At 34.7% G+C, this 72,089-nt stretch overlaps 2 protein-coding genes across 12 annotated transcripts; one reads left to right on the top strand and one right to left on the bottom strand.

Moving 5' to 3' along the window:
- The first annotated feature begins 5,577 nt into the window (after nt 1-5,577).
- Nucleotides 5,578-56,507, top strand: LOC136798321 (calmodulin-like). Of its 11 annotated transcripts, XM_067054954.1 has the most exons (7): nt 5,578-6,240; nt 9,082-9,257; nt 54,005-54,035; nt 54,359-54,502; nt 54,704-54,814; nt 55,368-55,493; nt 55,808-56,507. In XM_067054954.1, exons 1-7 carry the CDS (start codon nt 5,592-5,594, stop codon nt 55,837-55,839), a joined length of 1,269 nt encoding a protein of 422 aa, XP_066911055.1. In that variant the 5' UTR covers nt 5,578-5,591; the 3' UTR covers nt 55,840-56,507. The 11 variants fall into 11 exon arrangements, with proteins under 11 accessions (XP_066911055.1, XP_066911666.1, XP_066911401.1 ...); XM_067055565.1 differs by lacking the exons at nt 5,578-6,240; nt 9,082-9,257 and adding an exon at nt 12,926-13,139; XM_067055300.1 differs by lacking the exons at nt 5,578-6,240; nt 9,082-9,257 and adding an exon at nt 18,546-18,686.
- Nucleotides 56,508-58,485: 1,978 nt separating this feature from the next.
- Nucleotides 58,486-64,491, bottom strand: LOC136799026 (uncharacterized). The gene is made up of 5 exons (XM_067055735.1): nt 64,015-64,491; nt 63,492-63,618; nt 62,740-62,769; nt 61,429-61,554; nt 58,486-59,496 (listed from the first exon to the last, which is right to left on the bottom strand). Exons 1-5 carry the CDS (start codon nt 64,393-64,395, stop codon nt 58,991-58,993), a joined length of 1,170 nt encoding a protein of 389 aa, XP_066911836.1. The 5' UTR covers nt 64,396-64,491; the 3' UTR covers nt 58,486-58,990.
- Between the last annotated feature and the right edge of the window lie 7,598 nt (nt 64,492-72,089).

A 72,089-nucleotide genomic window follows, 5' to 3' on the forward strand; every position in this document is an offset into this window, starting at 1 on the left:
AACGAATCCCACCTCATGAAGTGTTCTCTTTCCGTCAATTGTGCAAAAATCGTGATCGACGTTATCATCGGACCATTGCCCGAACTTGCCGACTAGATTCGCGAAGCTTTTTTAATCCCTGACCTTCAAAGAGCAAAGTTCACAAACTTAAACATTGAGAAATCTCATGAAATCTTAAAGCATAATTTAACAATATCTTACATTTCTCAATTTCCCGATTATATGAGCCCGTTTTTCCCCGAAAACCTATTTCATAACTTTTTAACGTTACTTTACTTAACAGAAGTTCAAAATTTGTTACCATTTTATACCTAACACTTTCTGAAATACTTTTGTGAAATTCTAAAAGAGAAGTTAAGTTTTGTAACATTTTCCCGATTTTCCGATTTAAAAAATCCGATTTTTCAGAAGAATTAGATCCTTACCATTATTTTGGCTTTCAGAAGTTTAGAATTAGATTTGTCAACCTGTCATGTTATTAATAAGCGTTAGTTTGTCATATTTATTCAATATTTATTGAGGTTTTCTAAGCAGTTTTCCCCGATTTTCCGATTTTTATGGCCTGTTTTTCTCGAAAAACCCGATTTTTAATATTATTAGGAAGTCCTTATTTCAATGTAATTCATAAATTCTAATTAAGATTTAATCAAAGCAGTTTTTTAGGTCTTAAAAGTTCATGACGTATAGGTGAACTTTGTTACGAAAATTCGAATTCTGGACATTTGGGGCAAAAAAGTACCCCCCAGGTTTGTTTTCATAAAATTTTTTGCCCAAGGGCCTCATCGTGAGGCTCTGAGTATGTTAATCTACATAAAATTGCGCTTCTAACGGTACCAAGAAACCTAGTGCGGAGATTTTTTCAAGGTCAAATCCTATTTCAGCCAGACTAATAATTAGGCCTCTGAAAACGGATTTGAGTAAATTTGGGCGAAAATGTACCCTTATTATGCATTTTCTTGAGCACTTTTTACCATCCTAAAGCAACAAATGTACAGATTTTCCTAATTTTGCACCCTAAGAGTTCACTTTTTTCATCTTTGCTCTCTTCAACCCTTACAGTTTACTGAAGTTTGGAAAGGAACTCTTAAGGTCATTTTGATCTCCCCCTCCCAGAAATAGGCTTAACGGATGCGCCAGAACAGAGCTATAACTTTACAGCGTAATCCAAGGCGGTTCTGGAGGCATAAAACCGGTTTTCTGAAAAAATTACAGATTTCGGCCGGCTCTAATCTCTCTACAATCAGTGACAAAATACTTGGTACAAAAGGGAAATTCACCGGGGTGTTTTGAAACCACAATCGATTTGTAAGTGCTCTAAAGTAGGTTGGAAGGGTAGAGTTTTAACTCTGAGTTTTAACGCTAGACTTAAGACTACATTAAGATCTGAGGATCCAAAATTTCAAAAATGGTCCAGTAGGGCTTGAAATATAGCCTAGAAACCAATAAATCCCTCCCAGATCGAAATAATCGATGAAATCAAGTTGAAGGCCTAAAAGTTGACATTCTCGCTCGAACTTCAATTTTCGAAAAATGGTAAATTAGCGAAAAGGGCCAATATTATGGCACTGATTGTAGATCGTTTCCGCCACACTAATAACGAAAAAGAGTAGCAAAGCTTTTCACAGACCCACTGGGACCCCTTGCAACTGAAAAAGTTGGCCAAAATATCGTTCCTGGAAAACTATTACCCCCGCTTATTAATTTTTCGAAAATTTTTATAACCCCCTGGACCTTTTTAGGACCCCCCTACATTTATTAATCTTTAAGAATATTTTCAGTTGGAAAAAAGAAGTCCCCTTATTTTGCTCCATAATCCTGGTTTTAGCCTTTATTTACCTTATTTTTGGGTTTTCAAAAGTACAATTTCCAATTCCCCCAGCAATTAGGAGAGGGGACCTGTTGATCAAAATTTCGAAAATTTTACCGTAACCGTAAAAATGTTTTTGACTTTTTGAGTTTTAATTTGGCTTTTTGAAATGGGGTTCAAATGAATTTCAGGATTTTTAGGCCCCGTTGCCATAAGGGGCATATTGTTCTTCCGTTTAATTAGTTCCTTGATTGTTCTCTGAACTGAAAACCGGTCAAAAGAGCAACCAAATATTTTCGTAAAAGACCCTCACCAAAATAAAAAATCTGTGAAAAAGTAACCCTTTAGCAATGTTTTTCTAAATTCCATCGCTAAAGAGACTTTTTTCACTTTTCTAAATTTTCGTACTCTTAACCCTTTGCCATGGTCATTTTTTAAAGAAAATCGCTAGTTCAAACTTAGAGTCTCCTCTTTCTTTTAGGCACCTTCGGCACTGCCAGGACCTCGTCTGAAAGATAGAAAGATACACAATGGTAAAAATAAATTAATTCGCTGGAGGACAGAATCAAGTAAAGCAGGGCCAAATTTGGAGGTTCTTGGATCACTCGTTGACTAAAAATTGTCAAAAAACGGTCAAAATCTTATAAATGTGGATTTTTGTCAAATTTTTGCATTTTTGGCTTAAAATCTTGCTGGAAAGAGTCACTTTTGATTTTTTTTTTTGCTTTGCTTGACCATGAAGCCCATTCCAATTCCTACGAGTTAGACCAAAAATGACGATTTCTAACTCAAACTGGAAATTACAAGAGGGCTTCGCCCTCCTACATATCCCATGTCTGATACCTTATCGGCCAAAACTTAGTCGGCCTTAATTTTAGTCACCTTGTCAAATTTAGTCACTAAGGACCGACTAATAATTAATACCTACTAAAAATTTGTGCCATTTCTAAATTTAGAAGCAGATGGAAAATAAGGAAAGCTTCATTAACTTTTAATTTGGCCTAAATTTTTAGTCGGCCCTAATTTTAGTCACCAAGCCAAAATTTAGTCACTTAGCGCCGACTAAGTTTTGGCCGATAAGGTATATACGACATTGACACTTAAAGGGTTAAAGAGTACCTTAAGAGAAGGTAACAAAACCCGACGTTTTAAAGGCCTGTCCATACCAAGCATACCTACTTTTCCCTTAGTAACCCACCTCCCCAGATATCTTTATCTCGACCTGTTAAATGTGAAAGAAAAGCTTCGAAAGTATTTTCATATATAAGCCGATTTTCGTTTAGTATATGTCTGAAACCCTGATTAAAACACGTTGACGTGTATGAGAAAATATCTTCAAAGGAACTCTCCTAAATTTGACGTTGATAAATGACTATGAAAATAAATTGAGATTCAGGTTTTGAAATTATTAAAATTAGTTCTAAATATTTTCTATTGAGGTTATTTTTGTTGGACGCTCCTGTTGAAGTCGTTTTATTTGAGCATTAATTGGACTTACTGAATTAGAATATTGTATCTAAAAAATTGCATCTTTTGAAGGTAAGGGCTCAATTTTGACTGGACAGGACGGTAATTAAGTGACACACCCTTCTCACAGACGCGATATGATTTTTCCAGCCAGTGGGGATAAAAGAAACTGACTGAAACTCGATAGGGATTGATATTCTCATATGGGTGGATATTTTGATTCTCATGTTTTCAAGTCAGAAGGTTCATTGTAGAAGGCGGCTCAATAGCATGATATTTTACAGTGAGGATTGGTATATTTGATTATTTTCAGTGGCGGGAGCAATTGGAGAATAATTGCCCGCTGAGGACGATATTTTGACCAGTTTTTCCAGTAGGAAGGGGTCCCAGTGGGTCTATGAGGAGGCAGTTTAGAGCGGTGCAATGAGACAATGAGTTCGGGATATTTTAGAATATATTTTTACTGAACCACCCCCAGTGGTTTGCTTGATCCCAGCTGGCACACAACGTTGTTTCAACGTTTTTCTAACATTCACAACGTCCATATAGCGTTAGATTTTTCCTCGTTTGCTGACGTGATTCCATATTTTGTTTGGCGTGATCGAGGGCGTGATGGTGTGATTAATATTTTAGCGTGATGCAAGATAGGGTAAATATTTGGCGATTTTTGTGTCCGTGATGAGGGTCTTTGCTGGTTAGGATATAAAAACACTGTACATGACTTCACATAGTCAAGGGACATTCATCCTTCTCTAATTCGATTTTTAAGGGGTCAATACATTTTGAAAAAGACTTGGATTGATTTGTTTCGGAGATCCATATTATCCTAACTAAAACTTACTCTACCCAAACAGATATAGAAGTATTGTATACATAAAGATTAAGAAACGTTGTATTTCTTTTCAATACTTAAAGTTTCTTGCTTTCGCATTCATCAGTTGATTAGAAATAACTATCAAAACAAAATTCCACGTTTATTTAAAAAATTCAATACAGCGTCTTCATATAAAAATTGACGTCAATCTTTAGAATCGAAGTTTTCAAGTAGGTGTTTGTTTATGTGCCGGCATTTTGAGATAAGTTCAGATCTAGAGTTCAGTAAATTGTCTTTACGCAAAGATATTTCAAATTTTTCATTCAAACAAAGGTCACATTTCAGGCTGCTTCTGTTGAACGGTTTGCACTTTCTTACAATTCGCCATGTAACTTTAGGGTTGGTCTGGTTACGAGAATGCCGCCAAAATTCGTTCGAGAGCTCGGTTTCATTTTCGTATTTGGCGTGGTTGAACGATTTCTTGTGGTTCGCATATCGCTTTTTGAAGGTTGTTTCTGCGAGACCGATGTAAATTTTTGGTGGTAAATTCTCGTCGTCCGTTGTCAGTGTGGCTTCGTAAACAGTGTTTTTAGCTAAGCAGTTACCGTTCATGGGGCATTGATTTTTGACGATACAGTTGCATGTTTTGGTTGGTTGTACGATGTTTTGGTTTTTAAGTACTGCTTTGTTATGCCCATCGATGATGGCTTTCATGTTGGTCGTGCAGCTATAGCTAACTTTGACTGTATTTCGATTGAACAGCTTGTGGTATTTATGATGACGAGGAAAGTGTTTGTCGATCAACTTCAAGAACTTTTGTGCGATATTTGTTTCGACCGATTTGCTGAAGGGAGGGTTAAACCAAATGACGTTGCGTTTTCTTTGGCGTGTCTGTGGTCTGTTCACTGTTGGTGTGTAGATTAAGTTGGTTTCATAGCCGGCGTCTTTCAAAGCCTTTTCGTAAATGGGTTTTGCTTCATTGAAGATTTGTTCATTGGACGAATGCTCCGATAAGCGTTTTTCAATCCCTTCGGAGAAGAAGTATTGTATATATATGACCCAGTTTGATTTTCTTTACATTACGTGCCAAAAAGCCGTTGATAAGGTAGTAAATCAGATTTGCATATTTCCAATTCATGATATTCATGACGTAACCTTTTATGCGGAAACATACAAAAAAATACCAAGCTTTTGCCGCCAGTGTTAAAGTTTGAATAATAGAAAGACTCGCAAAACAGAGGTTCGTGTTAGAGAGGACCAACTTTGAAGGAAAATTTGCAAAACTTTAACCCAGAGGTATGGTCTCTTTTCTCGAGAGAAGTAGAAGTGAAATTTTAGTGTGGGAATTTGAATCTTATGCCAGGTAAATGATGACGGTTATTGTTCACATTTTAATTGATAATGATAATTAGATATAATGATCATCTGAGTTCATGGTGTTTCATTTTCAGTTCATTGTTTCTTCTAAAAGTTTTTTGTCTTTAGAGTATAATCTGTTATAAGATGGAGCAGTATCACAACCAACTTCCATCGTCGACATCCTTGTTTGTTGGCCAATCTGTGAATGTCAAGAACAATTCTACTGCTTCTAGTTCTCAAAAGAAGTTTTCCCCTGAAGAGAATATTTGGTTACAAAATCGAATCAATGGAAAAGCTGTTAACGCTAAACCTCGAGTAAAGTCAATTCAAAACGTTCAGCTTCAAATAAAGAATAGCGTTGACAACGTACGTCAAATTTCTATGACAAAGATTCCTTCACCAAAGAATACTACTGCAACCACCTTAAAAACTCAAAGAAGCCTTGATGTACCATCGAAACAATCACTTAAAAACATTCACAAACATCAATCCAATCTCAGTCAAGACCAATGTTTATTCGAGAAATACAAAGCTATTGCAACCGGCAAATACAATGCAAACAATAAAATACATCTGGATTCACCAGAGAAGCTTAATCATCAAAGTTTCCAGTACATGCATCAATACCAGTCAAAATCGACAAACAACCTCCACCTAATGCCCACGATGTCATCAACGAATTTGAATCGAGGTTCTGCTTGGAATCTTTATTCTTCTAGATACAATGTCTATTTGGATGATAGTTTCCAGTCATTGGAGCAATATCGATCAACTTCCAGTTTTCAGTCTAAAGGTATTATTTCACTTTTGGAAATTTTCCACTATACTCTCCCAGGACTCCCTTTCTTGAGGGCAATATTTCTAACTTTGAACGTTATTCAACGTGTAATGGGGGTATCAGTTTGTTGGTGTGTCAGTATTGATCTTTTTTTGCGTCGGTATTTCGGTGATCAACAAAACTTGTGTCGGTATTTTCAGCTTGAAACATCGGAAAAGCGGTGCTAAACCAAAGGCTATTTCTCAAAATTTCCTCTTATCCTCTTATTGGTCCAGCACGCAGCAGAATGGACCTTTAAAAAGCAACTGATCGAAAAAATTTTGTCTTTGTCGGGGCCTGTACGCGCAATAAATTAACAAGTCCAGGCTAAACCAACCACCGATCTAGAATTTTTGCCCGCCTACCTGCGCGATGTTTGACCTATGTTTTGGATTGAATTGGTAGTAGAGTCAAATTTCCCGGTTAGATTAAAGGGTTGTTTCAGGTAGGGTCAGGTAGGGTTAGGGCTAGGGTTTGGGATGGGAGTTAACCCCTGGTTAGGGTTTTAGCCCCCGGGTAGAGTTTGGAGTAAATACCATGTTTATAAGCAACTTTGAACTCCTTAACCCTATTCGAACTAGGGGGGGGGGCTCTTTCTGTTCGGTGGTCAAACTATTGGTAATAGCTCCTGAAATAATAGAGCTATTGCCTTGAAATTTTTCTGTAAATTCCTAACTTTTATTCAGCTTCAAGATAAAAAAAAATCTGACACCTAAAAATTTTCACACCTTGAGTATGATGACATTTCTGACAGTAAGGTGTCACAAAAATTGACACTTTTCCAATACAAATTTATTTTTAATGTCAAATATATTGTTTAAACCGTAATTTATTGAATATTTAGGATAAAATAAGCATTTTGATCTCAGTCAACTTTTTTCTAAAGCTTTTGTTAGAATACAATAGCTATTTATAAGAACAAAGGAAAATTTCGGTTTTTGCTCACTTTGGGCATGATGAGTGACGTCATCTAAAATTTCTTTTGTCAAAAGTTACCTTACGTGACAAAGATCTTGTGTGCCAAATTTCATCCAAAAAGACCCACTAGATCAAAAGTTAAGGGGTGGTACAGGAAAAGCCCCCCCCCCTAGTTCTGAACCGCCCCTAAAATCCTAGGTTGAATAGGGTTAATGCAGTTGTGACTCGATGGCCGAGTGGTTAAGGCGCTGGCGTTCTAGTCATAGGTGCTTTGTATATTGTGGGTTCGAATACCATCAGCGGTAAAAGTTTCGAAATTTCGGGAAATGCATCAAAAACTTTCAAAACTTAGCAATAAAAAGAAATTGTCAAAGAATAGAAGCTCAGAGTGGAGGATGGGAAGGAAATTTTTTTGCGTCACTTAAGGAACCCGGTACGAACGACATTCGGTTATTGCCACGTCAGCTGGACCTTCACGCCGCTCCGGCTTCTTGTCTCATATTAGAATTTTGTCCCCGACTTTGAATGCTATGCACAGTTTCTTTTGACGGGCTGTTTTTCTTTATTTACGTTTTTCATGAAATATACTTTGTGCTTTGTTCAGTCATGGTCAATAGTTTTTCTCCCCAGGCTCTCATATAACAATTCGTTCTCAGCACCTTCAGTTGCAACATACCATAAGCTCATGATGACGTTGATGGGTTCCAAATAAACGGCCCGCCCGCTTGTTCATTTTTCGAAAATTTTCCACCCCCCTTCTCCGGACCTTATTAGGACCCCCTCGTTTATTGATTTTTAAGAACATTTTCAGCGGTTAAAGAGAAGGCCCCTTATTTTGCTCTAAATAGCCTGATTTTAGGCTATATAGTTACCTTATTTTTGGGTGTTCAGAAGTACAATTTCCAATCCCCCCCGGAAATTAGGTCCCCCTGTTTACCGTTTATTTGGAACCTAAGAGTACCCAGTTAGCACACAACGTTGTTTAGACGTTCATCTAACGTTATATGGACGTTGCGAACGTTAGATAAGCGTCGAAAAAACGTTGTGTGCTAACTGGGTACTCTTAGGTTCCAAATAAACGGTAAACAGGGGGACCTAATTTCCGGGGGGGCTTTTTTTTCGTGATAGTGTGTGTGATTTATGATTTCAAAAAGCGTGATGTGTAATTGAAAGGAGACTTTTTTGATGTGGTGGCGTGACGAGAGAACATTTTCAGGGTTGTTGTATCATCAAAAGTTTTTTGGTCTGATGGTCTGATCAGGGACTTTGCTGGGGGAGAGGGCCCAGTTAATACACTGAAGACAAAAGGTATAAAAAGATTAAATGAATTCCACTCGTTTAAGCAAACGGGAGAAACTTTTGCTTTGGAATTCTTGCACCCTGAAATGAAAACGAGTTCTGATTATCTTACACCCTTTGTTTCTCCCGTGAGTATCACAGCGTATTAATATTAGACATCCCGATTTTATTCAAAATCGCAATGCGAACTTAGAGAGAACAAAAAAAAAGTTTAAATTAAAGAAACTTGTTAACTAATTGTTAACTTACAAGAAAGCCTAATAGTGGGGGGACATTTGTTCGTTTTTTTGAGGTCGCTTGATTATTTTGGTCAAAGCACTTGTGCTCTCCATCTTCAATGCATATCAATGTTATTGAGACTTGCGCGATTGAATTCTTACAGTCCGTTTCCACAGCTTAAGTTTCAAAAAAAGCTAAGCTTTGGAGCTCACGCTACCCTGTTTCGGTAACATTCTTAAGCTAGAATAATGATACTTTGCAGTTCAGTTAACCAGAAACAGACTTTGTTTTGAAGTTCAGATGTCTACAACGACTATTCAACATCTACTAATTTTCCTGAGGCATTATAATTGATACAATTTTTTTTTGCTAATAACGAAGATACCTTGAACGGCATTCATCAGAGCTACCAAGTAACGTCCGGAGAATCATTTCGACCCCACCGCACCAGCAGAAAGGACTCGGTGACGAAAAGAATTACAAAATTCTTGACAAAGGGATTGGGGAGGCATTATACATACCATAAATGGCGATTTCTATCACTCAAAGAAAGTCAGGTTTGTTAACCTAAATATTGATCATATTTCTACTTCAAAGTAACCATGATATCAATTCATTCCTTACAAACTTGTATCACAGACCCGCTGGGAACCTCGTCTACTAGGAGATTTTGTCAAAATTTTGTCCCCGGTGTGAAGAATACCCTACGATTTAAACCTCACTGGGATAATTGATTTTGATTTCATTCCCATTCGAAATCCAATGTAAAACAATGAACTCTAAAACCACCCCGACTGTATATTTTAAGCTTGAAACAATAGAATTTCTATCTCTATTGGGATTTCAAAAGAAATTTTTACTCCCGCTGTGGCAAAATGTTCCACCGGGGCTGCGATACAGGGTGTTTTCTCTGACTTTTCAAAAACTTTTAGTGAGATTTGCACTTTTTTTCAAAGGTCAACTTTATAGCACGTTTCTATATTGTAATCTCGGTATCTCAAGATAGACCAAATCAAGATACCGAGATTACAATATAGAAACGTGCTATAAAGTTTACCTTTGAAAAAAAGTGCAAAGCTCACTATTTTCTCGTACGATGTATTCAGTAGCCCCTACGCAAGAATCTTTTGGCGCCAGTCATATCAATTACAAAGCTTTTTCAATACCTAAAATTAGAATTTATTATCGAATTTACATATTTATGTAATCATCTGATCTCTGAGGAAGATAAAGATTTCTTTATGAGCTATCTAACATTTCCCAATAACCAATTGCAAGTCCTCGTTTTACCACACGTGACCACTACTCTAAGGTTCCAAATGGTAGGAGGGCAGGGTCCGAATTATTTTCAAATCTAATAAATGGGGGGGACCTAATTGCCACCGCAGGAAGCCTAAAGCTTCCGAGGATGGCATTCATAGCTTCACGCATAAGGAAGTTGGGCAAACATCTTATAATTTTGCGCGCGTTTTTCAGTATTTTAGTTCCGGTTAAATGGTGTATACCGGTAACATTCTTAGCTTGACTGTTTTTCTATTGTTTTATCATCATTAAAAACACTTTTCCGGATTTTTTTGATCTGATTACCCATTTTCAAAGCTCTATATGTCTTTTTTTATTACCTCAGTGAGTCGAATTAAGGGAAATTCCTTTTTTGGTTGGGGAACTCCATATTTAAACTACAAGTAGTTATTAACTGCTCTGAGCAACGCAAATTAGAAATTTTATCCTTTCAAAGGTCGTGTTCAGACCAAGGTTTAAAGCAATTAGGTCTACATGTTTCTTTTATATTCCTTTTGTATCTAACGGCACGCTCCTCATTAGTTAAACCAAAGTTTAAAAAGGAATCAATCTCTAGTTTAAAAAAAAAGTTTTTACGATTTCGTTACAGTTTTCTGAATAGACGAAATCAGAATTTGCAAGTGAAAAGCATGCTCCTTTTGTAAATGAAGAAAAAAGAACGTGAAATTTATGACTTAGAGACGCTCGGAGCATCTCTAGCAGTAATGGCTTCAACGACCACGAATTAGTGTTTTGCAGAGGGATTCCCTGAAATCTTTTTTGTTTCAAAGTATCTCAAGAGAGAAGATGACATGATTTCAAGTTAGGAAAGGAGATTCCTCGAGATCGCCAATCGATGATGACAAAAGAAAAGTGATTATAATTAAATTCCCATATCAACAAAGTACTACTTGAATCTTAAACTTAAACTTTCAGGTCTGAACACGACCAAAAACTTGTCGTTTGACTATTACAGTAAAATGGCAGTTTAGTACAGTAGCGTTTAGTATGCTATAAACAAACCATAATATACCATTATTTTGGTAATAAAAGAGATGACAAAAAAAAAACAGATAAATAACTTTACCCAACGATGTAAAAGTAATAGATAACCAACTTGCCTTGATTCTCAAAAAACATCCGTGTTACGGTTGTAAAGATATTAAGTACATTTTGCATCGTAAAAAGTGCAATTAAATAAAAACTTGCTTCATTTGCAACCTTCTATTGGACAGAATCGATCACGTGATGTATATTTTTCCAAAATTTGGGTTAGAAAAAGTGTATTTTCCTATAGGCAGCCTCATAGAAGGAATTTTTTAATCAGATATTATTGTTCTATAAACATTCATCTGTTTATTTTGTATCAGGCAACCTTCATGCACTTTTCATTCGTGAGATATCGCACTTCAAATCACACATATATTTTTCAGATAACATCATTTTATGAGCGTTTATTTATCCAGATGAAGATTAAGTGGTATCAGGCCGATCCGTAGTCAATTTGTCTAAAGATTGGTACCTTTATCTTTTGAAAAAAATTCCAAAATTTGCAGTAAATAACAATTCAAATTTTCTATCAATTCAGTGGATGTCAAAAAGTGTGTCAAAATCTAGCTAAAAGCATAACACGCACTACACACAGAGCTCTTTAAAGGAGTGCTCATTTCAATAGGAAAACAATGGTTGTTCTCTTGGGAGAAGTGCCTTCTAGAGGTAGTTGGTTATCTATTATTTTTACATCGTTGCTTTACCTTATCTCTTTAAGAAGATATCTATGAGATAGACACAAATTGCAAATATTTGTAGACTAATTTTTGCTTCAGATGAGATGCCATCCTAACAGAAGTAACGGCTATAAGTAACATTTCTTTCCAAATTCAACAATTTATTTGATCGTTTTTCTGCGGTGGCACGAAAATTATGGCTAGTTAGCAAAATAAATGAGGTAATTATATACTTAGACCAGGATAATTACAAACCAGGCTGATTAGAACCAGGTTATTAAGAGCTATTTAGCTTTTGATAGCTGAAAATATTTCGAAATTAATAACTGGGTGGGGATATTTATTCGGGACCTTAGAGAACTTTCTTTACTATCAGAACTTTAGAAAATTCATGGGGATTAAAATATAACTATAAAATTAATTAAGAAAAAAAGGCTCTTGTGGTATCAAATAGATTAGATTAAAGCTGCCTCTAAAGTAAGAAAGCACACTCATTTGGTAGCTGTCGGTGGTGCCGGGGGTGAGGGAGTTTACTTCCTTTTTACTTTAGACCTAGAATATCGAATGCTGGTATGAAATGAATATCAAATGGTGATATGAAGCGTCACAACTACTCTTAGCTCCCAATTTAACGCATAGCTACATTTTTGACATCCATCAAGCCTCAATAAAAAAATGACCATGGCTTTTTTAAGAAGGCAATTCAATAATTGAAAAAAGTTGGGTATCATGCCTAATCTTTGATGATAAGCTGACGTCGGTGTAACAAATCTAAGGTATAAAGGAGATAATAGATGATAAAATCAGGAACCATTGTAAAACAAACAAAAGTAGCTTTTAAGCTTAAAAATGGGGAACCCCCTGGATCTTCTGGTTGAAAGGCTGAATTGTTGGTTCTATACTTATTGGTGATTTCAATCAACTTCAACTTTAATGACAAATCGATTGAGCTTGTAATATTGACTTTAAAAGTGAGTTAGGGAAAATTTACAAAGATATTAAAAATCAATTTTTGAAATTTTATTCAAGCCTTCAAGAGGTGCAAACATTGCTTTTAAGACACTTGAACGAAGACGAGAGCTTGACTTCGGATCATTTGTATTCGATTCAGGGGGTTATATACAACTTTTATTTTATGATATGTTGCTGTGATAAAAGTTAGTATATAAAGTATCAATTTCAATGAAAACTTTTAAAATCTTTTAAAAACTCAAAAGCGCAACATAAAAACAGGATTGCGAAAAAAGATAAATTAAAATTGATTGAGACTTGAGCAGAAGATAATCTAGAGTTTGAAAAGTGTTATTATCAATATTTTGGCTGGATTTTGTTTTCTTGGAAAATTGACAATTTCGAAGGCGATTTCACCACGAGGAAAACATGGGAAAGAATGATTATGATATGTTTTCAAGTGTAGTCGGGAAGCAATCGGTAAGGACTTAAATCACTTAATTACAAACATTAATAGACTGCTATACCTTATCGGCCAAAACTTAGTGGGCCCTAAGTGACTAAATTTTGGCTTTGTGACTAAATGTAGGGCCGACTAAAAATTTGGGACAAATTAAAAGTTTATAATTAAGCTTTCCTTAACCCACTTTTCATATCGGTATTACTTTAACAAAGAATGTAATGTAAATTTTTAGTCGGTCTTAATTATTAGTCGGCCCTTAGTGACTAAATCTTGGCTTAGTGACTAAAATTAGGGCCGACTAATAGTTAAGTCCGACTAAAACTAAGGCCGGCTAAGTTTTGGCCGATAAGGTACATCTGAAATAACTAAATAGTAAAATTTAAGAACATATATTAGTGTCGTATGAAGCATTTTGATATTGGGAGCTGAAGCTAAGTGACACCACTTGAACCAACCATGATGGTTTGGCCCGAGGGGTGATTTGAAAAATTAGGCCTCTACATTGCTGGAAAATACAGCAAAAATCAATAATTTTAAGCAAAAAATGTCATCAATATTGGGGAGGAGGAAAGCCCATCCCTGCCCGGCAGGTCGCAAAACCAAAGCCTACTGGACATACAGTGTATTCTCAAAAGACTCAACAGAAAACAAATAACAAAAACACCAGATCACAATTTAGCAGAGAGCAAGTATATAAAAAGCAAAAAGATAAAAGAAATATGAACTTCGTCAAACTGAAGACCGAATCTGATAACAAGTTTGGCCAAGAATTAGCATTCCGTGCTACTCGAGCCCAGGGTGAGGGAACTGAAGGTAATGGAGCTACTGTTGTTGCGGCCCTTAAGGGTCCTTTTTCCAAGCTTCCAAAGTGAATTGCAATCTGGTCGAAATGAGCAAAGATTTTTTTGCAATGGACAAATGGTAAAAAATGTTCAAGAAAATACATCGTAAGGATCGATTTTTCACCAAAATTTATTCAAATTTGGCTAAATTTTCTCTGCACTGTAAGGATCTGATTTCAAAGACCTCATTCATACGGTCGTTATTAAATCCCCCGGGTATTCGAGTCATCCATCATCCATGTAGTGTAATAAAATGATGTTCAGACGCCTTGAGCTTATCGACAATTTACAAGAAGCATAATAAAGGGTTGTTTTAGGCTGTATTCCTCATCTACTGTATGACAAAATTTGAAATGCTTTTCTATAGCCTTACCCAACCGGGTCATTATAAAGTTTAACCGCCTGATCGCGCAGCTAATATGGTAGTAAACAAGGAAACCCTCCCGCGAAAAATATAAATCCTCCTCGAAAGAAAATTTCCGTTATGGAATAAAATGCAAAGAATTTTTCCAGATTGCTTGACCTGTGTGACATGTAATTTTTCCTAATAAGTCTTCGTAACGTGTTCTACCAGCTGATAAAAAATTTCCGTTGAACTCTATTCTTTCAACAACTCTTTTTTAAAACTGAACTTTTCTGGTGGATATCCTGGCAACGGAGAAAATTTACATTTTTTTGATGGAAAGTTCTACTCTTTATCATCTAGAAAAATATCTCAACCTTTTTAGGATCATACATGGTTATATGTTGCAAATTAAAGTGACAAATATGGTAAAATTAGTTTTAAGGCGTATTATGCACGTTAAGAGGATCACGCGATGCAGTCAATAAGGAATATTACCTTTAAATATAAAGAATTCCTCTTTTGAAGATATAGTCTCAAGCCTTTAAAATTTCAATAAATTAGGAGGATCATTATTTTCATCAATACCATCAATCGCTTGCTTTCCTGTGAGATATCAAACTGCAAGTTTTATAATTTGCGAAATCATTTCTTAGATGTTCATCTTTGGAGCCCCGTTCAGCTATTAAATTCCCACACCAGTGCCGTAGCAACTGGGGGGGGGGCAAGGGGGGCTATGCCACCCCAATAGTTTTTTCAAAAATGGTTATTTTGCAAAATGTATAGTTTTTCTTGTTTTTTCTTGAAAGCATTTTGTTTTGAGTGCATTTTCAAGCTCTAGAGCTTAAATTTTCAAAATCCCCCCCCTCGGGCCAAACCATGATTGGCCCTCGCGGTGTCACTAAACTTCAGCCCCCCCAATAAGAAAATGCTTCCTACGGCACTGCACACAGAGTTGAATTTGCATTGGTATTTTTCTGTTAGCAGGGATGGACCTTGAAATTTAAATCAGGAAAATTTACAGTATAACAGCCAACCTCGTTCCCTGCTTATTATCAGCTTTTTGATGCTTACTGATAGCGCTAGATAATACCCTTGCATTGTCTGTTTTTCGAACGCGTAAGATTACGTAATTCAAAAACAAAACTTTAGATTTCATATTTGTTCCTGGATTTGAAACTATTACATTGGCGGTGTAACTTTGTAATGTCAGATTTTTTATGACGTATTGTTTTGAGAACTCGCATCAGCCAACCCCGGGGTATTTTCTGTTGTCCATAAGTAACGTAGATAGACCTGGGATAAATGGGGGGGGACGAGGTTTTATAACAACTATTCTGATATTCATGAGATGCAAACTGGAGAGTCTTCCAATGATTTTCAAAAGGTTCAACCCAATACGTCATATTTTCTATTGTTTATTGGGTTGAACTTTTTGAAAAATCTCAGAAAACTTTCCAGTGTTGCATATCATGAATATCAGATAACTGTTGAAGCCTTAAAGTGGTAACTTCCCTTTAACAGAGGTTTAACAAGAAAATCTCCAACCGTCTAGACGTTAAAACTTATAAGAGCAACGACGTAGGAGTGTAGATGACGCTATCTTTCCAGGCTAATATGGAATTAACTGGAGCTCCATCACGAAATCTCTTGAATGATAGGTTTGACAGGGCTTTAGAATTAATTCGCAATAATTTTACCGTATCGTATCTAACGTCTTCCCATAACTTTAAAAACTTCGAAGACGTTTAATTTGGAGTTTCTAGATCATAAATCAATATCGGAACAAGGAGAAGACATGTCACATGTATTTAGAATTTCTTGGTTAATTTTTGGAACACAGTTATCATATTATAAGAGGATTTCATATCAATAAATAACATGTGGGGGATTTATGCCAATATAATTTGGAAAACTTTGGAAATTTACTGGAGAAAAATACAGTTTTTTGAGAATTTCTTTCTTTTTTTTTCTATTTCCAATGTTTTCAAATTTGTTACGTGTTTGTTTAGGCAAAATCTAAGCAATCGCGTTTAGCACAAAAACATTCGCAATGGGAAATTTATCAAAATTTATATATTAAAAGGATATTTTACTGCAAAGTATGTCTCTAAATTGCTCGCTAAAATGACCAGCCGTTCCTTTTTTTACCTTTGTTTTAATTAAGGTAAATTTCCCTATAGTGATGTTGCCGCAAAATACAATCGAGCTCGAGATTAAGAACCAATGAACTCGCACCAAAGTTTGACATGATTTTATGGATAATTTATAAAATGGATCATCGCTATACGGAAAGAAAATCCCGCATACGGTGGTCTTACAAAAGAATTGCAGGAGTTGAGCTTTTTGTTTACTTTTTAAAAATTGGAAAAGATTATTACAATGCAATGGGAGTTTGCGAATTAGTAAATCGAAATTTAATAGAGATTCTTGTTTTTGGAGTTGCTTTCCTTGGTTACAATTTGCTTGTATTTTGTTGTATGGTCATCTTACTAGTGTAATTTTCGAAGCTCTTTGGTTTTATTGCAACACCGGATTTTTTTACTTTACATACAACATGTTCTTTTAGTGCGCCTAGCTTTTTCACACGTGTGACTGATTACCAAAGTCTGCTGATCAAAGCTTTCACCCAGCGCCTTTCGTCTGCTAAAAATAACACTGTATTCTGACAACTGAAATCGCTTTTTTGTTGCTCTAACCAACTTATGGTCGTATGGTAGGATACAATAGATAAGCCACAATTCACATTTTGTTCGTGACATAGTCCGCACTTCAAACGAGTAGGTAGTGTTATGCCAATTATGTAACCTTTTATGATTAGATTAATATTAGTTTAATTAAATTTGATGGGTAAACAAGCCAGTTTCTCCAATTTGTAAATTTTGGTGAAATCCGGAAGAGGAAAATCCTTTTTATTGGGAATGCTGTGGTCTGTGGTGAAGCTCCCTCACAGTTACGTGCTGCCTAGGTCATTTCACCCAACCTAAGCTACTCGTTTGATGAGTTGACAGGAACTGGGGTTGGAACTTTCAAAAACCCGAGGATCCAAAGATGAACAACTGTCCAACAACTGTGCTACCCAGTCACATATAATAGCTCGTTCGTGATCATGACATTTGTTTGCAGGTAAAAACAAGTGAGACACAGATACCTCAATCACAGAAAAAATCCGCTAAAAAACGCTAGACGCCTTCTTCAAACAGGGCTCTTGAAAGGTATTATATTCAAATATGTTGTATGTGTAGAAAAACTTTCGAAGAGTAACAAGGCCTTCATAAACTTTCTTTTTTCTGCTTGGTAATATAGCCTAATATGGCTTGATGTGGCCAGCATGGCCAAAGATATATGCCTCAAAACTAAAAGTCAGGAAATACTTTGCTACAATGTTTTTACAATTTTACAAAAGGGGAGGGAAATACTTAAACGGCTTAAAACACGCCTCCATTTCCTTCTAATTCATTAATCGCGTTTGTAGCAAATTTCAAACAAAGAAAAAACCGCATATTGAAATGTATTTAAAATCAAAAGTTATTATAACATGCTTGACAGGGAATCTACATCAAAATTACACAACACAACTTTTTAAATGTGAAAGATATATTGACTATGTTTCTCGCCCCGGATATACCCCTGCTATCTGACCAAGCCCTCTCTGGTGTTTCAGAGCTTTTAGCGTAAACTAGAAAGTAAAAATTGACTCTCTCAACAAATAATTTTATATCACACGCCCATTTTGCCTGTAGTTTACTTCTTTGAAAAATATGTTTCCTCAAGTAAGCGCGTTGACGCTCCTCAAATTTCCAAAATTTTGCGTGCGGCGGCGCTATTTGAAGAGCTTACCGCTAAGCTCTAATTTGAACCTCTATTATTCGATCTTTCTATAATTCGAAATAAAACGTTGGTCCCCTCAGTTGGAAAGTCTTATAAAGAACTTCCCGTAATCCAAATTTTACTTTAATCCGAAGAAAACTTTTGGTACGTTGAAGATCGAATTATGTGAAAAATCAACTGTATTTCAAGCTTACGCCCGTTACCCCATTTTGACGCGCTCGAAAAGTATGATTACAAAGCAGATAACGAATCAAAAAACTGCATCACTAAGGGATTCATATCGATAAAATGAAGGCAGGAAGTCTTGTCAGTTATATTTTCTAAACATAATAACTTTGATGTCGAGAAACCGATATTACTTAAAATGCAAGTATATTCTTGCCGAAAAAGAAATTATTCTATAACTTAAACCATATATGAAAATGGCTACGGGAAAGACTTCAATACAAAAATCAAAGCTTGGAATTATACTTGAAGATTTTGAAAGAATGGCACCCAATTTAAAGTTTATTCAGCAGTTCTGGGCAAGCTTGGCAAAAGCACATCCGGTAAGAAACCTAGAATCGAGACACGTGATTTTGAAAACGTCATGATACATCCAATACAAAAAGTCACGAATAAAACGTCGAGTAAAGCTCTGATTGACTGAGACATGCAAAGAACACCTCATACTCTGGACATTTTGACATTATGTGTGCAAGTATCAGCCAATTGGAACTTTATTCGACGTTTTTTCGTGACTTTTTTACATGAATCTTCTCATGTATTCTGCAAAGAAAAAAAAAACGGCCTTCAAATAGATTGATGTGCTCAACTCTTCTTTTGATTAATCTACTTTTTGCCATAGTAACGCTTCTCGTCAATGAGTATATTTTGTGTGCATTGTCTTACTTCATTGTTCTTACTTCCCAGGAAAAAGTCTTATTAAAATATCGTAGACCCGGTGGGCTGCCAGCCCCACTGGAAAAATTTGCCAAAAAAAATATCTTAAAATTTCATAAAATTTAAACGCCACTGGGAAATTGCCTTATGATTTTATCCCCATCTAAAATTGAATGGTAAAAAATTATACATAACTCAAACTATACCCCCAAGCCATCCAAACTGGTTTTTGAACAATTAATTTCGGATTTCGCTAGAAATTTCATCTCCACTGAGAGAAAAAGTACAACTAAAGTTGTGAGACAGGGGTGTCATAATAGTTACACGAGATTGCATAAAACAAACCAAACCAAAACAATTAGGTGATATAATTGAATCTTTCTTTGCAACACTGAGCTTTGAAATTTCTGCCAATATTCAGCCCGGTGTTCACTTGACGCTTTTTGATTAATGGATTACACGATTAAGTGGGTCAGTTTGAACTTTTGCTGGATGGGATATTGCAAGCTTGCTTTACATTATGTTGGTTTCTCAGTTTCATAATTTTTGTCAACTCCCAGTAACCTTTTTGTCCTTTAGATTTTAGTGTTTTTCTTAAAAAATGGTGACTTTGCCAAATGCTTCTCGTCTACTTCATTAGACTCAGCGTCATCAAAAATGATCAAAAGATAAAGTTTTTATTTTATTTTTTTTCATCATTAATTTCTTGATCTCCAAAAGTATATTGGTTCTTCTTACAAGAAGTTGAAATATTTTTTTGTATATGTAATGTATATAAATTTATTCAAAATTCTACGATTCAAACTGATACGAAGTGGACAGCTAAGGCAGTAATGGAAGCTTAGTGGGTTGGTCGCCTACATAGTATTGAAATAGTAAATCAATGGGCAACCTAATATAGAAGACTCTGAAAGACAGGTTCGTCAGATAAGATGATATAGATAAAAAATCACATAGCTCGAATTGGTTAGGTTGTCAAAGTCCTAGTTATGCAATGAAATAGTAAATATTAAATATTAGGGAGAAAAACTACTAATATAATAGTATTTTAATATATTCATAGGAGATCAAACTGAGAAGAAAATTCGAATGTAGAATAGACTAGACGTAATAGCGCAACATCGAATAAACATCAAAACTAAAATCATTCGGTTAAATTTGTAGATATTGTGATGGCAAAATTGTGGAATAGCTGTGGTAAAATAGAATATAGGTTCGGTCTAATTTAGGAATATAAAATGCTAGAACAATGCTTTAGATAAAATAAAATAAATCTTAACATAAATTAAATACGTCAAAAGGGGAACGCTGGAATCGCTGGTGGGCTAGAAAACACAGGAAGAGTGAGTCCAAATATATAGCAAGTGATTGAAAATAAATGACATTAGAAAATAGACTAGGCTGCAAATGCTAAAGACTACACGTAAGTATCAGATATTAGATCGACTGTGTTGATTAAGTTTGTGACTCAAGGTAGTCTACACAATAGACAGATTCAGGCTTTTAGGCCTTACTCTTGGTCTATAGGCACTGCTATAGGCGGCCACTAGTGACCCCCACCGGGAATTGCTTATTAATAGGTTTAAACATAATAGACAACATTCACAAAAGATGTTTATCAATAGAGATTTTAAATAAAAGAATGTTTAAAACACAGCTGATTGGCTTAGGTTTCGAAACTCTCTATTGTTTCATTAAAACCTCAGTGCGCATGCGATTTATCTGGAGAATTTCAATATTCAAAACAAGAGCAGTGCTCATAGCCCGAAGAGTAGGAGTTTTACGCTCGAAACGAAGGAAGATATGACGTAGCCTAGACTCAAGGTTGAATTGAATTAGCTTAGAGATTTGGCTAACGCCCTATCAAAATAAAAATTCCAGCATTTATCAGCAAAGCTTTCCTTCTTGTTAATTCGTTTGATATCAACAGGCAAGTTGTTGAAGCATTTTGCGGCCTCATGTGCAAAGGTGCCAATTAGACGAGATGTGTCCTCAAGTCTAGCCAATATCTGACTGGGTATGTCTGATTACTTCATACTTGATGGTGTTACGGTACACGTTTTTTTTTATATATATATAAGAACAAACTATATAAGAACATAAGGCTTCGAGGCCCAAAAATTTAAGAACATTCTAAGAACATTCTAAGGTTTTGGAGACTTAAAAACATGCATTTTCTTAAGAAATTACATCAAAATACTCAAAAAATGCTGAAAATAAGAACATTTTATAAACATTTTTAGGCTTAAAATCTAAAACACTAAGAACATCCGAAGGCTTCGAAAACTTTTGACGTTCTTATAAAAAAAAAGTGTAGTCTTTCTCCGCTTTCTAAACCCAGTTGTAACGTACCGGAAGGATTTCACTAACGGTTATCATCCTGTTTTTTAACACTAGACAAACTAATTTGAAAGTTAAAAATTTACGAACTATTTTCACGCTAGATAACGGAAACAACCTGATGTAGTTGATTTCAAAAACGGAAATATTTTGAAATCGTGCTGCGTTCTGCCAGGGGTGCTACACGCTTTGTGGCTTGTGAAGCTTATTTCCGCATAACAAACATAACTAATTTCGTGATCGAGCGATCTACGGTGGAGATACAAATACAACGTTATAATGCTACTAGCGGGTATACAATGCACTCCTTCAAAGTGATTAGAATGACATTTGAATCCGGTATCATGTTTTAAGTAGATTAAAGTCATACCAATGGAGAATTAACCCATCGCTACAGTCTTTTAAAAGAAAATAATTAATCTGCTTGGGAGATCGTTGTTAGACGCGATAGGGTAATAGGAAATGAGTTTTTGTTCAATGTAATGTTTTATTTCAAAAAGACTTTTTTGAAATTTTTAGGGATACATTTTCACTTTGATTTTTTGAATGTACACCTGCTTTTGAAAATCGAGGCGACTGAATTTAATGTGAAAGCATTTAAGAGAATCGAAATAAATTTGAAAAGATTTCGATACATTGTTTTTTGATAAAATCAAACAGTATCAATATGGCATCATCAAGAAGGGGTTCGCTATTTTCTTCTTTGAAAAAGAAACCCAAAAAGGATAGTTTGGCAACACTTATGTCTGATAAGAAAGTAGCTGCTCTTGTGGAAAGTCATCGGAAATTTTTACAACATTTATGCACAATGATCGCAAGAATGCCAGACCCTTTTGAAGAGGTAGGATTAATTGTTTTTGTTGTTTTGATTTTGTTTATGTTCTGAAAGTTTGGAATTCAATGGAGTCTACATGAATCGAACATTTGCAACTCGAATGTCTCCTTAATTTGAGCGAATTCGTTGACATCGTGAAAATTTCCTAATTAATCATTATATATGAAAATTTCTAGGACTCGAACTGCCGTAACTCCAGTTTGTCTGGCCCCTTAAAAAAATATTTGGCAAATAGGCATTTTTATAAACTATTTTGAGTGTAACAAATGCCTCGTTTTGAAACCATTTTCAATGTTATTAAATCCCTTGAATAGAGTAAACTCTTTATGAACTCCTCTGGGAATTACTTACCAGAGCAATATTTTGAAAACGAGGTAAGCGTTGCTTTTTCCCTGTAATGTGATTTCTCATTAATTGAAACGATGAAATTCGAATATAAGAAAAACATGCAACCATTAGCAACCTGATTCTATGATCCATCATTACAGCGAGTTTGTTAAGGCCCTCCAATGAAAGCTGTGAAGTGTATATGTTTGTAACAGTGTTACATTGCATCACTTGCTTATCACATTTCATGCACCCACTTCCCGCTGGGTATTTTACTGGATGATTACCTAACCACGATTCAAGTAATTACTATTACTTGATACTATGCTATTAAATCATGCTATTATTGAAATGCAGATATGCTATTATTGATATGCAGCTATGCTATTATTGAAATGCAGATATGCTATTATTGAAATGCAGATATGCTATTATTGATATGCAGTCTGAAATCTAATTTGCGTCTTAAAGCGCTTCATTGAATTAAAGTGCTGCGAGATCAAGGGTTTTGAAGACTTTAATTCAGTGAATGATCCTATAATTTTTCGTCTAATGATGACTCATTACACTTTCTTCTTTTATAAGAACAATTTTAAGGCTCAAAAATGCCAAAAAAAGGAACAATTTAAGCACAATGATCAGCCTGGAAAAGCTGAATATTTAGGAGATTAAGGGCTTAACTCTGAAATTAGGAATAAAAGTTAAAAAACCCTAAAATTTGCCTCGAATTAAGAAAGGAATAAGAACAATGCGAGGCTTAGAGTGCTAAAAAAATAGGAACAGCCAAGTCTCAATAAAAGTTTCCCGTATCTCACAAAAAGAAGAGTGTATCAAAATAGATTTTCCGCTTCAGGACTCAACTATTACCCTGATTATCAGAAGTTGAGCTTTCAAAGAATATATTAACCTCTGAAGACCAATAATAGAAATTTTATCACGCATGTGTCAATCTAATCACTGCAGAAAGAATCAAAGATAAAGAACAAATATTACCATATTAATGTCTAGCAGACTGTATCAGTATGCAGTTTTCTATTTACTAATTCCCCAGAAACCTCCAAGTGTAATTGAAATGAGTTTCTTTCAAAAGAAATCTTTTACATGATCCCCAAATGTATAACAGTAATTACTAAACTTTTAATTATGGAAATGTCATTTTAATTGAATCGAAATAATAGGCAAACTTTATTTTATGATTCTCTATCACTGACTCGTTTTAAAAAGCATTAATGACATTTTTTAGTTGTGTTTTCAAAGACGGGAAAAAGTATCAACTTTGTACCTCATACAAGATCTTGGATGGTCGTTATGGTTACTTTTCTCTGCGTTGATTGTGCGCTGAATAGAATCTTGATTGGTCGGCACCCGGGGGGGGGGGGGGGGGGGGGGTACTAGGGTTGGCGAATGAGGGGTATGTACAGACAGGACCTCCGAAAACCAACCCTTAGAAAGACTGATTTTTGCTGAAAAGGTGGCCCTTAGAGAGACTTTATTACAATTTTCTCTCAGAAAATCAAAAAATTTCCTAAAAATCCTGAATTTTCCGATACTTAGAGAGACTAATTTAAAACTTTCTGATTTTTCCGACCCTTAGAGGGACTTTGAAAGGTGAAAGAACCGCGACCCTTACCGTCCGCACATACCCATCATCCATTTTTGCCTAAGTACCCCCCGCCCCGGGGTCGGCACAGGTCAATATATGATATTGGCCTGTGCTTTTCACGGTACTCAACTATATCAAACTTTTCTGCATGGTTTAATTTGGAGACCCCAAATAATTAAAGAAAAAGAAAAATTTACCGAAATGAATTTTGCGCACACTTTTTTAAGTATTTCGAGCTTGATTCAAGTGTACAAAAATAATTTCTTGATGAGCGATCGCAGAACTATTATATCGTACACAATTTACGCACATTACCAACTATTTTGGCTCCTAGTTACATATCAAAATTTACTTAAAGCTGTGTACACAAGAAAGTGCGTTCCCGTTCCGTGCGTCTTACTCTATTTGATTAAATTTATTTATTTTAACTGCGAAAAAAATCTAAACATCTCAACTTTGATTTTGTAAGAAACTGTGTACGACGAAACAAACAGTTTTCTACCCTGATTCATAAAACTGGTCTCGACAACATAAATAATAGGCTTTTTGATATATTGCCTTTGAGAAATAAATATTTTTTGAGCTCAATAGTCTCTGTGATTCGGATTTCTTTTGCTTTTAAAGCACGTTATCTATCGTGATGAGGATGATATGGTACGTTGTGCTCAAATGCAAAAGATTTTCTTAGATTTAGCAATGACGGGTATGGCCGATACAGTAACCAAAAAGTTTTGGAAGATTTCCCCTCAAAATATGGTCAAAATAATCTGAAAATCCATTAAGGGATAAAATGGAGGGTAAAGATTTTTTCTAAGGTATCCGAGTGCTTTCACCAAAGTAAAATCGCTATCTGTAAAAACGCTTTAAAACGTATAACAGGCTGAGTCTCTTAGCCTAAACCATAGATTTATAAAGCCCGAAGGGCTAGATGTCGTGCTTTAAGCCATGACAGGCAAAAACAAGTGAATATCGCAAGAAATATATTTGCTATTGACTTAGTTAGGTGGGATTTCCTACCTAACCATTGCACACTTCTCAGCCAAAGCACGACATCTAGCCCTTCGGGCTTTATAAATCCTATAGCCTAAACACGTGCTTTAGAATGGGCAAATCACCTGATTACACCATAAACCATTCAAAGTCACGTTTTCTAGAAGATCGAGTTCTTATAAGAAAATTAATCATTTAGAGACATCATTTTATTTAAAAACACACATGTTTGATCCGATATTGCCATAAACAAATAAACACACAAAATGTTGTAAAATATGCCACATTTACATACAATAACTTGCTGAAGGAGCAAAACCATCAATGCAATAGTGAGATTTTTGTTTTATTCTACTTGTCTGGTATATAATGACAGGATCGAGGTTTAACAATATAGGTTTACAATGGGATGATCCTTACTGGGTAGGTTTATACATTTTAATGCCACTATACAGTCTTCTTCCTTTTCTTCCTCTTCTGGCAAAGTTAGGTACGTGCCGCTGATCAGGGTCCCTTTTCTAGGCTCTATTGATATCTGACAGGGTCCCAAATTAACTAATTTTATTAAGTCGATTTTTGGTCATTTTGGACAATTTTCAGTTACCAGTGGATACCCCTTAAAACCACATACCCCTTAAAACCCACAATGTTGCATTTTTGGCTTTCATAACTACCAGATTTAATTTTATGTGGTATGTTTCACTTTTTTACAACCTCTTATAAATGTTCTTTTATAAAATACCAAATTTTAAGGATTTTAAAGATGCTAAAGTATCTTAAAATTCGAAGTTATTCAAAATTTTATCAAAAATCCCTTCAAAAAATCAGGTTTTTTGGACCTAGAAATTACACAATTGAATTTAAGGTCATAAAACCTATACTTTTTAGATACCTATACTTATGGTAGGTATGAAAAAATCATTTTCATCTTCGTGAATAGACCCCAACGAAAATGACAGGCCCTTAAAATTCTACTTTAAAGCACTTTTATGCTGATGATCAATAAAATCTGAAAATCGACTTTCTCAAAACCTGGTCATGTTGCATACCAAAATGTCACAAATTTGATGGAGATTTAGAAAAACATTAGAACCAAAGGTCAAAAATGAAGCGAATGAAGGTTTTGGCCTTTCGTAGCCGTTTTTGATGAAAAAACCACACACAATTGCATTATGGGCATGAAATCCTGAAAAATGAAAATATTGTTGTGGAAATGAATTTCTAGCAAGTCTTTGAACCATTGAATCACGAAGCAACACCAAATTTGTATCCATCAGCTTGAGTATCCCGTTAGCAAGGGTCGGACTTTGTGGTTTTTAGCCTTATTTTTGTAGGTTTTAAGGGGTATTTTGATTTTAACACATATTTTTGAGATCATTTAGGTACTAGTGGTATATTCATAACATTAGTAACTTTACAGTGAATCACTGTTCAAAATTTGAGGTCAAAAGAACTTTTTTGTAAAAAGTTATTCGAGAAAAACCATTTTGTAGGTTTTAAGGGGTAAATAGCTAAAACTGCACTTTTTCACTTCCTCGTGAAAAACTGAAAACTGTTTTCTACAAAACATCACTGCTAGGGAAGACAATCATAGACAACGTACTTTCAACACAAAAAGTTTCAGCCTTACACTCCAACTAAACAATGAGATAGAGGGTACCACTTTTTATTGTGGGTTTTAAGGGGTATCCACTGGTATTAGAAAGTGTTTGAATTTTTTGTCTACTTTTAATCATTTTGGCACTTTTCAGGGTTAAAATGAGAAAAATTTGCGATTTGTCGTTCTGAAAGGGTCCCATATTTACCAAACATTCATATCTAACAGGGTCCACTTTAAGTGGCATGTCCCTCCCCCGGCGAATCTGTCTTAATCAAGACGGTTCACCTAAGTTGAGCGACCAAATTGAATAATTTACGGTATGCTACAAACATGAAAATACAGCCCTATTGAAAAATTGTAAAACCTGAATAATAAATCTTTCTCATGTAGCTCAAAACGTTGCTTCCAAGTTCATTTAACGTGATATTGTTGTTGGTAGAATAACTCTGTTTTGACGAGTTTCTTGACGTTTTGTAGGGTCAGCCACACCCCTGTGTCACAGACCCGGTGGGACCCCCTACCCACTGGAAAATATGACTAAAACTTTGTCCACAATGGATAAAAATACCTTACAATTTCAACCCAACTGGGAAATGGCTAAATCTCTATTTTAAATTCAATGGAAAACATGTATCCTAAAACCCACCATCTGGAACAGTAGGTATCCCCATTAACATTTCAATAGAAATTTTCATCTTCACTGTGGAAAAGAGTTCAACCAGGGTTGTGAGACAGGGGTGTTCAAAATGTTGCTTGTTCAAGTTCATTATATCGACGTTATATTGTTGTTATGGAGGCATGGAGGGTAGAATAAGTCTGTTTTTGACGAGTTTCTTGACATTTTGCAGTATCGACCTTGATACATCCGTGGTAAAATTTCTGTATAGTTCACTTCCAGTGAAAGAAAAACTGTGATGCTCAATACGATAAATTGTACTGATGCTCTCAGGTTCGATTTTTAAGTGGAGTTTGATTTCTATCGAAGGATTTCTATAAGGGAGCAAGCCTATTGAATATTAGATTGTCGTTTATAAGAGTTTCTTTTTGATAGTGACTTTTAATGTTATCGAATAATAATGGAACATATTAAATAGTAGAATGTTGAATTAGAGAGCGTGGGTCAACTGAATTTATCAAAATTACTTACATTGTCAAAATTGTCTTTTAACATGACCAGGACTCTACATTAGGCAGGACTTGAACCAACAACCAGTAAGGACGACATCTATTTCTCCGTCGTATAGACAGGAGACCCGTCCTATTTTTATATAATCTGATATATAAAGGACGGGTCGAGCTTAGCTCGGGGTTTACTGAAAGCTTTTTTATAGATTGGATGGCGCGATAAAGTGGCCAGATATTATATGCTTTTGCTTAGGCCCATTTCCTAAAGATAGATTTTAGGTTTAGTTTAGATTTTAGAATGAAGCAATGTTTTTACTTGAAAATAAGGGATTTCAAATCTTTTATTCGTGTTTGTTTCACATTCTTTATCATATTGTTCAACTTTTTTTGTTATTTGGAATTTTAACATTTTCTTTTAAAATTGCGACCTCCTCAAATGCTTCTAGTCTACTTCACTGCGGTCAGTGCCATCAAAATCATCAAAAAGCAAAGTTCAGCCAGAAATAGACTTTAGTCTAATTAAAGCTGTTGGGCAGATTTCTGCCTCAGAGATTTACAGTGGCAAGTTCGAATTTAACACTATCCTCACTTAAAAAAGTGTGACCAGAAAGAAGGAACAACAAGATTTGATTAGTTGTGTTTTCAACTGTCATGGGGAATAGCATAGATCTCCAGGCTACCTTCGTGTAGACTCGGGTAACCAAATTGTAAATTATCCACTATCAGTCAATTAATCTTGCTAGATAAGAAAACGATTACTCTGTAATTTGAATCTAGTCTCACGAATTTGAGGACACACCCTTCTCACAGACCCGGTAGGATTTTTTAAGCCAGTGGGGATAAAAATAACGGACTGAAACCCAATGGGGATTGATATTCCCACATTTTTTATGGCTGAGGATTTCAATTCTTATGTTTTCAAGTCAAAAAAAATATGTTCGGTGTGGAAGAATAGTAAATATTTTGCAGTGAGGATTGGTTTATTTGATTATTTTTAGTGTGGACAAAAATTGGAGGATAATTTTCCACCAGGGACGATGTTTTGGCCAATTTTTCCGGTGGGAAGGGGTCCAGTGAGTCTGTGAGAAGAGGGTGTACTTAGCATGGATCTCCAGCTACCTTCGTGTAGACTAGGGTAACCAAATTGTAAATCATCCACTATCAGTTAATTAATCTTGTTTGATAAAAAAACGATTACTTTGCGATTATAATTTAGACTCACAAATTTAAAGGTTTTAAATTGATATGAAAATTTCTAATTTAGGCATTTGATGGCTCAAAGGTCAATCAATAGTGGAGTAGGGAGAACTGTTTATAATCTCAAGATTGAACCGTGAGTCGCGTGAAAATTGTTACAAAAAATGACATTAAATCCCTCAAGTCATTGCGTTTCATGCTTTTTTTATTAAGAATGCACTCTATTTAAGAATGATGAAAATGCTGAGAATATCACTTGACAGCTTGGCCTGAGATTGCCATTTTTAGAGCATTTTTACATGTAAATTTCCAGGGAGAGAGAACTGGTGGACACTAAGTGCACACGGTTGTTTTTAAATCGAGTGCCCCTTGTGCTCCATTACTATTTAAAATAAGAGACCGAAATTTAATGCCACTTAATCCCAGTACCTTTTGCCATTAAATTATTTCGGTGCATAAACGTTATGTACAACCAAGTTCTTGTCAGGGTTTTCAATAAAATTAAATTTGTAAGAAAAAAAATTCTGTGTTTTTTCAATCAATTTTCTTTTCCCTTAAACACGACCTTGTTATTTAAACCTTATGTTTATAAGGCTACCGCTAATACTTGAAAGAAATAAGTAAAAGATAAACAAAGAATTTAAAAGGGTCAGGCTAACTTAAACAAGAAAGGACCGTTAGCATTGAGTTTAAATCCCAAAAAGGGCTAGAGTAGAATCTCTAACCTTTCCCAGGCAAGAAAAAATGAAGCCACTTAATTCCCATTAGAACGCGCTTAGAACGTGCCACAATTATGCCGACGGATTGTATCTAGATGTTCTTTGTTTTTGATGACTGCATTCTTTGAAATCTAGCGATAGATTTTACTTTCAATCCGGCATTTGTGTAAAAACTACGTGCGGGTGTTCTGGATGGGAAATTAATGGCTTCATTTCCTATCTAGGAGTCTCCAGTCTAGCTCTTCAGGTTTGGAACTCAATGATCGTGAGCCATTCTTAGCAGTACAGTCCTCCCATATAGTTCATGCCAAATGAATCGTCATTGGCCAGTGAAGGGATAAAAAAAAGGTCAAACTTGCTTTGAAAAGATAACATGTGAAGGGCATCGACTGTGACTTTCTCAAAACAATACCAAACTATATTTAGACCTTATTGCGTAAAATGTAACGATGTTATTTTTTGAAGGTATGAATGATACCAGCTAACTTTCTAAATCATTCAGAATCTTAAGAAGATAAAACTGAGATAGGTGGGAACCAAAAAGTACAAATTGACTTTTTTTTGAGGAGAAGAGTAGCTAGGGGTTTTAGGGAATACTCAAGGTGGTTTAATACGCAATCGAAATCACGGTTGGCAATATTTTTATTTGAAAGCAGGTACAGAGGTAATTTAGATGCACGGTTACATTAAATCATTGATGATGGACCCGTCAGCGGGAAAGGAGCAAAGGTGGTTCTCACAATATTTTGCCAAGCTATATTGTAATGTTGTAATTTATTTTTTCAAAAATTATCTTTTATTCAGTTCGAAATGGATCCTATAAAAGAGCAACAAACCGCTGACAAACCATAACCATGGTGGCCAACGTCAATTAACCCCAAAATATCGGCCCTTTCATCTGTTCTCGGGGGAAGTTTAAATGATAAGCCTCAATTTCTAAGTGAATTCGATTGCATTCTATCCTTCAGGCTCCATCCGTGGAAAGCATTTGAAATGTTTTTATCCAGACATATCAGTGATTAAAAACACCGAGAGATAGATATCGCTGCCTGGTATTATCACTTTTTATTTAATCAATATTTGTGGTTTTTAAAATGTTAAATGTTTAACTTAATACTTATTTTAAGTTGTTTGCTCCCAAGTTAGAAGGTTAAACGGTTTCCAGAGATAAAGAAAGGACACAAAACCGATTAAAATCGCTCAAGATGGCTTGAAAGATTTGCTTGCTAATCGCTAAAACGTTTTAATATGTTGAAATTAGGTTTTGACCCCCTGATAGTTTCTGTACAAATATGAAGTGTGTAGGGATTTGAATTGAAAGAAACCGGGGGTCAGGTTGGTAGTATCAGGTAGTGTGTTTGAATTGAACACAATTGTTTAGCCCCCTGATGACTTTCAACCAACAAGAGTCTTTTGTATGGATCTGAGTGTGAAAAACCGGGGGTATATGGTATTAGGAACGCCAGCATTTGTTGATATTTATCACATCTACTCATCGCCAACTTTCGAAATTAGCACCAGACTATTGGAGTGACAACCACAACGACGGAGGGTGCAAATGGATTTTTTTACCTGAATATGGCAAACAATGACTCTTTTTTGTATTGTGTAAAATTTTGTAGATTTTATTGACTTGTCTAAAGATTCTTGAAGCCCATGATAAGCTGATAAGCAATGAAACGAAATTGTCGACATATTGTTTAAAAATAAAATACCATGTCGATTGAGAACCGATAATAACCGATAAAGTCTTTTTCTTATTTTTGCGAATGTGTATCTGAATACCAAATGGATTTCGTTGGTGTAATCCGTTTCACAACTTGATGTTTTTAGCGGAGGTGAAAACGTTTTCAACCGTTTTTGTCACGTTTTAAGATTTGCTACAAAAAGGTTTAGAGTGCGGTACCCAGTTGGCGTGATAAACCAGTTGGTGTAAATTTCGACTTTGGGTACGACATGGACAAAATCTATAGCGTTTCAGAGAAAAAGAGGCTCAGGGTCTTAAAGTTAAAGGGGTATCATTTAGTGGCTTATAGAGAAAAAATTAGGAATAAGAATCCAGCATTGCATAACTAATTGAATGCGAAAAGAAATCCTAGCAAAATATACTGCCGATATAAATAAACGGGAATCTTCATAAGCTCACGCCAACTGGGTACCCACTCTACAGATTGTATAATCGGGAATGCAGGGTAAACCTTTGGTGAATGATTCTGCGAGTTTCAGAATGGATTATGTTTGGTTAAACTGCTTCAAAATTTGGAGGATTAGAGATTGTATGAATATCTTTTGAAGTTTTTGTCTCCATAAGGGAATTCTGTATACTGCGTAGTTGGGCTTCGAAAGTCAGTCTCATTTTGAATATTCAGCAATCAGGGTAGAAAATTGATTCTGTTTGCTTTAACCACCAAACCTAGACGACTTACTAGCGGATGAGAAAGTTTGTTTCGATGTATGAGTTATGATGTCGGGTGCGGCTATTTTAGAATCTTTGAGAGACACTTTTGGTTCGAGGCTACAAAAGGAGACCCCTAATGAGACTAGAATGACGGAAGTTGTTTATTATAGTTGTATATATTGAGTGAACAATCATAGGTATCATGTCTAATAGGTTTTGCAAGGGTTTTTGTGAGATGATTATTGGATTTAGTTCGATTAATCTATTTGACAGTTTAGCGGATAGTAAAAATCGCATTTTCGTTTTAGCTGTCGAAGAAGGAGACAAAAGCGTATTATTGAATTTGTTTGCAAATTTCTGTTGTTGTTTTGACTGCACTTCTCACCGTGAGGTCTTTTCTTGTGGTCCCAGAAATTCGAGATCTTAGTTATCCAACAACACACTATCAAAGGCTGCATGAAAAGGGCCTTGTTTGAAACTAACAGGGTATAAATGCCATTGGACACTCGAACCCTATCATGGTTGTAGCATCGATGTGAGATTTTATGAGTTGGATTTGAGCCACTGTTGTTAGTTTTAGTGCAACTAGGGAGAATTCTATTTTGTAATTATCTCGTTAATCATGTTGATTCTCCCCCGGAGCCATACGAGATAATTTAAGAGAAAAGGCGACAGATGTGATTGGTTAGAGAAAATAACTGGAACGAAAGTTATTGTTGCTTTATAGATAATGAGGCTTTTCTTGCTTTCTGGATACTAATGGGTTTTGGATGGCAAGTTTCCAAATGTGAAATTGGTACTTCCTCTGGATTGAATGATACAAAAGGAAACAAAGTTTCTTCTTGGATAAGGTATGCTTCTTGTTGTTAGCATATTTCGATCATTTGATGATGGCACTGCTTTAATTTGGTGAGATTAGTCTTGGAAACATGCCTTTTGGTTCGGCAAGTTTCATGGGGAAAACGTGGTAACTTTATTTGCAAAAGAGGTATTAGAAGGTTTGGTTATTAAGTTGCAGCAATCTAACTGAGAGTAATTAAGAATAACGACATCATGAAAGTATGTAACCTCGTGCAAAAGGTTTTGTTTTTTGGCTGCCTGTCTGAGTGGCTGAGAAGATGACAATATGAAGCAATTAAGGCTTTTTGGATGATAGGCTGAGGAATGAAAGATGAAAAGAGCTGAGTTTTACTGGTCAAATTAGGATGTTTAATTAAGAATGAAGTTATCAGATATCAGTTTTATTGGAATACCTATTCTTGAATCTTAGGATGAATAGAAAGTATTGAGGGATAAATTCATTGGCCTGCAAGGGAGCTTCCCGGCCCGACGAGGCTTAACTTCCGTAATCTGACGAGAGACGAGATTTTCATCGTGGTATGGAAGTTGAGCTTTCGAAATAAATCTTTGAATTTAACGGACACGAGCAGGGAAAGGATTGTGCAAATCCCCTTGTCTTTCCTATTGTTATAACGAAGCAAATATATAAGTTAATTTGTGTGTTAATTAGACTGTAAATTGAAAGAAAGAGAGGTATCATTAGCAAAGCCTCATTAAAACTAATTCGAGTTTGATATATGATCTACCATCCTCAATTATTTTAATGACCATGGCTTTTTGTTGCTCTGTTGATTTTATTGTATGATTTGGATTGTCTACAAATGCTATATTTGGGAAACGAAAGCGGTACTCGAAATTCCGATACCTTTTGGTATTACATGTGGAGCAGTGTTGAAGAGAACCCTGTTGGGTATGTTTTTTTTGGATTTTGGTACTCAGGTACATTGAGCTTAAAGTGTTTTTTACGAGATTTAATACAATGTGGCGATTCTAGGTACATTGATCACATCAGGCCCTAGGACATAGATTGAAATTTGTCCCTTGAGAACACGGAGACTAAGTGAAGTTAATAGGTAACTAGGAAGTTTACCTTAATTGTGGTCCTGTTGTGTGGTTTATTGAGTTGAATGTGTTCCTTAAGGGCATCGAGTTTAGCGATGGGTTATAATCATCTTAGTGTAATTATCTGTTAATGATATGTTGTTGTTTGTATTATTGAAACATCTCTGTATCTGCTATATTAAACAGCAACTTTTTCTAAAAGAAATATTGCCGTTGCCATGTTATCCAACAATCTACCGTTCTCAAACAAATTCAGTTTTAAGTTTGAATAAAGTAAAAATAGCCATGGGGTTTCGTTCAAAGAAGAATAAGGATGGTGAGAAAGGGAAGAAATTACCAAAGCGTAAAAACGGGACGTCTCAACGCAAGAAGAGTAGCGTGAACAGTGTTTCAATGGACGCTCCGGTCAAAGATTTCATTGTTCACGTTTATAATAATTTACATGAATCGACGGTATGTGCAATTCTTTTTTTATTTTATTTTATTGATTTTATGAATTAAACTTATGAAACATTATGCTCTAATTAAGATATGGCAGGGTAGTTCACTTGGAAGAGCATTCGCCTTACACTCCAAGGGTTTTGAGTTTCAATCTCCGGTCACCTCCAACTCAGTGAATGAGCAGCCTACATTAGGTGGTAAAGTACTGGAAACTTAGAGTAGGTATGGTGCTCCACCTCAGCATTCGATCTCTTAGGTCAAGCGCAAATAGAAAAAGGGATAGACTCCCTCACTCACGTTTGTGCCGACAGCCGCATACTTACTTACTAAATACTATCATGATATAGGGTATCATTGCGCGTGCGCCATTACCTTGGCAAACAAGGTAAACAGTGATGATTACAAATATAAATACGATGATGACTTGCCAGGTTGGCCAGCTCTTCAAATTATGATTTTTGACAAGCTCACAACCATTAAGGTTGAATTCCTTGAGGTGCGTTAAAGGAGTGAGGTGGCTCCGTGGCGTCAAAATTATTAGGTTAATATTACAATATCTGCAAAAAGCTTCTTTCGCGCTTACGGGAATGCTTACGTTTTCAATTATTAGTCATCGATCGATTTGATTTTTAAAGGACTTTGTAGTAAAATCACGCTAATTAAAGGACTCGTATAGTATTTTGCCTTATTTATTCATTTTCTTCCTTCGAAGTCCAAGTAGACTCGAATCAAGGAGTTATGGAGTAAAATTTGAGAATCTCTCAGGGTTTATTTTTAGCTGGAAATGACAATCATTTGAAATTAAAGAAAAATTCGAATTCGAAATATTCGTATGATGGAGTTTTTATAAGATACTTTGATAATAAAAACGTAACAAAAAGTAATAAAAACGACGCGTTCTTTAAAAAAAGTAAAAAATTTGTTTTAAAACTGGTTAACGACCAATCAAATCAAATAAGAGCTTGAAAAAACTCAATCTTATTCCAATATTCATTCTCCACCAATAAAACCGAGAATAAAACAGTAGACAGTCTGGATTCGATTCTCGGATCGTTTAAGAGGAGCTACTATACGCAAAACTTGAATTATTCCTTAATATGACGAACAGTATGTTAGAGTGTCAAGTCCAGCCCCCTTTAATTAAGGTGCACAGTCGTCTGAGCTGATGCTTAAAATCAGAAAGTAGATACTCACTCATTGAATGTATAGTCTCAGGAAAGATGGTTTCTATATGAAGAGTTTTACAAAACATTTTCCTGAGAAAGCTTTAAAATTAGGAGTTCACAACTTGTGATGAATTATGATTTTTGACAAGATCACAACCAAGCATGATGAGCTTTCAAAGGTTTTTTGAAATTTCAAAAATTGTATTATTTATGGGAAAACTCCATAACGGCCAAAAGAACAAACTATTAGGGATATTCCGATTTTCAGTTATAACTTCATTGAAAAAATACTTTTCAATTTACAAGAAGCAGTTTATTGTTAATTGGTGTATTTTGTATAATTTATAACTACAACTGTATTAAACCTTTCGAACCTTTACAACAATTTTACAGTTCCAGAGGGTTTTTTTAGGAGTTTTCTTAAAGTAGATTCGTTGGGGACTTCTGATTGTTATGTACAATGAAAAGTTTAAAAGTGAAAAATTAGATTCCAATTTTTTCTTTTTTTCGGCTACTTGTAGTATATTCACGATGTTTTCAGAACAATTCTAAAGCGTCAATCATATATCATTAATCATATTTTCAAGTGAGAACCAGTTCTACAATATTAACAATTTGTAGGTATGGCCTTAACTTGCTACTGTTTGAATTCTCACAGCTTGAAACACATGATTTTGGTATTACACAAATTTAATTAACTGAGTTGTAGAAAACATCCTTTTGGAATTTTGGAGTAGAATTCAAAGAACCTTTTGTGTTTGAAAAGAATCTTTATATTATTGCCAGGTAGTAACAAGGATATAATGGGAGAGCATTTGCTACCACCATAATACGTGGCAATACCGAATCCAGTAATTTGTCAAATTTGTACATTCTGAAATAAACTTGGTTTAAAATTTTGAAGTCGTATTTGGATGTTACAAAATTTGGAAAATAAATTTATTTGGAAAGTTCATCTACCGATTTAGAAAAAACTCTACCAGATCAGATCTTTATTAGTTACATCATTTTGAAGTAAATTTTGAAGCAATAATGGTACATGTTCGCTATGGAAGTCGTATCAAACGAACTTTACGTAAAATTGGAACTGTTTTTCGACCAAGAGAACTACACGAGAAAGGGCATGGGGTAAGAAAAGTAATTTTGTAATTTCGTATCAATATTTTCTTTTCTAAAAGACAGGTTTTAAAAGTTTATGATAAATTGGCCGGTTGAAATGGGTATGGTTGGATTTGAAGAAAGACATTTAATTGGCGATTTTGACTTTTTGTAAACCTTTTTTATATGACTTTGGCTAAAATTTGGACAGTATAAACCCCATCAGAAAGGGGTTTGAAAAGGGGGGAGATTCTTTCCCTTGACAATAAACCTCTAGTAAATTTAAACTTTTTCCTTGCGATGAATTTGTGGATTTTCCAAAAATTTAGGCATTTGGCAACCTGTCTAGTTGGTATTTTACAGACCAGAACATTGAAACAGATATGTATGAGTGGTTGGTTTGCGGAATTCCTGAAATTATCAATAAGATTTGTTATTATTTGAGGTCAATAAAAATATCTGAGGTCGGTAGAAAACGACCACCTCTGGAACTAAGTCTTTTTAACTTTATAACCTAAGGTGGTGTACGAATTATATTGACTTTTTACACACAAATGTGAGTTATAGACAACCACATGTACATTTGGTGAAAATATTCACAGCAAATTTGATTCTCAAAACAAATAAGGGAGTATATGAGAATTATGATTCTACCCCATGGGACAGGCTTTCAAATTTGCAGACTGATCCTTAAGATACAGACAAAACCAGATTAAGTCTGGTATCATCTCGTGTAACTTATCCAGCTGGTACACAACGTTGTTTAAACGTTCCAATAACGTTGTGAACGTTGGTTAAACGTTGAAACAACGTCGTGTGCTGGCTGGGTATGGCCAATAAGGAGATCATTAGTTTTTGAGATATTCAAATTTTAAGCTTTATAAGGTCATCAATTATGACGCCATTTTTTTAACACATTTTCCCTAATTTCTTAAAAAAGAAAAAAATGATTTTATTAACAGCCATTTCTTAAACCTACATGCTAATACGCTTCATTTGACGGAAAGAATGACCATGTCTAAGGCCCCCAGTTCTTTGCGCAATCCTTTTTGGACATGTCATAAGTTACACGAGATAGACCTTGACTCCAAATCATGGAAAATAGTACTTAATACTTTTGTTTAATTCTAATTAATAATAACGTAATGAGTAATTGATCGTTTGATTTGGATCAATCCAAGATAGATCAAATCTTGACCAATCATATTGATTTAAAAGTTAATTGAATTTTAGAAAAGATAGCCGTAGCCGTAACTACGGTAGACTATAGGCACTTTCAGATCATTTTGATGACGTTGAGTCCAGTGAAGCAAACTAGAGCATATCACCATCTTGGAATTTTTTGTAAAAAAGATGGGTAATTTTATGGGAATTTCCATCAAATTCCCATACAGGGGATGAACAAATCAAGTAAAAAAAACATTTCTGGGAAATAAGTGAATACCGCCCTGGAAAATGGCAAAAGTTACAAAAAAAAACCCTTGAATAAAAGCTTTTTATACCAAGCGAGGGTGGACGAACTAAAATCAGTCTCTTACCCCCTGGAAAAATTAAAAAAATCCTCTTTTGGACCCCGTGGATATTCTACGAGTTACCTCGAATTACCTCGAAAATGGCCCGATAGACGTCACCGTCTGATTTTAAAATACCGTTTTCCCGTCTCTCTTTTCGTCAAATCCCGTAATACCGTACTAGAAAAAGGGCCAATCTCGTCACACCGTAAAAGTACAACCCCCCCCCCGATAGAAGCTATTCCAAACCCTATCATAGCTTATTATAGTAGAATCATGAAAATTCCTAGATTCAAAAAAGAAATCGGTCAATTAGTATTAATCATGGTTTTTCTGTTTGTTTTACTCTGAAAAGGGACTGGATCTAGTGATATGGATTTCCTGCTCAAGCAAATCCAAAGATTGGTGTTGCCAAATTACACCGGGTCACAAAACACCGCCATCCAGACTATCAAAAAGCAATAAGTACCCTTCGGCCTAATATCATGGTAGGTGAGAAAAGTTTCACCAGCTCTAAATTATTGAGTCTTAAAATTTTCGACAATGCAAAGATATTTAAAAGTAAATTACGTGACGTTTGAAAATTCTTCCCATCCCACCTAGCTTGGTTCATACAAGCAATCTTTTGCATGGCTTGTTGGAGCTTGCTATCAAATACATTTCACAAGTCACGTCAAAGATGCAAATTTGAATGTTTTGAATAGCATTTTGTTAAAAACAAAGCCAATTTCTATATTATTCCGAATAGGATTAAATCGGGATTAATGGGGCTTATGCAAAACAAACTGCTTTTCTAATTATCGAAAACATATACATAGTTGGTCCAATTTGAATTTGATAATGTTACCTGTCATCTAACTGTGCTCTTATCGCTGTAGGCACACCATGCGGTATTTTATTTCAATGTGCACGATAGATATAAACATCAGCATGGCTTACTAATATATCTAACCTAGTAAACTGTTTTAAAAATGAAGTTCTGATTAAAATGATACTGTTATCGACGTGTCAATTTATTTTATAAGCATTTGATTAGTAATAGTGTTTAAATTCTAGTTCGAAATTTGACCAAGCTATCACTTAGCTCTGTGAGCAAGGCCCATCTTTTTCAAAGAAAATAATCTTTTTATCCATTACTGAAACTGTTAAATACCATAACTTGGCCTTGATTAGGTTACTCTTTGTCTCCGTACAAGGTGCAGTGATCAAATATGGTCAAAAGCTTCAGCAACTCAAATCAGAGGATGGTGGTTTGAATTCTAACTCCTTCCAATGTTACGTTTCAGTTCATAAATAGCAGAGCCATGTGACCGAAGACAACGGAAAGACTGCCTGAAAGTCCCAGATTACTAGGCTATCCTGACTCTTTATATATGAATATGTATATGAATTCCAGAGTCAGGGAAAGAAAGAAGACATTTTTGTGCCATTCTAAGTGAATTTCTTTCCGTTCAAATTTGTAAGGTTTACTGAAATTATACTTCGATTTCATTTAAAGTGTTCTGCAGTTAAAGCCTGCAAATAATCTTTCAACTTGATAAGATCCTGATAAAATCATGCGATTATAAGAAAACAAAACTTTCAGTATGGATCTTATAAATGATAGCCTCGTTCGTATCTTATCAAACAGCTGCTGATTTTGCGATGTCCAATTTTTTGAAAAAAAAAAAAGATATATCATTTTTGAGTAATCACTGCAAGGCTACAGAAGAGGGAGGTCAAAAAACAAACAAAACCTCATGGATCTATAAATTTAATTTACTTTGCTTTTTGTGTCTATAATGCGACATCCCTCTAATTCAGGATATCTGGAAGAACTAAGAATCACAGATTTGCTCGTCATTTTGAGGATCATGGTTTTTGTTAAATTTAAGAAATTTTTACGTTTTAATTCTGAAGATGAAGACATTTTGGACTTTGGAGATGAATTTGGAGTGATTCAGAAAACTGAAGAAGAAAAAGAAGATGAAAAACATCAGGTTTGACACATTTTATTTCACGAAACTCACTGTACTTCTTTTAACTTCGAAATTTTGAGATAAATTCATTAATTGGAAGCCATGTAATTATTTTACGTTTATCAATCGCTTTTTTCGGGTTTTATCTCTAAATGGAATTATCATAGACACTGGAATACCAACTGACTGATTTTTGCCAATTTCTCAAATACAAATCTTGTCCTCAGTAATGACATCATTGTTCACTCCCCTTCAACCATCAAATTATTTTTCGTAGCATTTTCTTTGTATTTCTCTTCAAAACGCACTTATCTACTTCTCAAAGGAGACTTTTTAAAGTTAAGTGTTCCTCCGAGGGTCAAACGTCAAACTTATCTATTTAATGTCCCTTTTAATTGCTATGTTATTGTTGTTGATATGTTGTTATAACGTATAATCGATTCCCTCCACGCTTTGTTGGGATCGGGAAAAATAATTTTTTCGGATTTGGGTATGATTTCAGCAATAGGAAAAGAAATTCATTTTATTAATCTTAAAGCTAACTAAAGTCTATCCACGATAAGTGTGCACTCTTTTTTCATTTACTTATAACTCTTGAAGGAATTCTTCAATCTTTATAAATTTGCTATCGTTGGAGAGATATTTGTGAGTGAAACAATTTGAAATAAAAAAATCTTTAAAATAATTCTAAAAATGAAGATGAAAATGAAGAAGAAAAAAATGAAGATCTTATAGAAAAGTGCTATAACTATCATTTTCACTGAAGTGAAACCTTAATTATCGAACGTCATCACTGTGAAAAAAATTCTCAAAAATAATCATTCAGTCAAAAGATATCAAACAAAGTTATAAGCTAATTGCCGTCTAAAACCGCTGCTGTTTTCTGCTGTTTTTTGGGGTCAATCACTTATTAACTTTGTATCATAACTGTGTATTGAATAAATATTTTAGTGAATTTTCTTCACAGTGATAACCTCCAAAGATCAAAGAATCTCTCGAGTGAAAATGAAAGTTATAGCATTTTTCTACAAGATCTTCATTTTTTTCTTCTTCATTTTCATCTTCATTTTTAGAATTCTTTTGAAGATTTTTTTATTTCAAATTGTTCCACTCACAAATATCTCTCCAACGATATCAAATTTATAAAGATTGAAGAATTCCTTCAAAAGTTATAGGTAAAAGAAAAAAGAGTGCACACTTATCGTGAATAGACTTTAGGTCTCACTCATTCTCCTCTTTCGTCTGAGATTTTATTTCAAAACATTATGTTTTCGATATCGTAAATCAGTTACTTTCTCTGCACAGCCGTTTGCGACACATTTGCTTATTGAATAAACTCAAATCAACCAGCTCTGGCGCCTATAACATTTGAACGCTAACTTCAATAAATATTTATAGCTAGCAAGTTTCTCCACGTCTTTTAAAAAGAGAAAGAGTTTTGCAAAAAATAACTCGTTCCAATACCAAGGACTATAGTATAGGTTCGACAAAAAGCGACCGATTTTTATCTTATATGTCTTGGAAAATGCCTCAGTAATAATGAAAGAGAACGATGAAGATGAAGGCTGCGGTGAAAGATTCATAACAAGGAACACAGGTTGGTTTCCAACCTTCCCTTCAATTAATACTCGTCGAACCTTCTTGTCAGCAGTAGCGTGATGGAGACAGGGGGTAACTGAATTACAATGACCCATATTTCGGAGAGGAGGCCCAATATACGTTTGTCACCAAATTTGTTATTATTAGGGGATATCAAAGTGAACGTTTTGGAAATATTTAGTCCAGGCATTTTTCTTGCTTCTGAGAACAGATGACATTGCGGTCAAAAGGCTTAAAGCTGTAAGTCTTTATCATATCTAATGTGTTTAAGAACCCATCTGGTTAGTGGAAGTTGTAGTTAAGAGAAACGCGAGATTTAATCCAAGCTAAGCAGTAATTGAAGAGTTCGAATGTTTCCGTATCAATATTAGGATTTAATTAATAGGATTATGATTAACATTCTTAAGAGGTGGACAGGACTTACTTACAATTATTGAGACATGTTTAAATCTAATGATTACTCTAAATAACAGCTTTGAATCACACATAATGAGTTAGTTAAGAGTAATCCTTACTGTAATCGAGAACCCTCACTGAAAATTGTCAATTCTTTTTCATTGTAACTAAGGATTTAAATGCATTTTCAAGGTATTAATCAAGTTTAATCAAGTTATTTTTAGACTTGATTACATAACATCTCACTGGCTGTTGGGCAGGTGCACGTAAAATTAAGCCTCAACAACACTTTAGGCCCAAAAGTCCTTTAAAATTTAGTTTGAAACTTTTCATGAATTCGTTGATAAGGGACCAACCTTCAAAAAACATCAGATGCTTTTCGAGAAGAAATTCTAACAAGTCATCAACCCAAGTGTAGGGTGAATGAATGAAAAATTACGATTTTAGATGCTTAAAAGATAAGCATTGATTTGGCTTTACACATAAGATTCGAGGATAGATATACGATTTAGCTAAGGACACACCTAACTGCTCAATATTCTAATATTAATTATGAGCCGAAAGTATTTTGATATAAGTTCTACGTTTGATCAATCGCCTTAAGATTATTGAGGAAAATGGGGCTTACTCGGGCTTATACGAAATGATGACCTCAAAACAATCTTTTCCGCTACCAAGATTAGAAAAGAAAAAATATGAAAGTCGAAGTTCTCCTAGGCGATCAAACAAAACTAACAAATGATCAAGTTTAATCAAATTGAAGATTGATTTGACCTGAGTAATTAGTTCTAAGGCGACTTTCCACAGGCGAGCCAGATTTTGAAAAGGTCCCTCCAGATTCGAAAGAGACCTAAAGTCTCAGAGATCTCAATTTTCTGACATGTGAATAATGTAAATTATTTACAATTACAAGTAGGTTTGCTTATTGGGTCAACTTAAAGATCCTTGGCTGCCCTCTGACTTGTCCCTTTGAAATCAAATTTTACCGAAAGGGGTTTCTAGAGATGCCTTATGTCCTTAAAGTGTCTGAAGTTTAGAAATTATCTAAGCGTATAAGGAAAAGCAAGATAACCATCATGATTTAAAGGTAGTTCCCAAGCCTCTTATCATTTTGGTAATTGCAAGGGGTCTAAGTACCTTCCCCCTGAAACGCCCATTTAAATACCCCTAATATACCTAATACTGAAATTTTGAATGTGAATTTCTTTATTTGCTATCAGATTCAGATCAAAGTCAGGATTTGCAACACTTTGATGGTGTAACTCTTCAGATTTTGTCTATGGAAAGCTTTCTTTCGAAGTAATGTTTTGTCAGCTAATATAAAACACTGTAGACTTTAAATTTAAATCGCGCATTCAAAATTAAAGAGATTTTGTTGATTGTTCGATACATCTCTTCACTTTCTTTTCATCCCAACACTGGCAAATATTCTTGGCTGTAAACGTTGGAAATTTCATCAAAGCTCTGTCTTTTCAGCGACTTTGTTTCATAATCTGTAACTTTTAATAACCAAAAATTGTTTTCAGAGTATGAAATTCTGTTAAAGGAATAAATTATTATTGCTAAGAAAAAAAACAGACGAGTTTTTCGGACATATTACATAATTGACTAAACGGATTAGTTGGTCTTAGACAAACTACCAAAACAATGCTAATTGGGTAAAAAAAAAGTAATCTTGAATTTTAGTTCTAAATGTAGTTCTAAAGCTGCAGAGATTAAGGTGAGCTGGTGTTTCTAATTTTTTGACTGAAGGGGTTTCATTCTGTATAAAGAAAATTGATAAAAAAGATACCCTCTGTTGTGGATAATAGTTTTCTTTCAAGTTCTTTAACAAAAGGGAATTCTTAACAACTGAAATTGTTAGGGTATATAAGCTGCGAGAAATAGATAGTTTCGATATGGTGGAGTAAGCATAGAGATAGGAAAATGAAGTGGTTTATTTTTCAAAATAAGAGCACACCCCCATCTCGCAGAACCGGTGGGATTTTATCAGCTAGTTGGGGGTAAAAATAACGGACCAAAACTCGATGGGGATCGATATTCCCATGTTTCTATGGCTGGGGATTTGAATTACATTGTTTTCTAGCCAGAAAATTCAGTGGAGACGAATATTTTGTAGTGGGGATTTGCTTATCTGATTATTTTCAGCGGGGACAAAAATTGGAGTATAATTTTCCACTGAGGACGATATTTCGACCAATTTTTCCAGTGGGAAGGGTCCCAGTGGGTCTGTGAGAAGGGGGTGTAAGAGCTGACCAAGTGTGTTTTAGTTTTCTTATATTTCAAGATTCAGGCAGATTAGAATAAGCTGCCAGAGTAAAATCAGATTTGGTTAGGTCACAAATAATGTAGTTGTCATTGCCACTGCAATACCTTTCATAACAGAGGACGTTGTTTTTACGTCCGTCTAACGTTCATAACGTCAATATAACGATAGATGAACGTTAAAACAACGTTTGGCAGACTTCTCATTAAACAGGAAACGGTAGGCTGGTAGTGGATAATGGTGACAACATTTTGGAGTGATTATTCAATATGGTAGTTATGGTGGAATTCAGTATGATAAAGTCAGTGAATAATTGATCGATAAAGTCCTATAAAGGTATGTGTGATAAATAGATTTTTAATTAAGTGAATAGAGAAGGATTAGTATAATGGTAAAAAAAGGAGGAATCAGGGAATTTTGTTGTTCATAAGCGGCTTCATCGTGTTATGATATTATATTCATTTATTATGATTAGGTTGATATAACAAGCAAACATTGGTGAACGCGATAGATCAAAGTTTCATTTGGTTTGTGAGTTCTATAAAATTTTGTGACTTACATTTAGTTTAGATTGAGATTTACGAATTTGGAGTTTTCAACTGACATATAACGTTTTGAAAACATTCATCTAGCGTCAATTTAACGTCCATTTAAGACCATGTTCACACGTTACTGTTTCGTTTCGTTCCGGTATGATTTTTGTTACAGATCAAGTGTGTTCATATTGGCTTCGGAATGTTTCGGAGCAAGAAGACGGAGCAGTTCCGTTCCGATGAAAAAAGTGTAGCGAAACCGTTTCGATCTGTTTTGCTTTGTAACGTCTTCCTTTTTGACGTTCATACTTCACTTGTTTCGGAACCGTTTTGGAACAGAACGGAACGGAACGGAACGGAACAGAAGTGGTATTGGAAATATTGGATATTACAATATCGTAACGTTTGAACATGGTTTAAGTGTATAATGCGCAAATGTTGAAAACACAGTTTTTTGTCAGCTTGATTTGATATTTCAGTAATTGATCGTTTTGAAAAGCGATAGAGATATTGAGTTCTTCCAGAAAAAATCGTTCATAGGGATGCGAGAGATATTGCACTTGGGTTTTGGAAGAATCATGAAAAACAAATGCTATTTCCATGGTGTAAATTTGAAGCGTGTCCAGTGGGTAAATGTTAATGTTCAGGGGGATCAGTTTGAAGGGGTATCGAAATTAGGGGTAGATTATTATTAGAAATGCATTATAGCCTCCACCCCCATGAATGGATTTTTTCTGGAAATTCTATTGTTTATTTCAAGACCAATGTCTTTTATAACTAAAGTAGTTGAATATGTGATTTACAGTTTTGAGAATTTGAAAGTCTTGAATAAGAATGGATGTAATTTAATCACCTATAGTAAATGATCAGTATTTGTGGCAATACACTCATGTATCAGTCACCAGTTGTTTTCTTCAGGTAGAATGATTCTGTTTTCCTGGTTTTTAATTAGTTTTTGTTTTCCCTCTTCATACTTTTCGCATGTTTGAGAAAACAAAGCAAAATATATTCCAACTGTTAAAAAGATATCTTTGTGCCACTCTTGAAATTAAAGAAAAATAATTGAAAAGTTTTACGAACCGTGAGACTCGTTTTAAGTAAAGTATAGTTGAAGATCGTCATTTAGACGAAAGTGGTTTGATAGATTGATGAATATAAGTCGAAGAGTGAGCCAAGTTTGTTTATGTTTCAAAGCCATAATTCTGACCTCGTTATCGATAAGTTTGTTTTAGTTTTAGAAAGGATTATCATAAGATGATCGAGACCCTCTTTACATGAAGGTCATTAAGATTATGGTTATGTTAGATTCGTTGAAAATTCTCTCATAGAAAGTTTTTCTACTGTATTTTGCTCTGAGCCTTATCAATTTGGATTCGAGTTAAATTAAGTCGAATGACATGACCTTTGTCTTAGTGAGCTTGCTAATTCAACACCCATAGGCCTTTAAAGTCATCAGATTCAGTTAACTTAAGCAAAGTTCTTTTAGTTCGAGGGCTCTTTCCTAGAATAGCAAACATCTGCCTTTCCTTGGACACAGGAACGCGGGAGAAATGTTTATAAAGAATTCTTGTAAAAAATAGAAATTGCCGCGGGGGAGTGGTTTGGAAAGCCAGCGTATTTAGCAAACGTAGTGAGCCCATGCAAGCGTAAGCAGCAGCAAAATACAACGACGTGGTTTACTAGTACTTTCCTCTAGCCCTTGTTCGAGAAAGATTAGACAAGAACCCACTCTTAGAGCAGCTGAGGTTGTAGACAATTTGATAAAATGATTAGTCTCAGCAGATCTTTGATGGATAGACTTTCAACCATGTGACTTAAAAATTTTTGACAATGAGGCTATCCGTCAGGCACGTCCGATAAGGTAATCCATAGATGAAGTTTTGAGAGGAGAGATATAACTACCTACCATTTCATAAATATTAAGTCATTCTCAGCCAATGGGATAAGTGCTCTTAAGATTTCACCATTTGAACTCAAAGATAAAAATCTGAAAATTCCTGATAACATATTTCGCGCTCATTGACGAGAAAATGAACGTCAAAGAAACTTCTTAACTTAATAAAGCCAGAAAGAAATCACAAAAAAAATCATCCTCTACTTGTACTTCTCACATGATTATATCATCATAAGTTCAAAATTCCATTACGTAATTGACTCAAAATGGTAGCTTAACTTTGGTTAACTTCCTACTAACGGCAAAAGAAGTTGTTATCAAAATGTTTGCCGCACAATCGTGAACAATTTGTGAACTCAATAAAAAAAGATTCTAGGAGGACCCTGGCTCAATTGATAAATATTATCTTACCATACTATCTCTCAACGCGTAAGGTTTCTTATAAAAAGCTGTTTCTAACAATAAAATAATGTCATCAAAAAGTGTCAAAATAAAAAGAAGGCTTAGCAGTCAACGTAAGAAAAATGACTAAGATAGGATAAGCTGGGTGATAATGAAAGCTCATGAAGTTGTGCTAATTTCGTAGTAAATAAAGCTAAAACATTTTTATAAGAATCTCTTAAACTTAGGCTTCATATCATTAAGATATATAACCTTGATTATTCAATCTTAAGCGACTTTAATAGTAAAGGGATTTACAAAGAAAAATACGCTGGCTTCACTGGTGGCCAATAAAACAAACATATTCTGAGATTTGTTTATTTTCTGAAGCAAAAGATTTGAAGTTTACTATAAAATCTGTTATGAATATTTTTAGTTTTAGAAACTTCAGTTTTAGAAGTTCTAAAGATTTGACCTGATGACTGTCATTACAAAGTCTTTCCTACTATTTTGCTTTTTCTTCAAAGTCACGCAACGTTACGTGTGTGCTTTATGTTTTTGGTTCTTGAAAAAAGTTACTACTTACGTGAATATGTAAAAAAATATTTCAGTTGTAGTTGTTGTTTCAAGTTGTTGTTGATTATTTTCTTGGAAATTTGTAGTAAGTAGAAGACAAGACCAGTTTCGACTCTGTTTCAAATTTTCACCTTTCGTTAATTCGGTTTGTTTAGATTTTGAAGTTATTTGATTATTTTCTTGGAAATTTGGAGCAAGTAGCCCCCCCCCCTAAGTAGAAGATAAGTCTACGCCATTTGCTTTACCCAATCCAGCTGACACTCGACGCTGTTTCAAATGTTCATCTATCGTTACATGGACGTTATGAACGTAAAATGGACGTAGAAACAACGTTGGGTGTAAGTTGGGTACTAGCGCAACATTCGTTTAATGAAGACCAGCTAAAGTAGAATGCATTAATAGAAATTGAAAATAAAGACCGCTTACTTCTGTAAATCTGGTACAGTAATATCGATGTAGTGAAATTGAAGTTTTAGGGTTTTTAATGATCCAGAGGTTTTTGATTTGATATAAGAGCAGTTATTTGCAGAGGATTTAGAATTTTTAGACGGTCTCTATGTGTTTGGTATTAAAACATATTTAAACAGTTAAATACTTGAAAATTCGAGAATTGACAAGCACAGTATTAAAAGTCTATTAAAATCAAATCATTCGACATTCATTCAGTTGGTCTCATCAAGGAGGAAGAAACTTAGTAGTGTAGGTTGCAGCGGAAAATTCATGATATTCATGATGTAATGTTTTCTAAGGAAATACCCCGGTTTTAGCCAGTAGTGTCAATTTCAAACTAGACAAAAGTTGTATAGAATTTTGCCACTACTGGCAAAAATTGGGGTCTTTCCGTAGAAAACATTACGTCATGAATATCATAGACGAACCTGCTAAACACTGAAGGTTATATTTTGATAGGACGTGGGGAAACAGTCTATTTTACCGAAAAGTGGAGTAGAATGTATTTAAATTCAGCTGATACACAACGTCGTTTCAACGTTATTCGTACGTTAATGACGTAAGATGAACGTTGAGAAGACGTTTTCGTATCAATTGGATAGTTAGTGGTAAAAAGTAAAAAGCACTAGTTTTGACTAGACTCTTACTATTACTATACCTGATTATAAAAGATACTCGCACGTGCTTATAAAACCTCAAAAATGTAATGTTAGGGAAAGGTATTTGGAAGTGATGGTTTTATTGGCTCACAAATATAACATTAATTTGGGTTTATTTTGATTAGAATTTTGAGATTTTGAAAAATTTAAATAAACGTTAACATGTCGCTGGACGTACCGAAGAATGAAGACAAAATTGCGACTTCTTTTATTGAAGACACGGTCAATTCGGTAAGGTTTCTCATATTCTTTACTATAATTCATATAGGCAAAATAAGTTTTAACGCTGTGTATCTTCAAAGGAAAATGTTTGTGTATTTTCAAAGGAAAATGGCTGTGTAAGAATTGTTCATTATTTCAGAGAAAAATGTCTGTGTTTTTTCTAAAGAAAAATATATATTTGTTAAATTCATGGGAAATGATGCTGTAAAATTGCAGGATCCAGAAACTCCCTTCAGAAAAATTATTCATTTCAAAGGAAAACTTGGTTCTCTTTTTTTGTTTCTTTTGTATTAGAACTTTACTTTACTGTTCAAGAAAATAACTTCAAAATTCCTTCCTAGCAAAATGCTTAGCGACAGATCAAGATAAATTTCTGAAAAGAGCTTCCAGAGGCATTTTCCTTAGTACCTCTACAAAGCTCAGATCTTTCCTGATTAGTTTGGCGTCATAGCCTATTGACGTAACGGCGCTTACATTAATTTCGCTTAATTATCCTTAGAAAAGATTAAAAGGTTTCGATGCCCTAATCGAATTTTAAAGGTATTAAAATGTTATAAAATAGGGCAGAGTTTAAATTATCTGTATTTTACATTTGGATCTTCAAGCATCAAAGTATCAAGTTTACAAAAGTCTGACAGGCGGTTTATTATTTTGAAGACTTCAGGAAAAAATGGTCCGACGGGAAAGTACAAAACACCGAGCAATCGTGAGTATTAGAAATTTTTTAACACCGGACACAATATCTAAAACGAGCGTTTGTACAATGTCCACAATATCTACATAGTATGATGGACGCCTAACAGGAATATTTTGTGTCAGCCTGTGTTTTTTAAAACGTTTTTTTGGCGTTTGTGAACCAGGGTATAAAGATAAATAATGGTAAAAAGTAGGTCTGGAAGGGTTAAAAATGCCGAATCAAGTTGGCACTTTAATTTCACTCTATAATTCATTGTTCAGACTTCAGAAAAGTGTGATCTAAATCTTCCCAACGAAAACTCCTAACGGTGCATCCTCCAAGTTTCACTTTAGATCTACGACAAAAGTAGCGCTAGTAATACTTCTCAAGAGCCATTTTGGTTATGAGGTAGATATAACGAAATGAGAAGTATTTGACACCCACTCTTACCCGCCCTCCTGGTTGGGAGGAGTTTAATAGCATTTTTAGACTAAAATAAGTCTTTTTAAATCTATTTTTCTATATAGTAAGTACCTAAGTAGTGATTAGCAACCGCTAAATGTGTTTGTAGACCGACGACATAAGCAATAACGAATTAAGATAAGGCAAGGTATAGTCTGTAGATTGTATGAGGAGATTGTACTCGGTAGAAGAGCCTGTGAAAACCATGTTGTTGACATATAAAGAAATTTTTGAAGGCGGTTTCCACATGCTATGATTATTAGTTTGTATGGCTATAATAATTAACGTGCAGGGTCAGTTGACTAACTGTAGGATAGTTTTTGAATGAAATATTTCTCGATTAATCGTGAAAATGTCTGACAGAATTTATAAATAAATAAGAACAAAGAGTTTATGGTTCGTACATCATTTGTTGTTGTGGTTTATGGTTTCAAGGGTATAGAATTACATTCTGAAATGACCACACTTACTTGAAGTTACACTGTATATTTTAGAAATGTGTCTTTGTCGTGCATGTGACCATTGAGTTTCACTTTCAAACAATCCATGTTTTTGAGGTTAGATGTATCAAGTTTGTAAGGGTGTTTTGATACTCGGTTTCTTTATGAGTCTTTGATCGGGATCTAAGATGGAGTGTTTGTATTTCCAATTCGGTAGAGTGAATTCGACAGGTTTCAAATTTTGAAGCGTTTTGTTAGATCTTGAATGGGAACGATAGTTAATGCCATTTAAAAGGGCCGTTGAGGGGCCAGGTTGTTTCTTCATTTTCTTTTTCTTCATTCCTCCACCCTTTTCCGTATTTCATTTGGTGCCATTTCATTGGAACAAGTACATAATGATTACATCACAGGTGAAAGGGTGTTGAAAAGGCTCAGCTCCAACGTAGAGGTTTTTGGAAATCTGATCCATGAGTGCATTTAAGAATTGACGTCTAGGAAGTATATTTTTGATGTTTGTTTTTGTTTTTTGAAGTTATGTAAGCAGGATATTTTTGTTTAGCGGTTTTTTTTTGCGCCCTGTGTATATCATTGTTGTTTTTATCAAGAAAATTGTACAAAGAGGATTAATATCGAACAGTGGATTTCAAAGTCATGTTATGAAGCATGTGAGCTAGCCACTCTCAACAGATTTGTTTGTGATTTTCTTTCGCTTTTTTGAGGAGATTGCAAAGAAGACGAAACGGGGGAGAGATGATTTAATCTTTTTATGCACAATATGTGATGCTCTTTATTGAGTCTCCACCGGGGATATATTTGATTGAATCGTTTTTTGTTTTTGAAGAATTTCATAGCTTCGGTGAAACACTTGTAGAAGCAAAAATTATTTTGAATTTGATACTTTTCATGATTGGAGGATCGGAGATTTGCAAATATGAATTTTTTGAGTATTCAAGGAGACTAGGGATGCTTATTTTTCTAACTGAAAATCTAAGAAAAATACTAGTACATACACACCAAAGAAAACTTTCAACCATAACTGGCTTTCTCATTGTTTATTTTCTTGGTCATGAGACGTCTCACCAAAAATACTTTCAAGCCATTAAATGGTTAAGCCATTAACTCTCTTAACCAAGAAAATAAAAAATGGGAAAGCCAGTTTGAAATCGATCATATCACACTTGCCTTTCTGAAGTTGTCAATATTAAGCTTTTTTTCATGTAGTTTTTCCATTCTCATTGTTTGTTAAAGACATCCATGAGTTACCTTGGATACTCAAAAGCTCGTATATTTTGGAATTTCACTCAACACCCGGGCAAACAGTACACGCTTTTTCAAAAAGGATTCATTCACATGAAAATGGTTTTTGTCGGATTCTTTACTATATGAAGGGATTTGAAGTAGGAGAGAATTTTCAGCAAAAAGATTTTGCATGTACTGACGCAACAACTTTTCATAATTATAAATTGGTGAACTTTTCGATTTCACTTGATTTTCGGCTTTTCCGCGAAAATCTCCGCAGAAAAAAGTCTTTTGATACGAGTACTATACACAAGAAACGTTATGCTCTAGCAGAGTATGTGGATACAATAGTCTCAAAATTGCTGAAAATTCGTCATCTTCTTTCACATTATAAAAAAGCCTGCAAAATTCAGATACAGTATGCCTGCTATGACATGGAAGTATACAAGTCGCAAGAAGAAACGACGGACAATTCGGATTAATAGTTTGATTAAAAAATATGTAGTTCCTGATCATATACGATTGAAAGTTCAAGTAATTAGTGATTTTCTTCTATATTTACTTACATGCCAACTTTCCAAGCCGACATCAGGCATCGTTTTAAAGTATCCTTTATGAACTTTAGATGAACAAAAGTTATGGTGCTTTATACCTAACGGGATAGGCTGGTAATAGACTTCACTTTGTTGACATAATGCCAGCCTTTCGGTAAAATACTGTATAGCGATTGAATCTCAGGTTTGATATAATATATTTATATTTTCCACCAAAGTCTAAGGTATTATTAATGACTACAAAAAAATCCCTAAGATTCGAACTAATATCTTAAGAAACTAAGAATAGAGTAAAGTGATCAATTACAAAATCAAAAGTTTTGAAAAAAGTAGGATTAGGGTATCCGTCCCACACTTTTTACAAAAGAGTGGAGTCTTTTGTAAAGAAGGCGGGGATGTAAACAGCCTTAATCCTCTAACGTAAACAAAGCAAGGAATAGAGGCTATGAGCTCCTTTATCATGTGGGGAAGGATAGATGGATCATATGGTAAAAGGGGGAGGCGCAAAATATCATGAGAATCAATAGGTGCTTGAAAAACCTATAGTGGAAAAAAAATCAAATTAAAAACAACAAGAGCTTTATCGTTAAATACGGTATAGCTGGAAGAAAGGTTTTAGCTATCGAACAAACCGGGAGCATACCTAGATAGCATCTTTTACGTTAGGGTGAAAGCTTTGAGGAAGTTCATAGCGAATCAAGAAAACGCAGCTCGACTTAAAAGAACATGTTGTATAAATTAAGAAACCTTTGCACGATAAAAGAGAAATCAAGAAAATTAAGTAGTGATTATCGAACCGCGATGGCAGCTTTGGGATTAGAAGATCGTCATTACTTGCAGACCCTTGTAGAGGACACTTTGGCCGATAATTTTTTACCACGAGCACCGGAGAAAAGGCGCCAGTCGATATGGGAAAAAGGCTCTAAAATGATTCAAGAGTCTTTTACATCGATGAAACAAACTTATGATGAATTAAAGTTTAGATCACCAAGAAATTTGCCTGAAAATAGTTTGGTACTAATATAATCATATTTGTATAATTTATACAAAATTGTTTCCATGTTTTCATTAAGTGAGAATTAACTGTGTTCTTCATGTTCGCACTGAGCTTGTTAGAATCAAATAAACTTTTGTTAAATGATCAATTAGGTCCATAAAATCACAAAATCGAGTTTTTCAAGAAATATATTTGGCCATTCGGCTGTCCCTTTACTTTTGCTAATGCTTGAAAATGAAAGAGAAAAAAAATAAGGGGCTCAATTATGGCTTAAGTAAAAGATTGTTCTTATGCAAACAAATCTTTGCTCCTGTTTTGAAACTTGGTCACGCTCTGGTTACGGTAAGTTGAGGGTAAGTTATGAGGTTGATTTATAATTTTCCAAGAATTCAGTACAGTTACTTAATGATTTTTTCCTTTGCATTTTTAGGCTATGAAATTCACTGATGAACAGATTGAAGGTAAGCTTCGAGCACTTTTTCGTTTTGCTGTTCTACTTATGTCTGTTACAAGGACTTTCGTCGCGCATTTTTCAATCTAGACGGATGAATTCTTAGCAAATTCAGTGGAAGACAAATAAAATTTTTAGATCGGTGGAACAAATCCTATTTTTAAAAACGCTCGGTTTATGGTAGGGAGATTGCTGACAAAATCGTTAATCGTTAATATTCCTTTCGGGTGGGCGAAATATTTCGTTCTCTGGGCCAAAACATGGCCCTTGAATTTTACACTCTAGGAAAATGCGTAGATCTTTTTCTCACAAAGAATGATTTCTTCTTTATAGAGGTCAAAGAAGCATTTGCAATTTTCGATAAAAATGGTGACGGTACAATCACGACGAAAGATTTGATTACGGTCATGAGGTCGTTAGGGAAAAACCCAACAGAAGATGAAATTGACGACATGATTAATGAAGTGGATACTGATGGTGAGACAAGAATTTGCATTTTTTTGATTGCTCTAGTTCCACCCACAAATGCATACTTTTCCAAATTGGCTATTCTAATAATCCTACCAAGTCGCTACGGTAATCCGCTTTGGAAGGTCAATCCAACATTCATAATTGCGCTGCTTTAGCCTAAAAGCCATAGACCTATAGTTGCAATTTAATTTTTTGTTTTCACTATAGGTAATGGAGTGATTGACTTCATTGAGTTTCTGGAGATGATGGCCAAGATGTCAACAGATGTTGATGAGACAATCAAAGAAGCTTTCTACATCTTTGACAGTGATGGTTCAGGTGAGAAATCAATTTTTAGGGGTTATCTCCTCCATTGGGTTTTCCCAGAACTATACTGTAAACTTCTGTTGAGGAGGTCCATTTCCGTTCCAATGGGGTATGGTTTGATATGTGGTGGTGTTCAATAAAAATAACTGGAATTATATCGACTTTGTTTCAACCATTAAATTAATCCTAGAAAAATTCAGAATCTTAGAGGATGTTAAACCTAAATTTTCCATTTTTCTGGAAAAGCCAATTGTCGCTAAGTTTAACTGAACAGAGATATATACAGCACCTTGTAAATTTAAATGCAACTCACTTAGTTCTTATTGTCTGGTTATTTGAGTTCTCGTGTAAAATCTTCCCGTTCTTAAGTCCTATTTTGAACCCCTTTTGAAAACAAATAAGAACTAAATTTTCAAAATTTCCTCTAATAATTTTTAGAGCAATTAAAACTTCAAGTCAACGTTCACATGAGTTTTTTATGGGTATTTCGGTGGGGTATAGGATGGAAATATTTTTCAAGCGGGATAGCAGTATAACACGGTCTAATCGTCTTATTATTTATCAGGTGCCATTAGTTCAGAGGAGTTTCGTAAAGTGATGATGACGTTAGGTGCTCAAATGACTGACGAAGAAGTGACAGAAATTATTGAAGAGGTTGATGTGGATGGTGATGGTCAAATTAATTTAGAAGGTGCGTTTAGTACACTTTCTCTTTTCTTAAGCAGCCATGTGCAAAGGTAGAGCATCCAGCTACGGTGCACAAGGTCGTGGGTTTAATCCCTTATTGGGTATACCTTCACACTTAGTTCTAGAATGGTGCTTGATATGTCTCTCAGCTTGCTGCTCAGCACTTAAGAGAAGGATCAAGGATAAGTGAAGCAATCCAAGAGAAAAAGAGTGGTGCCCTCCCCTACCTTCAGGTAGATAGCTATCGAAAGAGTCGGGTCGTCTGCAACTGCGGTCACAGATTTGATTATTTACTACTTAGCACTTCTTACTTTTTAGAATTCGTTAACATGTTGAAAGGTGGAATCTAAAGAAAACAATATAACACAACAACTACAACAAATTATAAATGAATTTGCAACAATCAACAAAAACGAAATTAATAATTCTGACCCCGACATTGTGCAGTGAAGAAAGGCGGCGAAAAAATGTGAGCAGAAAAACATAACTTGAAACAGCTTTCGAGTCTTTGAATACGATTGTTTTCCGACATGATCCGTTATTGTTATTTGAGCTGGCGCATGACGTCTATTTGACGTTGTTTGGGATGTTATGGACGCAAGATGAATGTTACTTTGACTTTGTGTACCCGCTTGAATGCGAGTTGTTGGCGGAATTGGAGGAAAACAGAACAAAATGGAAATCTGATGATCGTATGCAAGATTGAGAAATGAATGAATCCATTCACAGAAAAAAACGTTGAATATTATGAACAATTTTAAAATATAAGACAAAAATATTTTTAATACATAATATCTCTTACGTGCGTATTTCAGGAACTGAGCAGAATTTCTATGTCTTTCAATGTGCCTTTGGCGAAAGAAGAAATACTTAATTAATTGAACTTTAATTCAATTGGAAAAATAGTTACTTAGTTGTTTTGGCTAAAATTATGCTCAGTTTCTTTCAAAGATGAAAAATTGTAAATATAAGAAAAAAAATGTACAGTTTTAGAAAATATAATTAAATTGAAGAATAATTTCTGAGATTGGCTGTAAAATATTAACCCATTTCCCCAAAAAAACTGGTCCATAGATGACACAAAGTATCAACCAACGAAGTATAAGCCCGAGAGCTAGAAGCCAATCTCCTTGGTAGGTTTTGAGGCCAACAAATCCTACCAAAGTTGCGCGGCCTATAGTGCGACCCGCCTATTTTTTACACAAATGTCAGATGAAACTAAAATCTACCGCTAAATTTCGGAAAAAGATATCACTCGAAAACAAAGGAATGCCTGAGAAAGGTAACAGAAAGGGCTTTTACTTCATTGGTATTAATCTCCCTCACAAAAGTATGATACCAGGTACCTAAACGAAAGCAAAAACTTCGGCGCTTAAAAAGATTCTTTGAGAAATGAAGTCGATCTATTTTTCCGTCACAGTTAAAGGGAAATTTGGACCAGCGTCATATTTTCTAACTTAAAATGACCCGTTTCCTAGCCTATCTGGTAAACGACCACACCCTGACCACACCGAACACAAATCTACTAGATTGCCTCCAGGTCCTGAAACTATGTCCTCTTGCCGGATTGAAAAAAAAAATTTGTGTTTTTGGCTAAATTTCAAGAAATAAAGTGTTTACTCCATTTCCAAGACTCACCAGAGTCTATATACCTTTTCGACCATAGTCACGCGGTCAGGTGCGTGCCACTTTATTATTTAATTTACCACCCTAAACTCGATCCAATCTTTTTTTACACTTTTTTCTATTGTCTTTAGGCGCAAAAAAAAAAAGACTGGGACGTTTTTAGGGTGGTAAAACGGACGAAAGTACCCGTGCAGCAATTCGCGGCTACGGTTGAAAATTTGTATTGTTGAGCTTGTTTGATTTTTAAAGTATCAAATATTACAAGCTTGGTTATATCGCTGCATCACAACATCTAAGCTACTGAAGCGATCATTCAAGTCACGTCTACTTAAAACGATTTATTCATTATTCTGTCGGAAATATGTTTTCATTTCATCAATAAACTTCAAGTACAAAATAATTACAATTGCCTTCAGGACCAAAACATTGTTGCGATTCATTGGTGGATGTCATTTTTAAACCATCATTACCTATATGAATATCTTTGAAAGGTCATTATTCTGTCGGAAATATGTTTTCATTTCATCAATAAACTTCGAGTACAAAATAATTACAATTGCCTTCAGGACCAAAACATTGTTGCGATTCATTGGTGGATGTCATTTTTAAACCATCATTACCAACATAAATATCTTTAAAAGGTCATTTTTCTGTCAGAAATATGTTTCCATTTCATCATTAAACTTCGAGTACAAAATAATTACAATTGCCTTCAGGACCAAAACATTGTTGCGATTCATTGGTGAATGTCATTTTTAAACCATCATTACCTATATAAATATCTATGAACAGTCATTTTTCTGTCAGAAATATGTTTTCATTTCATCAGTAAACTTCGAGTACAAAATAATTACAATTGCCTTCAGGACCAAAACATTGTTGCGATTCATTGGTGAATGTCATTTTTAAACCATCATTACCTATATAAATATCTATGAACAGTCATTTTTCTGTCAGAAATATGTTTTCATTTCATCAATAAACTTCGAGTACAAAATAATTACAATTGCCTTCAGGACGAAAACATTGTTGCGATTCATTGGTGAATGTCATTTTTAAACCATCACTACCTATATAAATATCTATGAACAGTCATTTTTCTGTCAGAAATATGTTTTCATTTCATCAATAAACTTCGAGTACAAAATAATTACAATTGCCTTCAGGACGAAAACATTGTTGCGATTCATTGGTGAATGTCATTTTTAAACCATCATTACCTATATAAATATCTATGAACAGTCATTTTTCTGTCAGAAATATGTTTTCATTTCATCATTGAACTTCGAGTACATAATGGATATAATTGCCTTCAGGACCAAAAGATTGTTGCAATTCATTGGTGGATGTCATTTTTAAATCATCATTACCTATATAAATACCTTTGAAAGGTCATTTTTCTGTCAGAAATATGTTTTCATTTCATCAATAAACTTCGAGTACAAAATAATTACAATTGCCTTCAGGACCAAAACATTGTTGCGATTCATTGGTGAATGTCATTTTTAAATCATCATTACCTATATAAGTACCTTTGAAAGGTCATTTTTCTGTCAGAAATATGTTTTCATTTCATCAATAAACTTCGAGTACAAAATAATTACAATTGCCTTCAGGACCAAAACATTGTTGCGATTCATTGGTGAATGTCATTTTTAAACCATCATTACCTATATAGATATCTTTGGAAGGTCATTTTTCTGTCAGAAATATGTTTTTTTTTCATCAATAAACTTCGAGTACATAATTATTATAATCACCTTCAGGACCAAAACATTGTTGCAATTCATTGGTGAATGTCATTTTTAAACCATCATTACCAACATAAATATCTTTAAAAGGTCATTTTTCTGTCAGAAATATGTTTCCATTTCATCAATAAACTTCGAGTAAATAATTATTATAATCGCCTTCAGGACCGAAACATTGTTGCGATTCATTGGTGAATGTCATTTTTAAACCATCATTACCTATATAAATATCTTTGAAAGGTCGATATTCTTTCTCAACATTGTCAGCAGATAACAGGTCTTCGACTGCATCAATTGGGTAATTGTTCGGCACCCCATTCAGATTGGATCTCCAATAAGTTGTTCTCTCTACAGGTCGGCTATCACTTTCTCCTGAGAAATATCGTATAACATTGAAATCGGTATCAGAAGATTGTCTTTTGTTGCCCAGTATAACTAAATCTGTTGTGTTTCGAACACATTTCATACGTATGGTTTCAAAGTTCATTAGTATTTTAGCCATGCGTAGAAAGGACGCATGCGCACGATAATTATTCTCAAGCACAAGACCATCTTCAAATGATGCGGCTGTTAGTTCTTTCACTGGAGTTTGGATTGTTGTGTCCATTTGGGTAAATCTCATAGTTCTTCCTTATTTCAGAAAAGAAAAAGAAAATATATCAGTAGTTTAAAAATTTCAGAAAAATATAGATTTACAGTCAACTCGTTCTAATTCAAATTCTTATCATTCGAGTCTTCCTGAAAGAGGTTTGAAATACTCTCTGCAATTCGAATCAAATTTTTTGTACCTTAAAAGGTGGGAGTCTACCGTAAAATGAAAAATCATCGAAAAAATTTTCGAATTCTGGTTTTTGGGTGTTTTGAGATTCTAAGGTCTATCTGAACATCTCCTGAAAATTTCAGAGCTATATCTTTATCATTCAGGCCGCAGTGAGCATCTTTATCCTGCTGGGTACTTGAAAAAATCGCCCTAGCAACGGAAAAAATCCCGTTGCTATGGACTTATTTCTTCAATCTCGGCCGAAACATAGCAATGTCATACGCCAAAAGAAAGCTCTTTTTACGCCTTTTTCGAGCGTCAAAATATTATTTTTCGTGGCATTACGTAATCCTTAAAATTAAAAATGGTAGCTTCAGTAGTGGAACACATCAAAACAATCTGAAAAGCAAGCTGTATAAAGCAACATTCTGCAGATTTCTTGGCAAGTTTTAGATCAAAACTTAATCTCTTTGATGGAAATGATTCATTTAAATGAAGAATGGACTCTACAGAAGCTATAAAGTTGCTGCACATTGGTTATGTTGCTGGATTTCTGCAAAAAACATTCAAGTTGTCGGCATTTTGTTTTGAGCATAGACAGTGTGCTTTTGATGGCTCACATAAACTTTTGTAGTGGATTTAGATGTAACTGAGATATTTCGAAGCACAGCATGATGTAACAGAAATAGAAATGTGCATTATAATGAATTGGACCTAACTTCTGGAGACACACATTCTCATCTGACACCCGCCATTCATAACCGCCTAGCCTAGGCGGTAACCGAAGGCGCCTCTGGTCAAGCCAGCTCATTGTCAATTCAAGTCTATGTGAATAAAAATATGAATTAGAAAAGTTTCCATGCCTACAGAGAGTCATGCTGGACTTTCAATGAACCACTGATGTGTCTGTTTTCACCCAAATTTGATGTTATCGCAAGATTACTGCAAAGTTTGCTATGTTTACATAACTTTAGCTCAACATTTTTTGTTGATTTTTGGATAATTTATCAATTTTTGTGAAATGTTTTACTTTAACTTATGAAACTTGACTGGTTTGATAAGTATTCAGTGAAGAAATTTTTTGAAAAGAGCTTTCTAGCTTAAAATGATACCCATTTTGTCTTTTTTTTTGATTTTCTCAAAAACGCGTTTCCGGGGGTTTGCAAACACCTTGTCAGAAAAATCTCAGGATTGGAAAGTGCTAGAGACTTGAAATTTTCAGGGAAGTTGCCTGGTACGATTGCATGGAATGAGTTAATTGAAAAGTTTCAAAATTGGTTTCCTGATTTTTTATTCCAAAAAATCAGTTTTTTCAGTTTCTAAACCCTGGAAAAATTTTTTTTTCACTCATTCTGTAATTTATTCCATATACTGAGCTTTAAAAAAAAAATAACTTTGTAGGTCACCTCAGTGTTTCAGAAAACCTGACACAAGCAAAATATAGTATTTTACCCCCTGATTGATTTTACCCCGTCTGTGGTTATTTTCAATTTTTTTTCTAAATTTTAGAAACCTTAATAGTTGATTAACATTTCCTGAAAATTTCATCAAAAATATTAAGCAGTTGTTGAGTTATTGCAAAATATGTAATTTTTGTCTTTTTAAATCTTCGGGTAGACTCTCACCCTAAAGATCAATTTATAGAGAGCCAACTGCAAATCTATCTAATGAAATAATACTTGAAATAAAATAAGATTTCGTGAAATAGCTTTCTAGATTTTTCGTGAAAAAGTTAGCAAGTCTACCTATAATTTAAGAAAATTGGAACAAAATTCTTCCTTCAAAGTAAATGAAATTCGAACCTGAACATCGTATATGAATTTTTCGTTGGTCTTTCCATGGATATATTGTGTATCGTCGCAAACCGTTTGGTATATTGAAATGTTCTTTCAAAGCAATACAGGAAGCGTTTTTACCAAGTAAAATGTCTTAAAAATAGATGATTGATTTGGTAAATGAATTTTGTGAAATCAGCCCACTGTTAATTGGATAATAGTTAAAACGACTTTTGAAACAGTTTTTTCTACTAAAACAATGAAAATAAAGAGTTTGTAAAAAAGAACGTTATGCAGATTGTACATGGTGTCTGGAAAAAAGCATCAAGTTTGAACATATCATTGCAGAGAAAAGTTTGTGCGTGGATCATCGCCGAAATATGAGAAAGCATAGCCTTATTCCATAGAAAAGTTTGTTTTTTAAAAGGTATTAATCGATAACCTTTTTTATTAATCCTTTGTTGCACAAAATATACATATTTAAAAAAGGAGGGGGAACTTAAAGGCTTGGGGACACCATCCCACCAACCTGAAACGCTTTTTCGTGTCTCAACCCCATTTTTATTTCTATCATTAAAAGTGAAATCTCATTTTTGCCTCTGGGACAATGAAGCAAAATTGATTCGAATCTTCTTTTTGGGACAAAATCAGCGTGTCTTTTGGGTATTTCCCTAACTTTTTGTCCCATGAACAAAAAAAGAAACCATGGGACGCACACTTTTTTCTTGTGTTGGTGGGATGGAGCATGTTGCATTGCACCAGCGCAAAAAAAAACTTCTCGTGTCCCCAAGCCTTAAAATACAACTTTGTGAAGATACACATCAAACACTCATCAATATTTATTACTCATAGTTGTGTTTCAACTCGATACTTTTTTCCGGACACCCTGTTGTGGATAGAACATAAAACCAACCGAAAACGATTTAAGATAACATTTTCAAGATCAACGATCATGCATAAAAACCCCACAAAGACCTTCCCTTTACACAAGGATGGATGTATCTTTACACTGCATTTTAAAAAATAGACAAAATTTACCAATAGACACGTCTAGAAGAATAATACACGATGAAACGAATCAAAATACAGAGATTAGCATTAAATTAGTGAGGGCCAGGGCCAGGGACAATTTTTTACTTTTAGTGGGATTAAGTATTAGGTTATGAGTATCCCTCGTTCAAATGATGAAATTTTTTTAAGTTTAGGAACGTAGAATAATTTCCCCAATTTCTTCAATACATGACGGTTATTTTCTTTCGTTAAACAACCCCCTAAAAGCCGGAAAGATCTCTATTTTCCTCGAAGCAACGAGATTGTTGCACCCTTCTTTTATCTTACCTTGTGAAATCGTCGAGGGTGTCAATGGACCTTAAAAAAAGAAAAGAAAAAAATGATTTAAACCAGCATTGCTACAGTTTACACAAGAGATAATTATGTTTAAAACGAAGGATGGTAATATGTAGCCCAGCATTGGTTAAATCTTAAATTATAATTAATTTAGTCAGAGAAACCGAAGTTTTCAATTCCACGGGATAAAACCCCGGGGATGGGGGGGCACTCAAGGTAAATAAGTGGAGCCAATCTTTACTGTGAAAGCACAGGCTGAAATCATACATCACCCGGTGTCGACCAATCCAGATTCTATTCAGCGCGCAATCAAGGCACACGACCATCCAAGATCTTGGATTAAGTTCAAAGTTGATTTTTTTTTCGTGTCATTGAAAACACAGCTTAAAAATGTCATCAACACCTTTTAGAAAGAGTCAAGAATCATAACATGAAGATTTGTCAATTATTTCGATTCCATTAAAGTAAAATTACCATAATTAATAGCTTAGTAATTACTGTTATGCATTTGGGAATCATGTAGAAGATTTATTTTTAAAGAAACCCATTTCAATTACACTTGGAGATTTCTGAGGAATTTGTCAATAGTAACATGTATATTGATACAGTCTGCTAAGACATTAGTATGGTAATATTTACTCTTCATCTTTGATTCTTTCTACAGTGATTGACTGACACATGTGCGATAGAATTTATGAAAAACGACGTAATCTTGACTGAAGCATATCATTAATAATAATTACCAGTTTCATTGCAATGTTTGCCAGTGTATGGAGGGAAACAATGGAGACATTGATATGTTTTAGTCAAACGGTTCGGTGAGCAAATACTTCCATGTTCACATAACAATACATTCTCCGTACAGGGATTCTGAAACGAAAAAATTTCATAATAGACCTTTTCATAAATTACGTCACGAACATCACTTGCCTCGTATTCAAATAATTACAATGGTGATCACATGCCTTGAGACATTAAATGGTTTTTTATAAAAAGAATAAGTACCGTAATAAAATCCGCTAGGAGTTAATCACCGTGGCAATAATTTCAAAACGTGCCGTAATTTGTAAAAGGTCCCGGGAGTACATTTTTGAGGCATTTAAGTTCTCGGGTAGGGTCTGAACTATTTTAGTATTGGGTCAGTAAACTATAAGGGATGAATACTTCAGTATTTCGTTATCTACAGTGGTCTTGTAGTCAAACGGTAGAGCATCGGACTACTGCATGCATATAAATTTGCTTTAAAGATTATAAATATAAACTTACCCAAATTTCATAAGAATCATATTGGTTCTCGTGTAAGATGTAAGTAAGAGAAGCACGGAAAACTTCGGCAGAACAGCGACATAACCCATGATTTTCTCGCCATGTCCAGGTGACACACATTGGTTTTCTCATACAAGTATCAGCACATTCCGTTTTAGAGGAGCCACCGAAATCACAATCGATATTTCTACTAAGTGTAGCCCATCCATTATATCCACGAGTTAATTTCTTGAATCGCATATACTGTACATGTGTTTGTTGTCTGGTGATGTTTGTTGATTGCCACATATATGTTTGGTTTGATGCAAAGGTGTGAGCTGATGTTAATATTAACTGTAAAACCGTGATAGCGTGTAGGTTGAATGTTAGATACAGCATCATTGTCCGATGATATTTAGCCTGTACCAGATGTCTACACTTTATGCCCTTTATGTATTATGAATGTTCGTCTAGAGCCTTTACATCACTTCATAACTTTTAAAGTAAAGTAAAGTAAAGTAAATGAATAATGATTAGCCCGCTAAGTTTAGAAGTTAAGTTTAGAATAACAAAATTTCGAGAAAAAAAACAAAAACGAATCAATTAAAGATTTTTTCGTATAAGCTGCAGCGGAAACAAAACCTATAACAGCAGGTCTAACCTCGCGGACAAGTATTAGTTAAATAATAATAAAAATAGTAATAAAGCTTTACAGGTTTGTAGGCCACTGTGAAGACACATGGGCCTCTATAAACCGCTCGTACTTTTTACAATGATCTTTTTGAGTTTCTTTCGCGGGCTCCCCCGGACTTTCCTTTTTGTGTTGTCTCCTTTGATTTTAGCATTCATTTTTTCGGCTTCCTTACACCATTCATATCATACAGAATTTTTGCTTCCTTTAGCTTTCCGAGTTTTTTTTTTCTTACAAAAAACACCAGCTTAAATCTATTGATCCCATACCAACCAAAATCAAAGACATAACCATCCATTACCAACTAGAAAAACCTTAACCTTAAAATGAATAATCAACAAACAAGTGAATAATTGAAAAAGATAAAACCTGCTAGATAAGTGTAAGCCCTTCAAAAAATCTTACAGCATAAATGCTGTGTAATTCTCAAAAAATACAGCAGGTAAGTGATGTGATAAAGCTGTTTCAAAATTAATATTTCCTCCCTATTTCATTAAAGAATACTGTAAGTGACATGACAAGATTCTCAGAAAAAGTCCTTCCCCCTTCGCTGTAAAAATTTTGAATGAATCACCAACGATTCTTGAATCAATCATAAAGACTGGCAGTCTTTAAAGCTAAAAGGCGCTTCAATGAATGAACACCAAATTTTCATAAGGTCTTAAGTAAAATTTTACGTGCATGTGAAAAAAGCTTTAGTAGAAGCAGAAAAGTCACCCTTGGCTTGGCACATCTCTGTGTTATTGAAAAACAATGGAGCGATCGTGTAAGACCCGTTCGGCTCCATAGAAGCCCGGGGGTACTAGAGTTGCAAGCTAACGGGTATGTGCCGCAAAAATCGAGGAAAAAACTGATTTCTCGGGATTTTGTGACCCTTATTGGAACTTTTGGCTGTTTTTACAAGCCTTAGGGGGACTGAACATAGATTTTGTGATTTTTACGACCCTTCGAAGGTCCAAAAAAGGCACCCTTAAGGGCGGCACATACCCGTACTTGCCTTAGTACCCCCCCCATAGAACTCATTCACAAAATTATTCTTCTATTGCTTGTGGTTTCGATCAATAGATTAAAGCTGGTGATTTTTTATGAAGAAAAATAACTCGGAAAGCTAAAGGAACCAAAAATTCCCGAGTTAAAAATTCAAAAATAACTCGGAAAGATAAAGGAAGCAAAAATTCCCGAGTTAAAAATTCAAAAATAACTCGGAAAGCTAAAGGAAGAAATAATTCCCGAGTTAAAAAATGAAAAATTACTCGGAAAGTTAAAGGAAGCAAAAATTCCCGAGTTAAAAAATGAAAATAACTCGGAAAGTTAAAGGAAGCAAAAATTCCCGAGTTAAAAAATGAAAAATGGCGTCACTAAATTCCAAAAATGACGTCATAGCTCGGGATAACTCGGTTTTTTCTTAACTCGGTTTGTTTAACTCGGACAAAATAACTCGGGAATTCCGGGCCTCATATAAAAAAGCTTGTAAATTAAAATTGATGAGTAAGCAAACGATATCACTCTTATTTAAAATCAAAACTTTAAATAATATTTCAGTCATGATTATTTTGACGAGCAGAAAACCATTATTTAATTTACCAATTAAATAAAACGCTAAAAATGTACGTTAAATTTCCCTCCAATCCCAATTGAACCTGCGAGTGATCGATTTTGTTTTAAATAAGAAAAATATTAATGAAGGTGACAGAAAATAGTTTCATGTGAAAGTTCTTTACCTTGATCGATTCAACTTAAAACATATGATTGTGAAACTTTATATAATTTTATGATTCAATCTTTCAATTGCCATTCAATATTGAACTATTTTTATTTTGTGTTGAAAGTGACATAGTAACACTGAATGAATTTTCAAGGAGGTTCGATTTTTGACTGTAGGGGTGGCCCAATGAAAAAGATACAGGATGTCTCCACGGAAAAGAAAAAACATAGAAATTATATTGATTTAAATCAAAAAAATATAATTCTGATTCATTTCAACAAGTAGTGAATTGACCATTGCCAACTAACTCATTGAGATCTAACGTCCTGTGATTCGGTATTGTACCGCGTGAAGCATTTTTGCGAGAAGAAATTTTTGCAGAATTTAATTTTGCACTTTTTTGACAAATCCGTGCTATTAAATTCCGCGAAAGCCGATTATTTTTCAGGATTTAAAAATCACCTGCTATAAAATAGTCTTTTTATGGCAAAATATGTCATTTTATAAACAAAAAGTTCTCTCAACAGTGAAATTAAGGGCTCAATTTTGAGATTTTACACCAACTTAAATGGCAATTTCTGCATTATAACTTTTAAACCTGTTAAACATGTCCTGTTAAACCAAAGACGTAGAAAAGAAAGACGTCGCAGCGCATAATTATGCAAAATTATCTCTTTGTTCGGAGAAAAGAAATTTTTCCCCTTTGATCTAACGTTAGTTTCCGACAAGATCCAAAAAAATGGCCGCCAAAAATCGAAGGCTACCAAATTTAGAACTACTCGTCCATGTAATTTTGCTAATTATGGTCTAATTATCATGAAGTATGTCAACAAATTGGATTGGTTGTCTTATAAAATAATTATTCTTTCCATTTCTACTGTTTGAACCTTGAACTTTGGCCAGAAGGAAGGAATTTTGCAAAAACAAGATGGCTGGCTGGTTTCTGTGTATTTACTAAAATGACCTAAAGAATGGCTCTGAAGTACTATGTTAGAGAATTTTTTTATGATTGAAAATAATTTTTTAGTATTGTTATAGGACCAAACTTTCAAATTAAGGTTTTCTGTTAGTTTACCTTGCTTCAAGTTTGTTTAGATGAAAAGTATTCCATTTAATTTCAACCATGGATTCATTTGATTTTGATATAATGTTTTTTATTTATTTAGATGCAAAATAGCTATATAAAAAAGCTCAAACATTCTTTATTTCAAAAACAGATGGCCGACTACAAGGATAACTTCTCTTTTAACTAGGATATCTTCAACAGACATGATGAAATGTGATCAGAACACTGCTCAATTTGTCACTGTTGGATTGATTTTTGGGATATCTTGATATATATTGTGGCTTGGCTGGAGCCTTGGTAGATTGGATAATTATCAATAGCGATAGCGATGATACTTACTAAAAAGATTGCTACTAACACTAACAATATTTGGAATAATCCTAAAATTTGGATAATGTATTGTTCACACTGTCACCAGAAACAGAGCTCAACAGGCTGCAAACTGAAATTGTGAGGATTATTGCATCGGTATTTGAAAATATTTTGATGCATTTGGTAAAATTGTGATTATGTCATTTGCAGAAGAGAGTGGGCTAAAATACACATATTGATTATGCCTGGGTCATTGACTAAATAAGCGCCATCTGCTATCTCATGGACAGAATCTGAGATTTACAAAATTATGTACGTTTGATTGACTAAAAATTTGGAAAGAATATAAAAAGCTTGAAAATCATTTTAGAAACAGTGTGCCAAATTTTTAATTCAGCTAGACTGGTTTCTTGCAAATTCGATGTCCTTTGGCTAAATAAATTTAACAAATTAGCAAACTATACTTCTAAAGTCATTGCATTATCTTTCAAGGAACTGACGTCACTTTAATAAAAAACAAAAGACGTAAAACGTAACCTCGTCCCCGTGTATCCTAGCCTTTATTTACGTTACTGATTGACGCCAGAGAATATTATCTACCGCTATCAGTAAGCATAAAAAAGCTGATAATACGCGGGGGAACGAGGTTGCGTAAAACATAATAGACCAGCTTCGCGTTGCAGGATAGGAAAAGGCTCTGCTACTTAGGCTGTAGGACGTGCCAGGTACTGCAATTACGTAGAATATGACACTCTAAGCTTACGTTAGCTTCACGCTCAGTATGTTCGTTGTTTTAGCATATCCAAACTAATCTCACGGCTTTTTCTAGATTATTATTTCTCACTGTTTGGACTTATTTCCCCGATTTTTGAGTACAATAAACGACTGTTTTGGTGTTGGAAAAACCGGTTCCGGCCTAACAAAGATAAACATGCGAGACCTTTCTTTTGAGTAATAGAAATTCACCTACCACCAAACAAACAATGAAAGGAAAAGCCACCAGCCCGTCATGAAGATTTGGTTGATCATGCGATAGGTGAATGAAACATATATTGGTAACGGGATGAGCTGAAACCTAGAAAAAAGTAGATCAAACAATAAATGAGAAAAGACAATGACGAAAGACCGTCTACAGCAATGAGTTTTAAAATTAGCTGTAGTTTGTGTACAGACAAAGTGAAAACGTGCCGTGCGTGGAGTATCAGAATCTGCCCGGAGATTACTGAGATGTTTGCATGTGAACATTATTCAAAAGTAAACGAGAAAAGGGAAATCCCCACTTGGTGTTTTATTATTCAAACAATTTCTAAAACAACTGAATGAGAAGTGGGGAAAACTAAATGGTCTGAAAAAAGCTTAACATCTATTATAAGATAAAATAACGGTATTTCCCCTCAGACGACTTTAAACCACAAGCAGAATACATATTAAAAGTGTTTCAAGCAATAGAATTGAATTAACATTCTCGAACCGTGGTCCGTTCGGGATTGGTTATCCGGAATTTCTCTCGTCAGAACGCTAGCGACCTTGGTCAGTCGTGATGGCTCGGTGACGCCTAAAGTCACTGCCCGATCCTAAGCCCTCTGGGATTGACCGCACCTTTTCCAAAAATATATTTTTAAATAATCTATATCTATCAGCTTGGAAAGGCCATGCACATTACGAAATCACCTTTTTCTACATAGCACTTCAAAGTTCAAATCAAACAAAATTTGCTGCAATCTCCAAGTTGACAAAAAAAAACTGTTATGGACGGCTATGTATATGTAGAAGATTTAAACTAATTTTGTTGAACCCCGGGGAGGGGGTACTAGGGCAAAATGCGTCGCTGGTCAGGGTACCTTGCTTTTTTAGCCTCCACGAGTCCAAGGTAGGGTCGCAAAAACATCAAAATAGAAAAATCAGTTCCTCGTAGGGTGCCTTTTTAGGAAAATTTGGGGATAGAGTAGAAAATTTGAGAAAAATTTGGAACTTCAGTCCCATTCATAGTCTAGCAAGCTAAACGACTAATTTATTCATAGTAGAAATGAAGCAAAAAGTAATGAATGGAACAATTTTAGTCGTCTAGAAACCTTTGTGCACTAACTCCAAACAAAGGAAAGGGTCAATATTGCAATTATAATTTTTTCCTGCTCAAAATAATTCTTGAGAAAAAAAATATGCGTGGATTTGTGTATTGAAAGTTTTTCATTTGAGTTGATTTCGTTTTGAGAGTTTGTTGTTGCTTGATAAATTGTTTTCTCGCTACGCAAGTTTCTGCGTAGCTAGCCGGGGTATCTATAAGGCTGGAACACCGGATTTTCCCAGTCGTTTATACAAACTAAATCTCGTATTATTATTATTACTAGTCATAGCTTTCACTAAATGCCCCCACATAAAGATCATGTCATGCACTTATAAAGCTTTAATGCTTTAAAGATTAAACATTAAAAAATAATCAGGAATAATTGATTGATTTAATTATTGATTGATTGATTGATTGATTGATTGATTGATTGATTGATTGATTGATTGATTGATTGATTGATTGATTGATTGATTGATTGATTGATTGATTGATTGATTGATTGATTGATTGATTGATTGATTGATTGATTGAGGCGTTTGCTTGAAAAAAAAAATTATATTCCATTATAAAAAAATACATACTTGATGAATTCATGCAGCTTGATAACTTAATAAAATTTAAGGAAAAGCTGGAAAAGCCTCTCAAAAATATATTTAAAAAGTTATGCGAAAGCATCCAACGAGGACCTTTTTTTAAATATCTGTTTCCCAAGCATAGCCTTCCTGGAAAATTTGATCTGTTGGCCGAACATTTCAAAAATCTTATTCCTAGAAAAAAAGATCTGTTTCTCCGCAAAACCTAAATTTTTAATCTCAAAGTATCTTTCCTAGAAAATTTGATCTGTTTCCACAATTTTCAGAATTAAGAATTTGATCTGTTTTCCCAAATAGGATATCTGTTTCCAATGCAATATCATCTTTTTTGGAAACAGATATCTGTTTCCCAATTTATTATGTCATCTCCTAGAAATATTGATCTGTTTCTCGCTGATGACGTCATCAGCTGGAGCAGGGAAACAGATAGTTTTAAGGAAAAGGTCTCTCCTAGAAAATCGGATCTGTTTCTCCAATTTTCAAAAAAAGCTCTCTCCTGGAAAAGGGAAACAGATATTTCGGGGAAATGGGCTCGTTGGCTGCTTCTGGTTATGTATGGTATCATTATCTTACTGATTTTCACATCTCCTGTTTGTTTGTTTTTTCTCCTAGTTTCTTTCTTATAACGATATATGTCATGATTATTATTCACTAAATAGACCTTTTCTAATAATGTCGCAGACATCTTAGATTGTAGGCAAAATATATGGACATACGCAGTGAATAAATACACAAAGTAACCAATCAGAAATAGCTTGTTTTTTTTTCATTGGCTGCTATATTTCAACATTGCTACTTTGCCTAATAAACAATAGTCAAGAGGATACTGCGTATAAAATTTATCAAAAAGTTCTGCGCCATCTTAAGTTGGGTGAAATAGAAACTCACTTATCCTAGTTAAGGCCCGGGCTCCACTAGCGTACGCTGTGATTCCACTTCTCAAGCAAAATCTTCTATGTTGTTGGTCAAAAGAAAAGTAAAGGAATGCCATTGTGGTTCATTCAGACGTACAGTCGAGAAAAGTTAAAATGCGCCTAAATTTCTTTTCAAGTGCATAGTCCTTTTTCATGATGCAATCTTTTCTCCAAGCTGATCGCAGCGCAGACAATGAAGAGACGTGCCTTCAGGAAGCTAGACTTTTTGAGTTTATAGCTAGCGATATACTTTCCCTTTATGGTGTTTCTGTATGACTGTCTGTGCACCGTGAGATTGGGTAACTTGCATCAGTGGAGGCTAACATGCATAGCCCTCAAATGAAAGACCTGGCTGGTCACTAAAATACAACTACACAGCTCCTCTCGCAGCTCTAGTCTACCATTTTTGTTTTGACTTAACTTTGTATTTTAATGACCAGCTAGGTCTTTCATTTGAGGGCTATGTATGTTAGCCTCCACTGATGCAAGTTACCCAATCTCACGGTACCTAGTCTAACCACCGTTAAATGCCTTCGGGAAGGTCTCTCCTAACTTAGAAAGCCAGAATTTGGAGCTATTTCACCAAACCACTGGAGCGTAAGTTATTTAGGCTATCACAACTGCATGAAAAAGTTTAACGTGCGCATGTAAAGTTTAACGAGTAAACAATCTTTTTTCAGGTTTTTGAAAAAGATTTACCACACTGAAAAGACGTAAAAACACTCTAAGTGAGGTAAATTATTTTGA

The sequence above is a fragment of the Clytia hemisphaerica genome, unplaced genomic scaffold, assembly GCF_902728285.1.
Source record: "Clytia hemisphaerica strain Z4C2 unplaced genomic scaffold, Clytia hemisphaerica genome assembly, whole genome shotgun sequence".
Lineage (NCBI taxonomy): Eukaryota > Metazoa > Cnidaria > Hydrozoa > Leptothecata > Clytiidae > Clytia > Clytia hemisphaerica.

Coding starts and splice junctions, on each gene's coding strand:
- LOC136798321 (XM_067054954.1), top strand. CDS start 5,592: ATGGAGCAGTATCACAACCAACTTCCATCGTCGACATCCTTGTTTGTT. Junction 9,258..54,004: donor TATCACTCAAAGAAAGTCAG/GTTTGTTAACCT, acceptor TTGCATTTTTAG/GCTATGAAATTCACTGATGA. Junction 54,815..55,367: donor CTTTGACAGTGATGGTTCAG/GTGAGAAATCAA, acceptor ATTATTTATCAG/GTGCCATTAGTTCAGAGGAG.
- LOC136799026 (XM_067055735.1), bottom strand. CDS start 64,395: ATGATGCTGTATCTAACATTCAACCTACACGCTATCACGGTTTTACAG. Junction 62,770..63,491: donor CAAACATTGCAATGAAACTG/GTAATTATTATT, acceptor TCTTTTTTTAAG/GTCCATTGACACCCTCGACG. Junction 61,555..62,739: donor ACCCTCGACGATTTCACAAG/GTAAGATAAAAG, acceptor TCTATTTTTAAG/ACATTTTACTTGGTAAAAAC.